Genomic DNA, 68,946 nt, shown 5'->3' with positions numbered 1-68,946 from the left:
GTGTCTTAGAAAAAATACAGTGATGCCAAGACAGGAAGAAAAGTTACTTACCCTTCATGATAAGACTAATTATAGACAAAGATGGGAATAAATACTGAGTCTGTGTCTTCTCACTGATGCTTTTTCCTTTACTTGGAATCAAAACCCAGGGGCCTGATCCTGAGCATCCCACAATATACAAAGTTAAATGCTGAAACTTCCTTTTCTCCCTTCCTGAATTACTCAAAAGAAACAGTTATAGCAACAGGGCACTTCTGTTGGGCAATGTGATAGCCAGTGAAAAGAATTACAGCCCTATAATCAGTCATGGAGACCTGGGCCTTATTTGACATACTGATATTTTCATCAAGAGCTACATAAGAGACCTCAGTCTACCCAAGGCAGCCAGATCTTTCTCTTGTCTCACCCAGAAGAGACAACTCAACAGAGCTTTATATTTTGGTTACTTTTGCTATAGAGTAATTGAAAGAACTGGGGTATAAACCTCAAGAGGAGATATCAATAAGGGGGAGTGCAGGTGAATGAAGGGAGGGGAAGTGTTGTTGAGATTCCCCAGGGTGCAATTAAAGTTTCATCTTAGAGATTATTGTGAAGTCTTCAGAGTCCTCTTGGGCTGGTTTATGACTCCCTCAAGACTCTTTGGTGTAACATCCTTTTCTTATCCAAAGTTTTCATATAGTTTAGGTTAATTTGGCTCCCAGAGTGAAGACAGGGATAATGTCTTAAAGGCAATGCTGAGTTGTCTGTGCAGATTTACAGAGAATTTCTTTTTGTTTTCAGGAAACATTTATTTCTCTCTGAAATATAAAGAATATTCACAATGTATATTGTTTATATTCTATGGGAGTGTGTTTTCTTCACATACTTTACAATTATAAATTTTTGTTTCCAGTCCTCAATTACTGACAGACTTTTACTTTTCTGTTTGTTCTGTCTGTTCTTTGTTCCTTTATTGCTCATTTTTAATTTTCTTTTGGATTATTCAAGTACCTTTATTATTTTATTCTCCTACACTTTTTATGATTTTAAACTATTTTTATCATGGTGAAATATATATAACATAGAAATGATCATATAACCACTTTAAGTGTACAGTTCTGGACATTAATTACATTCATATTGTTAAGCATCCATCAGCAGCATTCATCTCCAGAACTTTTTCATTATCCCAAACTGAAATTCCAATACCCATTAAATAATAACTTCCCATCTCACTTCCCCCTAGTCCCTGGCAACCGACTGTTAGAAATGTTATCTTTGAATTTTATTACTCTAGGAAATATATAAGTGGAATCACACAAAATTTGTCCTCTGCGACTGGCTTATTTCACCTATCATATTGTCTTCAAGGTTTATTCATGTTTTAGAACATGTCAGAATTTCCTTCCAAAGGTTGCATTGTTTGTGTATATAAAATTTTATTTATCTTTTCATATCTGAAGAATACTTCGGTTGCTTTCACCATTTCACTACTGTGAATATTGCTGCTGTTGACTATGAGTATAAAATATCTGCTTGATTCCTTGCATTCAGTTCTTTTGTATATATACCCAGAAGTGGAATTGCTGAATCACTGGTAATCCATGGCTTTTGGGAACTGCTGTACTATTTTCCACAGAGGCTGAACCATTTAATATTCCCACTGGCAATGTACAAGTACTCCAATTTCTCCAGATTCTTCACAGTTTTTGCTGTATGCTTTATAATAACCCAGAGATCAAATTGCCAACATCTATTTGATAAAAAGCAAGAGAATTCCAGAAAAACATCTACTTCTGCTTCATTGACTATGCTAAAGCCTTTGTGTGGATCACAACAAACTAGAAAATTCTTAAAGAGATGGGAATACCAGACCACCTTACCTGCCTCCTGTGAAACCTGTATGCAGGTCAAGGAGCAGCAGTTAGAACCAGCTGTGGAACAGTGGACTGGTTCCAAATTGGGGAAGGAGTACATCAAGGCAGTACATTGTCACCCTGCTTATTTAACTTATATGCAGTACATTACGGAAAATGCCAGGCTGGATGAAGTACAAGCTGGAATCAAGATTGCAAGAACTATCAATAACCTCAGATATGCAGATGACACCACTCTTCTGGAAGAAAGCAAAGAACTCAAAAGTCTCTTGATGAAAGTGAAAGAGGAGACTGAAAAAGTTGGATTAAAACTCAACATTCAAAAAATGAAGATCGTGGCATCTGGTCCCATCACTTCATGGCAAATTAATGGGGAAACAATGGAAACAGTGAGAGACTATTTTCCTGAGCTCTGAAATCAATGTGGATGGTGACTGCAGCCATGAAATTAAGACACTTGCTCCTTGGAAGAAAAGCGATAACAAACCTAGACAGCATATTAAAAACCAGAGACATTACTGTGCCGACAAAGGTCTGTCTAGTCGAGGCTATGGTTTTTCCAGTATTTATGTATGGATGTGAGAGTTGTACCATAAAGAAGGCTGAACACCAATGAATTGATGCTTTCAAGCTGTGGTTTGGAGTAGACTCTTGAGAGTCCCTTGGACTGCAAGGAGATCAAACCAGTCAATCCTAAAGGAAATCAGTCCTGAGTGTTCATTGGAAGGAGTGATGCTGAAGCTGAAGCTCCAATACTTTGGCTACCTGATGCGGACTCATTGGGAAAAGACCCTGATGCTTGGAAAGATTGAGGGCAGGAGGAGAAGGGGATGACAGAGGATGAGATGGTTGGATGGCATCACTGACTCAAAGGACATCAGTTTGAAAAAAACTCCGCGAGATGGTGAAGGACAGAGAAGCCTGGCATGCTGCGGTACATGGGGTCACAAAGAGTTGGACATACCTGATCAACTGAATGACAACAAAGAATATTCCTCTAGAGAGTGAAGACTGCCGTCATATCCTGCCCACATAACGGGGTGTCACTCCTGGATCTTGCTTCAGATATGTAAGCTGCTGCTGCTGCTGCTAAGTCGCTTCAGTCGTGTCTGACACTGTGCGACCCCATAGACGGCAGCCCACCAGGCTCTCCCGTCCCTGGGATTCTCCAGGCAAGAACACTGGAGTGGGTTGCCATTTCCTTCTCCAATGCATGAAAGTGAAAAGGGAAAGTGAAGTCGCTCACCCCAGCCATTAATCATTGATGTCTCTGTTGCTAAAAAAAATTCCTCTAGAAAGATATCCTTTGTTTATTTATTTAAAAAGTAAATCATGCAGTCATGTGGAAAAGAATTTAAAACATTAAAAATAAATCTCTTTTTCTGTCTTATTCCTTAGACACCAAATTCTCCTTATTGAAGCAAGTCCTGTAACCAGTCTGGATCTCCTTCGGAAGATAGTCTATACATTTATATTACAGGTATTTACACCCTGCAGCTCACTTATTTTTTTAATATTTATTTATTCTTAATTGATTGATGATTGGTTTACAGTATTGGTTTGATCTGGCATATATCAGCATGAATTAACCATAAGTGTACATACGTCTCCTCCCCCTTGAATCTCCCTCCCTCAGCTCACTTTTTTTTTACTCAACAATGTATCTTGAAGTAATTATGTAACATTACTTATAGAGCTACTTCATATTTTATGAAATTGAAGATATAGTATTCCACTGTATGACTAAACTATAGCTTATTTAATTAGTTTTCCATTAATGGGGACTGACATTTTTCTCAACATTTTGCTATTACAACAATGATACAATGAACATTTTTACACTTTCATAATTTCCTATATGTGTGAAAAAAGCCATAGGCTAAGCACCTTAGAAGCAGCATTGCTGGGTTCCAGGGCATAGGCCTTTTAAATTTTGACTGTCCTAAATACAGTGTAAAACTTATACTCCCACCAACTAAGTGTGAGAGAACCCATGTCACATTCTCAACCATATAGTGTGTTATCAAACTTCTTGATCTTTGTCACTCCCCAGGTTAAACATGAGATACCGTCTCATGATATTCTCTCTTTTTCTTTTTATGAGTGAACTAGTGATATTTCTATATGTTTAAGAATCTTTTCTATATGTTATTTGTTTGTATCTTTTTGCTTATTTTCCTATTACAATGTTGTTCTGTTCTCTTACTGTTTATAGAGCTTTATATATATTAAGGAAACAATATATCATTGATATCATATATTTGTCAATATATCATTGGCAAATCATTGAGAATTATTGAAGGAAAAATAATTGAGAAGTTCTCAAGTTAAAAATATAGGATTGTTTACTGAAAAGAAAAGGCAGATGAAAAGGATGGTGGATAAGACATTTTTATTTTTTTACCATTAAAATATTATCCTTAGAAAAATCACTCCTGATACCCAGTTCTCATTTTCTTCATCTGCAGAATCAGGTAGCTGAATTGATAAATACATACAATAATAGGATAACTTTTCTTTCAGGATCTAGGAGGTACTTCAAGGAGAGCTAGTCCAAGTTACTAATAAAAATCCTGAGTAGACAATTTTACTGATCTATAATTCCTTTTCATTGTAGGGGACTGGAATGCAAAAGTAGGATCAAGAAATACCTGGAGTAACAGGCAAATTTGGCCTTGGAGTACAGAATGAAGCAGGGCAAATGTTAATAAAGTCTTGTCAGGAGAATGCACTGGTCATAGCAAACACCCTTTCCAACAACACAAGAGAAGACTCTATACATGGACATCACCAGATGGTCAATACTGAAATCAGACTGATTATATTCTTTGCACCCAAGGATGGAGAAGCTCTACACAGTCAGCAAAATCAAGACTGGGAGCTGACTGTGGCTCAGATCATGAACTCATTGCCAAATTCAGACTGAAATTGAAGAAGGTAGGGAAAACCACTAGACCATTCAAGTGTGACCTAAATCAAATCCCTTATGTCTATAAAGTGGAAGTGACAAATAGATTCAAGGGATTAGATCTTATAGACAGAGTGCCTGATGAGCTATGGACAGGCTCATGACATGTACAGGAAGCAGTGATCAAGACCATCCCTAAGAAAAAAGAAATGTAAGAAGGCAAAATGGTTGTCTGAGGAGGCCTTACAAATAGCTGTGAAAAGAAGAGAAGTGAAAGGCAGAGGAGAAAAGGGAAAGATACCCATTTGAATGTAGAGTTCCAAAGAATAGCAAGGAGAGATAAGAAAGCCTTCCTCAGTGATCAATGCAAAGAAATAGAGGAAAACAACAGAATGGGAAAGACTAGAGATCTCTTCAATAAAATTAGAGATACAAGGGAACATTTCATGCAAAGATGGGCACAATAAAGGACAGACATGGTACGGATCTAACAGAAGTAGAAGATATTAAGAAGAGGTGGTAAGAATACACAGAAGAACTGTACAAAAAAGATCTTCATGACCCAGTTAATCACGATAGTGTGATCACTCACCTAGAGCCGGACATCCTGGAATGGGAAGTCAAGTGGGCCTTAGGAAGCATTACTAAGAACACAGCTAGAGGAGGTGATGGGATTCCAGTTGAGCTATTTCAAATCCTAAAAGATGATGCTGTGAAAGTGCTGCACTCAATATGCCAGCAAATTTGGAAAACTCAGCAGTGGCCACAGGACTGGAAAAGGTCAGTTTTCATTCCAATCCCAAAGAAAGGCAATGCCAAAAAATTCTCAAACTACCACACAATTGCACTCATCTCACTTACTAGCAGAGTAATGCTCAAAATTCTCCAAGCCAGGCTTCAACAGTACGTGAACCGTGAACTTTCAGACGTTCAAGCGTGAACTTCCAGATGGTTTTAGAAAAGACAGAGGAACCAGAGATCAAATTGCCAACATCTGTTGGGTCAGCAAAAAAGCAAGAGAGTTCCAGAAAAACATCTACTTCTGCTTTGTTGACTATGCCAAAGTCTTTGACTGTGTTGATCACAACAAACTGTGGAAAATTCTTAATGAGATGGGAATATCAGACCTCCTGACCTGCCTCCTGAGAAATCTGTATGCAGGTCAGGAAGCAACAGTTAGAACTGGACATGGAACAACAGACTGGTTCCAAATAGGGAAAGGAGTACGTCAAGGCTGTATATTGTCACCCTGCTTATTTAACTTATATGCAGAGTACATCATGAGAAACGCTGGGCTGGAAGAAGCACAAGCTGGAATCAAGATTGCTGGGAGAAATATCAATAACCTCATATGTGCAGATAACACCACCCTTATGGCAAAAAGAGAAGAACTAAAGAGCCTCTTGATGAAAGTGAAAGACAAGAACGAAAAAGTTGGCTTAAAACTGAACATTCAAAAAATGAAGATCATGGCATTTGGTCCCATCACTTCATGGCAAACAGATGGGGAAACAGTGGAAAGAGTGACAGACTTTATTTTTTTGGGCCCCAAAATCACTGCAGATGGTGACTGCAGCCTTGCAATTAAAAGACGCTTGCTCCTTGGAAGAAAAGTTATGACCAACTCAGATAGCATAATTAAAAAGCAGAGACATTACTTTGCCAACAATGGTCTGTCTAGTCAAAGCTATGGTTTTTCCAGTAGTAATGTATGGACATGAGAGTTGGACTATAAAGAAAGCTGAATGCTGAAGAATTCATGCTTTTGAACTGTGGTGTTGGAGAAGACTCTTGAGAGTCCCTTGGACTGCAAGGAGATCCAACCAGTCCACCCTAAAGGAAATCAGTCCCGAATATTCATTGGAATGACTGATGCTGAAGCTGAAACTCCAATCCTTTGGCCACCAGATGCAAAGAACTGACTCATTTGAAAAGACCCTGATGCTGGGAAAGATTGAAGGCAGGAGGAGGAGCAGAAGACAGAGGATGAGATGGTTGGATGGCATCACCAACTCAATGGACATGAGTTTGAGTAAACTCCAAGAGTTGGTGATGGACAGGGAGGCCAGGCGTGCTGCAGCCCATGGGGTCACAAAGTGTGGGACATGACTGAGTGACTGAACTGAACTGAACTGAACAATTCCTGAGCACCCTCCCTTAAAAGAATTAGGCCTAAATTTGTCTCTGGGTTACTGGTTTTCCTTATTTTATTGAAATCAACCCCTTCTCCCTGCCCACCTCGTTTGCAGATTAGAATACTCAGAAATCTGGAGGTCCTTGCAGTGAAAAGAAAATCACACCTTTGCATGTTTATACCAGTCCCCGTATTCATTTGTCTCTGATTTGCGGGTTTTTGCATGATTATGCTACAAGATCATCTTCTGAAAGTGAGGGGAGAAGTGAGAAAGTATGGAACTTAGACATAATAGAAAACAACTTTTGGTTGTAGTCATGACTAATCAGCTTGGATTAAACTTATCCTTCTACTAAAAGTAACTACAAAATCTGGAGAAATTACATAAAACAAGCGTTTGAAGGCACTAGAGAGCAGTCAACACAGACATGACTTCAGGGGCTACAATTCCAGGGAAGGGAGGAATAAGAAGAGGAGCTCCACATTTACCTTGAGCGTTTCTCCCCTAGGATGACAGTCACTGGGTTGGGGAGTATGGGGACAGGGAGGTATCTGAGAAAGAACAGCGGAAGGAAGAATAAAATCTCAGCCCAAAGCAGTAGTTTCATTGAACTAAGGGTATAAGGGATTTGGTGCTTGTGGCTGCCAGAGAAACTGGTGTTTGCGAAAAAATACTGGAGACAGAAGGACCACAGAGAAGTGAGGGGCAAAATGTGATGTAGTTTCCTTTCTAGGCATTTTTCAATTTCTCAGTCATTTATGTTCAAGATGAGATTTCAAGAAGTCTAGCAGAAAGAAGAAACTGGGAGTTCAAAGAGCTGAGCAGAGGTCTTAGGACACATGGGTTTCAGAATACAGGAATAGAAAGTCAGGGCTCTCTAAGGTGGAGGTGTCTTGAAAACAATTCAGGTGTGTGACTGAGATCATCTCAGAATGGTCATGTTCCTGAGTAAGGATCACATCCTAGAAATAAGAGCAAAGCTGTTTTAGACTGTTTTTATTACACCTTAAAATAAATACTCCTTAAATGAGATCAAAGTGATCTGTTTTACTCTATCTTCTGGTAAAAGAAAACTTTCTTTGCTACATTATTTTAAAAATTTTAAAATATAATGTTCAACATTTGGTAAAAGATGAGGTATATAAGAAAAAGGACAAAAAAAAAAAAAAAAAGAAACTGGACAAATGAGCAAGAAGCAAAAGAATAAATAAGCACAGATACATGTTCACAGGTGACCGAAATTTTAGTCAATATTAGGATGAACAATCATCTGATAAAAGCAAAACACAGTTTTTAAAAAAAACCTGAAAATGAAGTAAACACAATTTAGGTCTCTAATTGCTCAAGAACTCTTTTGATGAACACTTTTTATAGTCTAAGAAATTTCTGCAGGGCCTTTTTCATATCTTTGTTTCTAAGACTATATATTACAGGGTTAAGGAGTGGTGTCACAACAGAATAAAACAGAGTCACAATCTTCTGCATTCCAGCTTCATGCTCAGATGTTGGACTCCCATACATTACGAGGACTGAGCCATAAAACAGTGAAACCACAGTCAGATGAGACCCACAGGTGGAGAAAGCCTTTTTTCGCCCAGCTGCTAAAGGGACTTTCAATACAGCTCTCAGGACCAGAGCATAAGATCCCATGATGAAGAGAAATGGAATGATGAGGGGCAAAGGACTTAAAGTGGAGAAGACAAGTTCTATCACAGGAACTTTTTCGCAAGTGAGTGCTAGAAGAGGACCTGGGTCACACAGGAAGTGGTCAATGATCCCAGATCCACAGAAAGACATCTGGGAGATGATGATGATGGGAATCAAGAACCAGAGGAAACCAAATACCCAGCAGCTGATTATGAGATTGGCACAGAGACGTCCAGTCATGAGAGTGGGGTAGTGTAGAGGCCAGCAGATGGCAAGGTAGCGATCAAATGCCATAATAGCCAAGAAAAAACATTCTGTAGAACCCAAGGAGAAGAAAAAGTAAAACTGGAGAAAGCACCCAGAGAAGGAGATGAACTTGTTGTCAGAGAGGAAGTTGGCCAACATGTTGGGGACGGTGGAGGTGACATACCAAATCTCCAGGAAGGAGAAGTTGGCGAGCAGGATGTACATGGGGGTGTGGAGTCTCTGATCCCAGCGCACAGCACAGATGATTGAACCATTGCCCATGAGGGTCAGGAGGTAGACAGCAGAGAAGAGCACAAAGAGGAGAATCTGCCCCTCCCTGGGGCAAGGGAAGCCCAGGAGGATGAAGCCAGTGATGGCGCTGGAGGTGTTGGGAGTGTTGGAGATTTTCATGGGTCTGGGAGCTGTGGAAAGGACCAGCAAACATCAAATGAGATATGAGGACCCAAATTTACATTTAAATCATCTTGGAAAAGTAAATAGAGATTTATATATTAATAGCTATTTTTTTTCCTTGTAAACTGGGTTAACTATTCTCATTCACATTTTCATCATGGATTCAAGAAAATATTTAATCAGAATTGGTAAACTCTTGAAGGGAAGTGTGGTAGAGGTATTTGAACATTAGACTTTGTTCTTAATGGAGAATCTGACTATCTATCTACCTACCTAGCTACCTACCATCCTACCGCCTATCTAGTTTCTCAGAAAAATAGGCACAGAAAAAATAATTCTGCTGTGTATAAAGGTCCTTTATGGTTTCTAAAAATGATTGTAAGTCCAGTACTAATTCAGAAAAAGGTAGCTTTTTTATGATCAATTAAAAACAATTATTACTTATAATGCTTAGGTATTTTTGACCAGGTTTGTTCTGCTGGGGTTCCTGAAATTTCATTTAGGGGTAAACATCTATTTAATCTAATAAATGACCCTTCAGATTAAATATTTAAGAACTGTTTTTATTTATTTATTTGTGATGAAACATTTCAGTGTAGTATGTCTTCCTTTTCCTTTACCCTCACATCTAATTCATCAGCAATTTCTGTTAGTCTGTCTCTGAGTCTCATGTCCATTCAGCTCTCTCTAATTCAAGCCATCATCATCTTTTCTTCACTGGACCACTGTGATACTGTCCTAACTGGGTTTCTTGTTTGTCATCTGTGTCTCTCTACAATTTGTGATCCACAACATGGCCAGAGTGACTCTTAAAAAAAAAAAAAAAGAAAATCAGATCACACAAATTTCAAATAGCTTCCTAATGCACTTAGGATCAAACAAATTTTTAAACTAGGGTCTTTGAATTGACCCTTATTCATATCTCCAAACTCTCCTCATGATTCTGTTAGTCAAATATACTTTTTCTGTGTCTCTCATGCACACGCATACACACAGAAGCACACACTCTGTGTGTAAGGGAGATATACACACCCTCTACTAACATGAACACTGCAAATATGAAACAGGGTTCAACAGTGGGGTAGCAGGATGTATTCCACACCCTGTACTCTGCTGATCCTGCCGCAAGCTGCGTTTGGACTATAATACCTGTGCTAGGCGGCATAACAGTAGAGAGGGACTCACTTTGTAATACTCTGCGCCAGGGGTCAGCAAATATTTTCTTAGCTATTTTAGTCTTGTAGGCCATATAGTCTTTATTATAAGTATTCATTTCTACTGTTGTATGAAAGTAGCCATAGACACAAAACCTAAATGAATACACATGGCTGTATTCTGATAAAACTTTATTTATGTCCACAGAAATTTGAATTCCATGTAACTTTGATGTATTACAGAACATTAGTCTTCTATGGAGTTTTAAATTTAAATTAAACAGTGAAAATTCTTAGCTCACTGGCTATACAAAAGCAGGCCATATTTGACCTATTGCCATAATTTGCTGAGCCCTGGTCAATACATTTATAGAGACAGGAGAGCAAAGACATTCATTTTACTGTAGAACAATGGAAACTCTTTGGTCCATCATGTGACCTGTAAAGTAATTAGCCTCGAACTAATATAAATAAATGAAAAAAAAAAAAAAAAGAAATGGAGGAGACCTCTAGAGGGCAGCTGGAATTAGCCTGTTCTGCGCTCACAGATGTTTTTGGACCAGTTTTCAGCTTAATTACAAAAATTCAGTTTCCAAAGTCATCAGGATTGCCTTTCTCTTTTTGTTTCCTTACACACACACACACACTCACGCATGCACCACTTCCTTCCTCCACACAATACTTCAGTAATATAACATTGGCCTTCTTTCAGTTTCTAGAAGCAACCAAGTACTTTCGTGGCTAAGGGTCTTTGTTCTTGTTGGCCTTCATGGTCACTCTTAATTCCTACTGCTCAGCACACTATGAGGAAGAGGGTATGTACTTTGTAAACTTTTTTTTTTTTTTGAAGAAATGATTGTCTACATTGTGAACAATGTAGAGCAAATAGACAGATAATATAGAAATATTTACCAATTACTTCATTTGAGCTTCAAATAGCTTGTGAGATGAAATCTTAGGAAATGAATTATACAGGAAAAGGCTCCAAATGATCGAGGTAAAGAGAGTGCTGGCCCAGACTTGAGATGAATCCATTCAAAGAAGTGATGGAAGCTAAGGTTCTGTGTGGAAGAATATGTCCCGTCACAGGTGGCTTACTCTCTGTTTCTGGAGATAGTTATGGTCCCCCAGTTGTGGATGCTAAAGTAGGAGAGGAGTTAGATGGGATGGAAATTCTAGCTAGGTTCAGCCTCATAGCAAAGTAGCTTGTTGGCTCTAGTGGAGTCTTCTATTGTCTATAAACTTTGTTTTCTTAATTTTTAAATTTTTTATTCTCTTTTTAATTGAAGTATAATTGATTTACAGTGTTGTGCTAATTTCTGCTGTATAGCAAAGTCACTCAGTTATACACATATATATGTTCTCTTTAATATTCTTTCCCATTATAGTTTATCACAGGAGATTGGATATAGTTCCCAATAGGACCTTATTGTTTTTCCATTGCTTGAAAAATTTGTTCCATATTGTTTACCCATTCTAAATTTAATAGTCTGTATCTACTAACCCCAAGCATCCTGTCCATCCCTCTTTCTCCCTCTTCCCCCTTGGCAACCACAACTCTGTTCTTTTTAGCTTTCTTGTCTTATATGAGAAAGGAATAGTACTGTATGGTTTTCAATTACTTTTCATTATAGCATGCTTAATCCTATTCCAAGTATACTGCAAGTACACATGATATCAAGGCTGTGAGATCTGTAAGATCTAGAAGTGATATTGTAGTTACATCTATCTCTTACATGAGAAAATCAGTTGATGGTTTTTCACTTCTACAAGAAGGGAAAAAATCCAGGCAAGTTTCCTTTCAGGGCAGTTTTACTTTGAGAGTCTGACAATATGCCCTAGAAAATAAGAAGGATGTGAAAAACGATTCTGTGTGTGTCATCAACATTTCAGGCTCAACCTAACTAAACTGACTATGGATGAAAAAAAAAAAAGATATTTCTAACAAGATTTTATTGTTTGTTACTTACCCTTAATTAATTTCCTCCTCTGTACAGAGTAGCTGTGGTTTCACCGGGCACAAAGGGGATGCTGGAGCTGTCCAGAGAGGCAGGAAGTGTCCTCTGGATTAGTTCCAGAAAGTGGTGTGGCAGAAAGAGTGGGAATATGCAAATAGTGGTGTCAAAGCTGTGTGATGTATACAGGATGTTTGGACTGAGTCCTTAACAAAGCCAAACAAGAAAAACTACGTACTCACCTGCATTATATCTTGGAAAGGTTGGGTTAAACTCAGTCTTGAATAGTCAGGTCATCATCTATACTATATAAAATGAAGGAAAGACATTTCTCTGATATTTTACTTTTTCCTCAGGGCTAGTTTAAGAAGGCACAATGGGGTGGAAGCATTATTGGCCTGCTCTTGCAATAGCACATCCATCTACTTCATTTAGTTTGGTCAGGAGATAGCTCACCTGTCCTATGCAATGCAGGAGATCTGAGTTTTAATCCCTGGATCGGGAAGATACCCTGGAGAAAGGAGTGTGAGCCCACTCCAGTATTCTTGTCTGGAGAATCTCTTGTGCAGAGGAGCCTGGCAGGCTACAGTCCATAGGGACGCAAAGAGTCAGACACAACTGAGTGAGCACGGATCTCTTATTTAGAGGGTAGTAGTTTTTCTAACTTTTTATTATTTACTTTCTCCTCTAAGCAAATGGACAAAGAGGGCAATCCAGACCTGAAGTTTCTCTGAATGTCTGGTCTTTCTGAAGAGGAAGGTTGGTCTTCTCTACAGAAACCACCAAGGAGTGAAGGAGTAGAAATAAGGTGACAATCTTTCTGTGTTTGCTGGAGGATAGACAGATTCTAAGCAGAGACTCCAGGGAGCGAGGATCCATGAGGATCAATTTACCACTTCCAGAAGAAGGTCTGTGTTAGGAGAATGTTCTTTACTAGTTATTCCCTTCCTCTGGGGCCTGCCTTCTCTGGAGACTCCGATCTTCTATTTTGCCTCTGACTCCCAGTAGAGTGGAAAATGTTACTTTTTAAAGCCCCCAAATTCTCAGGGATGGCAAGAGATTTCATCAATGTATAAGATTGCCTATCAGGTGTTAAAGGAAAGTCTATAAAATAACACAGTGTGGTGGCTATGATGTAAGAAACTATTCCTGGGACTCTAGTGAATGCTATCAATTATGAGTTTTGGAAACAGAGCATCCTTTGTTTTCTAGAAAGAAGAGATAGATGGGCTGAAAGTACGATGTGACCTCAGCCATAGAGGGCTGTGCAGCTAGTTGCCCCAGGAATCCATCCCCTTCCAGGGCCTCCCTGGTTGTTTTATAGATCTCTCCTTTCTCATTTGTGCCTGAGCCCTGTGAGTGTCAAGCAGATGTTTTGAGCGTCCACTTGTCAGGTCTGAGAGAGGCCAGAGCAGAACATTCCTTAGCTCTACTCAGGGGTCGCATCATGGAGTTGGATCTAAGCTTCCTCATCTTGATGGAAGTGCAGATGTCTTAGCACAATCCACTTCTTGTCCCTTTCCAATTTGTGAAAAATTTTCATGTCAAAGACTTATCAGGTCATTTCACTTCCTTGTTTGGACAGCTTTGTTGTTTCCCTCTGTCTACAACATGAGATTCAAAATTGCCAAATAAAAACTCTTGCACTGGAGCCTTAACCTATTGCTATTGTTACCACAGTTGTTAAATTTTTATATTTTTACCTTTCCCCCACTATTTCCTATAAAAGTCCTTGTGTCAACAGTCACATCAAATTGCTTAGACACACAGTGGAAGACCGTATATTTTTGTTGGGTGAATAATCTTACCCTCCGAAAAGCAGTCAAGAACCCTCTGCATTGATAACTACTAGTGTAAGAGTTAAGTCCTGTGAAGTGAGGATCCCAGGAGACTGTTTATTCATGCAAAAGTAGAGAGCTAACTTACTAAATGTTCTCTTTGCCTTATTTTTTAAAATCTTTCCTGTCATTTTGCCCCTCAGCTCAGACAGTTTCTCACAAAATTATTTTTTTAATTTTTATTTTATATTGAAACATAGTTGGTTAATGATGTTGTGTTAGTTCAAGTATACAGCAAAGTGATTCAGTTCTACAAGTATCTGTTCTTTTAAAAATTCTTTTCCCATATAGGTTATTGCAGAATATTGAGAGTTTCCTGTGCTATACAGTAGGTCCTTGTTGGTTATCTATTTTAAATATAGCAATCTGTACATGTCAACCCCAAACTCCTAGTCTATCCCTGCCTGACACCCTTCTGCCCTGGTAATCGTAAGTTCATTCTCCAGGTCTGTGAATCTGTTTCTGTTTTGTAAATAAGTTCATTTGTATCATTAAAAAAAATTCACATATAAGCAATATCATGTGATATTTGTCTTTCTCTGTAAGACTTCACTTACTATGCTAATCTTTAGATTTATCCATGTTGCTTCAGATGGCATTGGTTCCTTCTTTTTAATGGCTGAGTAATATTCCATTGTATATGCGTGTCATGTCTGCTTTATCCATTCATCTGTTGATAGACATTTAGGTTGCTCCCATGTCTTGGCTATTGTAAGCAGCACTGTAATGAACATTGGTGTACATGTATCCTTTTGAGCCATATTTTTTCTGGATATATGTCCAGGAGTGGAATTACTGGATCATAGGGTAGCTCTATTTTTAGTTTTTAATGAACCTCCATATTGTTCTCCATAATGGCTCTACCAATTTACATTCCACCAACAGTGTAGGAGGGTTCCTTCAGCATATGTTGTTTTTGGATTTTTGGTGGTGATGGACTACTGACTGATAGGAGGTAACATCTCATCATAGTTTTGATTTAAATTTCTCTAATAACTAGCAATGTTGAGCATCTTTTCATGGCTCTTTGGCCTTTTGTGTGTCTTTTTTGTAGAGATATCTATCCATTTATGTCTTCTGCCCATTTTTTTAATTGTTTTTTTTTTTCATGATATTGAGCTGCATGAGCTGCTTTTAAATTTTGATGACTAATCCTTTGTTGTTGGCATCATTTGCAAATATTTTCTCCTATTCTGTGAGTTGGTTTTTTTTTTTTTTTAGTTTGTTTATGGTTTCTGTTGCTGTGCAAAAGCTTTTGAGTTTAATTGGGTCCCATTAGTTTATTTTTGTTTTCATTCTCACTACTCTGGCAGATGGTGTGAAAAAGACATCCTGCATTTTGTGTCAGAGTATTCTGCTATGTTTTCCTGTAAGAGGTTTACAGTATTTGGTCTTACATTTAGATCTTTAATCCATTTGAATTTATTTTTCTGTATGTTGTTAAACAATGTTCTAATTTCATTTTTTTTACATGTAGCTGTCCAGTTTCCCCAGCACCATTTATTGACGAGAATGTCTTTCCTCCACTATATAGTCATTTGTCCTTTGTCATAGATTAGTGACCATAGGTGTGTGGGTTTATTTCTGAGCTTTCTATCCTGTTCCATTGACCTATATTTCTATTTTTATACCAACACCATACTATCTTGGTTACTGTAGCTTTGTACTCCAGTCTGAAGTCAAGAAGTCTGATTCCTCCAGCTCCGTTATTCTTTCTCAAGATTGCTTTGGGTACTCATGGTCTTTTGTGTTTCCATATAAATTTCAAGAATTTTCTTCCTGTATTAAATGTGAAAAAACAGAATGGTTGTATCAGTACAGCATGGTTATTTACCCTTGTGACTACGTGCCTGAATGGGAGCTGTGACGTGCTGCTGATGCCCAGCATCATGACAGAGTATCTTACCGTGTATCACTAGCTTGGGAAAAGATCATAATTAAAAATTCAAAGTATGGTTTCTACTAAATGAATATTGCTTTCATGCAGAGTAAAGTTGAAAAATCACAGGTCAAACTATCATTAAGTCATGGGCAGTCAGTACTTAATATTGCAGCATTGGACAATAAAGCATAAAATTGGGGGAAAAAAAACAAAATAGAAAAAAAGACCTCCACATTACTACTCAAACATTGCCATTTAAAGTATTTTTATACTTTTTTGTATTGTTTTCTGAAGACTGGATTTAACTTTTCTGCACATGTGCTGTATTTACAATATTATACTATACTAATTCACTAAGTTCTTCTCAGCCATTCCCCATAAACACTTCTTATTTGTGACTCAGCAGGAAAGAATCAGCCTGCCAATGCAGGACAATTCCCTGTAGAAGGAAATGGCAACCCACTCCAGTATTCTTGCCTGGGAAATCCCATGGACATGGAGCCTGGAGGGCTACAGTCCATGGGGTTGCAAAGAGTTGGACACAGCTTAGCGACTAAACAACAACTATTACTTATTCACTAAGTTCTTATCAGCCTTTTTCCATAAACTCTTCCTAATAGCTGGATATTATTCAGCTTTAGAGGCACAAGGGGAATTTTCCCCACTTTCACTCAGTATCATATATGTATATATATAAAACTCTGTTACAACAAATTAATAATGATGAAGAATGTGAGTTTTGGACTCAGACTTGGTTGTATCCCTGCTTTCTAAGTTGTTATTAGACTGCATTACTGGCAAATTGTTATCTGTTCTCTCCAGGCCTTTGTTTTCTATTCTGTAAAATAGGTGAAATAGTAATGGCTCATATAATATCATAATGAAGACTAAAAAAGATAGTGTATATAAAAAGCTTAACTTGGAAGCTTACATATGATAACCTAACATCAGGAGACACCATAGCATAACAGTTTACAGTATGGTTTCTGGAGTCATAGTTCTTTAATTCAACCTGGTTCCAACACTCTTAACTGTTTGGGCAACTTACTCGATCAAGGCTTGGTTACCTCATTTATAAAAAGATACTGATGTCTACTTGAAGTTGTACAATTCTTGAATGGCTGAAGTGGAAGTTCATTTCAGGCACATTGCGAGTTAGCTGCATTTAGTAGAAATGCAGACAATAATTTACTTGATTATCATGATACTTCTATAAAGACTCTAATGTTAAATTTCCTCAATGAAAACCTTTTCAGTAAGAATATGAAACTTGTTCTCAGTCAAGTCTTTTATGGAATGAATATTAACCAAAGCTCATGAATAGTTCTTCCTATAGAAGTGTCCTGTGGAAGACTGGTGTTATTAATTACATATCTCTAGTCTACTATTGGAGAAGGCAATGGCAACCCACTCCAGTACTCTTGCCTGGAAAATCCCATGGATGGAGGAGCCTGGTGGGCTGCAGTCCATGGGGTCGCGAAGTCGGAGACGACTGAGCGACTTCACTTTCACTTTTCACTTTGGAAAAGGAAATGGCAACCCACTCCAATATTCTTGTCTGGAGAATCCCAGGGATGGGGGAGCCTGGTGGGCTGCCGTCTATGGGGTCGCACAGGGTCGGACACGACTGAAGCGATGCAGCAGCGGCAGCAGTCTACTATACAAAATGAACATATTTGGTATACTTAATGCTGTTGTTTAGTCACTAAGTCACGTCTGACTACTTTGTGAGCCCATGGACTGTAGCTCACCAGACTCTTCTCTGCTTGGGATTTCCCAGGTAAGAATATTGGAGTGGGTTGCCATTTCCTTCCCTAGGGGATCTTTCTGACCCAGGTATCAAACTTGGAGATAATTGCATATTATAAGGCTAAATGTAAAAGCACTTTGTACAGAAACCTATAAAATAATGATTTTATTTTTGAAAGATAATAAAAAAATCCTTATATATAATTAAATATTTTTATATAATTAGGATCTTGGAGAATAGTATGTAGCATACATACTAGGTTGTTATTACTGTTGATCTAGTGGAGATGGGATGTGTGAAACTATATTGTGGGTGAAATGATGGTAGTAGGGAGTGGTAAGGAAAAAAATAAAGGAGTCTGTCATAAAAACAGCATGTACAATATCCCACTTGCATAAAATCAACTTATATGAGTGTGTGTATGTGTATAAAATAATACATGAAAGATTGTTCACTTAAATATCAATGGTGTTTAACTGAGGGTGATGGGTTTAGATAACTTTTAATTTTAAATATTTTTATACTTTTTCTCTTGCTTGATAATTATAATAATAAGCATTTATTGTATATTAAGAAAAGATCCAGCTATATTTTTTCTGGTTCTGGCTATGAGAACCAAGTCATTTTCTTTTTTTCCCCTTCCCATCCCATTTTTTAAAGTTGATATACTGTTGATTTATAATATAATATCAGTTTCAGGTGTACATCATCATGATTGAGTATTTTGAATATAATCCACTCCATATAAAGTTGTTATAAAATATTGGCTATACTCCTTGTGCTGTATAATGTATTCTTGTGGCTTATTTTATACGTAGTAGTTTGTACCTATTAATACCCTCCCCCTTCCCTCGCCTCACTGGTAACCACTAGTTTGTTCTCCAAATGCATGAATGTGCTTCTGTTTTGTTATATTCATTCAAAATATTCATTCATTTGTTTTAGTTTTGGATTCCAAATATATATGAAAATACTCAGTAACTGTCTTTCTCTGAGTTATTACGCGTAATATCCTTCAGGTCCATCTATGTTGTTATAAATGACAAAATTTCATTCTATTTTTAGCTAAATAGTATTCCATTGTATATATATATACACACACACACACACACCTCCCATATCTTCTTTATTCATTCATCTGCTGATAAACACTTAGGTTACTACCATATCATGGCTCATATAAATAAATTGCTGCTAAGAACATTTGGGTGGATTTATCTTTTGAATTAGTGTTTTCATTTTCTTCAGATAAACACCCAGTAGTAGAATTGCAAGATCATATGGTAGTTCTATTTTTAGTTTTTGAGACTCCCTCCATACTGTTTTCTAGAGTGGCTGCACCAGTTTGTATTCCTACCAACAGTGTACAAGTGTTCCCATGTCCTGGCCAACACTGATTATGTTATCTTTCTGATCATAGCCATTCTGACCAGTGTGAGGTGACATCTCACTGTGGTTTTGATTTGCATTTCTCTGAGGATTATCTAAGCTGAACATCTTTTCATGTCCTATTGGCCAACTGTATGACATAATTAGAAAAATATTTATTCATGTCTTGCCCATTTTTAATCAAGTTGTCTATTTTTTATTGTTGAGGTGACTGAGTTCTTTATTTGGATATTAACCCCTTATCTGGTACATGGTTTGAAGTATTTTCTTCCATTCAATAGGGTGTTTTCTCATTTTGTTAATTGTTTCTTTTGTTTTGCAGAAAGTTTTGAATTTTATGTTGTCCCATTTGTTGATTTTTTTCTTTTGTTGCTTGTGCTTTTGGTACAAGTATTATTATCACCATTATCGCGTATTAACCTGTACTGGAGTGTAATCTATGTTGTTGTTCAATCGCTCAGTCGTGTCTGACTCCTTGAGACCCCATGGGCTGCAACACTCCTTCACCATCTCTCGGAACTTGCTAAAACTCATGTCCATTGTGTCAGTGATGTCATCCAACTATCTCGTCCTCTGTCACCCCTTTCTCCTCTTGTCTTCAATCTTTCCCAGCATCAAGGTCTTTCCTAATAAGTCAGCTCTTTGCATCAGATGGCTAAAGTATTGGAGTTTCAGCCTCAGCATCATTCCTTCCAATAAATAGTCAGGATCGATTTCCTTTAGGACTGACTGGTTTGATCTCCTTGCAGTCCAAGGGACTCTCAAGAGTCTTCTCCAACAGCATAGTTAAAAAAACATCAGTTCTTCGGCACTCAGCCTTCTTTATAGTCCAACTGTCATATCTATACAAGACTACTGGAAAAACCATAGCTTTGACTATCTGGACTTTTGTTGGTAAAGTAATGTCTCTGGTTTTTAATATGCTGTCCAGGTTTGTCATGGCTTTTCTTCCAAAGAACAAGCATCTTTTGATTTCGTGGCTGCAGTCACCAACTGCAGTGATTTTGGAGCCCAAGAAAATAAAGTCTTTCCCTGTTTCCCCATCTATTTGCCATGAAGTGATGGGACCAGATGCCATGATCTTCAGTTTTTGAATGTTGACTTTTAAGCCATCTTTTTCACTCTCCTCTTTTACTTTCATCAAGAGGCTCCCAGTTCCTTTTTGCTGTCTGCCATAAAGGTGGTGTTATCTGCATATCTGAGGTTATTGATATTCTCCTGGCAATCTTGATCCCAGCTTTTGCTTCATCCAGCCCAGCATTTCGCATGATGTACTCTGCACATAAGTTAAATAAGCAGGGTGACAATATAGGCCTTGATGTACTCCTTTCCCAATTTGGAACCAGTCCATTCCATATCCAGTTCTAACTGTTGTTTCTTGACCTGAATGCAGGTTTTGCAGGAGGCAGGTCAGGTCGTCTGGTATTCCCATCTCTTTAAGAATTTTCCACAGTTTGTTGTGATCCACACAGTCAAAGGCTTTGATGTAGTCAATGAAGCAGAAGTAGGTGTTCTTCTGGACTTCTCTTGCTTTTTCTATGATCCAGTGGATGTTGTCAATTTGATCTCTAGTTCCTCTGCCTTTTCTAAGCCCAGCTTGAACATCTGGAAATTCTCGACTCATGGACTATTGAAGTCTCTCTTGAAGAATTTTGAGCATTACTCTGCTAGCATGTGAAATGAGTGCAATTGTGCAGTAGTTTGAACAAGTGAAATGTGCAGTAGTTTTATAGTGTAGTCTGTAAAGATACTGAATTACTATGCTGTATACCTGAAACTGATAAAAAATTGCAAATCAACTATACAGCAATGAAAAAATGGCCTAAATCTATTCTCTGTGGTTCTGCTTTTTCAGTGTCTTACTGTAAGTAAACTCCCCTTCCCCACCCCACCCCCTACCGGAATCTGGAGCTTCTTGCATTGAAAAAAAGCAGATCTACTTCCTAGATTTGCGTTTATATCAGTCTCTGTATTCACTGTTCTTTGCTTTGTGGGTTTTTGCATATTTATGATACAAGATCATCTTCTTATATGAGAATAGAAAGCGAGAACAGTAGTGAGAATGTCTGGAATTTGGATATAAAAGACAAGAATCTATGACTATGGTCATGACTAAACAGCTTGCATTAAACTAACCATTTTACTAAAAATAACTATAAAACCTTGACAAAATACATAAAAGGAACATTCTAAGGCACTAGAAAGCAGTTAACACAGAAAAGACTTCAGGGGATACAATTCCAAGAAGGGAGGAACAAGGAGACGACTTTCACATTCACCTTGGGGGTTTTCTCCTGAGGAATAGCAATCAGTAGGGCAGGAATACGTTGATAGGAAGGCATATGGGAAAGACTGGGGTGAAGGAAGAATACTGTCTCAGCAAAAAGCAGTAGATTCTCCTCAGACTGAACTGAGGAGATAAAAGTTTGGTGCTTATGGCCAGTAAGGCACTTGGGGTTTGAGAAACAAATTCTGGAAAAGGAGAACCACAGAGAAGGAGGATCAAAGGGTAATATAATCTCCTTTCAAGGCATTTTTGATTTCTCAGCCAGCCATTAATATACAAAATGAAATTTCAAAAAAAATTTAGCAGAAAGCAGAAATTGGGAGTTTAAAGAGCTGAGCAGATGTTTTAGGAGTCGTGGTTTTCAGAGTACAAAAATAGGAATTCAGGGATTGCTAAGGTGGAGGTATCATAAAAACAGTCCAGGTTTGCAGCTGAGATCTCAGAAAGGTCATATTCCTGAGTAAGGGTCACATCCCAGAAATAAGAGCAAAAGTGGTTTAGGCTATTTTTACAACATGAATCCTTAAATGGGATCAAATTGATCTGTTTTTACTCTATCTGCTACTTGAGGAAAATTTAACCTTTGCTGCATTACTGTATCCATTGTCTTTACAAGGTCAAAAATATAATGTGCAGCATTCAATTAAAAATATGGAAGCATATGAAGAAAGAGGACAAATGGTCAAGAACCAAGAGAGGAAAAAATCAACAGATACATGCTCACAAGATACTGAAGTTTTTGTCAATACTAGAATGAAAAATTTTCTCAATAATGTTGTTTTTAACCTGAAAATAAGTTAAATAGAATATTTATAAATTTTTGCAAATTAGTAAATAAAAATTTGGGGGCTCTACTTGCTAGCGAGTCTTCTTGGTTAATAGTTTTTATAGTCTCAGAAATTTCTTTAGGGCCTTTTTCATATCTTTGTTCCTAAGACTATATATTATTGGATTAAGAAGTGGGGTGACCACAGAATAAAACAGAGTCACGGTCACCTGCATTCTGGCACCATGCTCAGATGCTGGGCTCCCATACATGACCACTACTGAACCATAGAACAGTGAAACCACAGTCAGATGAGACCCGCAGGTCGAGAAAGCCTTCCTTTGTCCAGCTGCCGAAGGAACTTTCAATACAGCTTTTATGACCAAAGCATAGGACCCCATGATGAAGAGAAAGAGAATGATGAGGGGAATAGGGCTGAGAGTGGAGAAGACAAGCTCCATCACAGGAGCTTTTTCACAGGTGAGTGCTAGAAGAGGACCTGGGTCACACAGGAAATGGTCAATGACCCTGGATCCACAGAAGGACATTTGGGAGATGATGATGACAGGAATCAAAAACCAGAGAAAACCAAGTACCCAGCAGCTGATCACAAGATTGGTGCAGAGATGTCCAGTCATGAGGGTGGGGTAATGTAGAGGTTGGCAGATGGCAAGATATCGATCAAATGCCATAATAGCCAAGAAAAAGCTTTCTGTAGAACCCAAGGAGAAGAAAAAGTAAAACTGGAGGAGACACCCAGAGAAGGAGATGAGCTTGGTGTTAGAAAGGAAGTTGGCCAACATGTTGGGGACAGTGGAGGTGACATACCAGATCTCCAGGAAGGAGAAGTTGGCAAGCAGGATGTACATGGGGGTGTGGAGTCTCTGATCCCAGCACACAGCACAGATGATAGAACCGTTGCCCATGAGAGTCAGGAGGTAGACAGCAGAGAAGAGCACAAAGAGGAGAATCTGCCCCTCCCTGGGGCAAGGGAAGCCCAGGAGGATGAAGCCAGTGATGGCGCTGGAGGTGTTGGGAGTGTTGTAGATTTTCATGTGTCTGTGAGCTGTGAAAGGACCAGCAAATATCAAACGAGTTTGTATAGCGACATGAGGACCCAGATTTATACTTAAATCTTCTTGGGAAAGATATAAGGACTTGCATGCCTGAGTGCTAAGTCACTTTATCAACTCTTTGCGACCCTAGGGACTGTAGCCCACCAGGTGCCTCTGTCCATGGGATTCTCTAGGCAAGAATATTAGGATGGGTTGCCATGCCCTCCTCCAGGGGATCTTCCCGACCCAGGGATCGAACCCACATCTTTTATGTCTCCTGCATTGACAGGCAGGTTCTTTAACAGTAGCGCCACTTGGGAAACCCATAAGGACTTGCATATCAATAATTTTTTCTTGAGAGATGAAATATTGACCGGGGTTTCCTCTTTATTCTCATTCATATTTTCATCCTGGATTCCAGAAAATTTCTGGTCAGAATAGATAAGCACTTCTAGGAAAGGGCTGTAGCAGTATTTGAAGATTATATTGACTTAATAGAGAATACACGTATAAGTATATTACCTTTAGGGCTTCCCAGGTGGCGCTAGTGGTAAAGAACCTGTCTGCCAATGCAGGAGACATAAGAGACAAGGGTTCGATCCTAGGGTCAGGAAGATCCCCTGGTGGAGGGCATGGCAATCCACTCCAGTATTCTTGCCTAGCGAATGCCCATGGATAGAGGAGCCTGGTGGGCTACAGTTCATAGGGTCACAAAGAGTCAGACATGACTGAAGTAACTTAGCATGCATACATACAAATATTACATTTAATAGAGTCTATCTATCTATCTACCAACCAACCTACTGATCTATTGTCACAAAAATGGAATGGATTTCTTCCACTTTTCAAAGAGGTGACATCATTGCAGTTGTGCCAGAAGTTGAATCAAACTATGTTGCACATTTATACATTATCCTACAGGGTTCTGATTGATTTCAAGATCAATGTGCAAGATTATTTAACAAAAGTATTCTCATTTAGAGCAACAGAAAAAGACATGTTGCAGATATGCAAACTTTAAAAGCTACTCTGCCTTGAGATACTCCAAGTAGTTACTGGAGGATAAGCAAAATTTCAGTTTTGAATCTTTACAAATCCACTGCTACTAGAATATTTAGAATTCCATGTTATCAGCAATATTCATAGCTCATATCATTGGGATAGAAATTTATAAATAACTGTAGCTTGGAAAATGTCATATCTCTGTTCCAGGTAAGTATAGACCTACGTTGCCATGTAACATAAATTAATGGAACTTTTTGAATTACTTCTTTTATATGACTTTTGAAGCAGCCTTTATTTCAAACTAAATGATTTAACTTATTAATTTCACAATGTTTTACTCTAATCATCTGTAATCATCAGATTGCAATCATCAGATCAACTAGAGGAAATTAGCCTTGATTTCTATTGTGTTAAAAAGGCAATCCTAGTCATTCATGGTGGACCAGTGTATAAGAATTATTAACAGAGCATGTGAAACAGGTCAGTACTTACCTGGAACAGAGATATGAAATTTTCCAAGCTACAGTTATTGATTTATTTCTATCTCAATGATATGAACTATGAATATTACTGATAACATGGAATTCTAAATATTCTAGTAGCAGAGGATTTGTAAGGATTCAGAACTAAATTTTTGCTCATCCTTCGGTAAATACTTGGAGCATCTCGAGGCAGAGTAGCTTTTAAAGTTTGCATATCTGCAACATGTCTTTTTCTGTTGTTCTAAATGAGAATATTTTTGTTAAATAATCTTGCACATTGATCTTGAAATCAATCAGAACCCTGTAAGATAATGTATAAATGTGCAATATAAAGAAAATCTATGTTCCCTACTCCTTGTTCTATTGTAAATCCATATTTTGCTTTTTGAAGTTTGACACAGGGACTCAGGAAGTCTAGTAATTTCCTACCAGAAATATTCAATTTCTGAGAAACCCCTAGGATCAGGAGCAAAAGGTGTTGGCAGCAAGGTGTCATCCCTTCTCATGTAAAGGTATGGCTGCTTACATGATGTGTTGGAGGAGGAATACAATTGTGTAGGGTGGAGGCAGGGGAAGAAGGCTGTGGGAGACATTATAATACAATACATATTCTTTAAAAACTCTTTCTGACATGTAAATCCATGGCTGATTCATGTCAATGTATGGCAAAAACCACTACAATATTGTAAAGTAATTAGCCTCCAACTAATAAAAATAAATGGAAAAAAAATAAAAACTTATGTAAAATTAAAAAAAAAAAACCCTTTCTGGGTAATTTTAAACAGGATTCCCTGATTCCTATTGCATGAGGGATGCTTGGGGCCAATAAAATTCTTGCAGATCTGCCAGGTTGTCTTTTAGAGTATAAAACTGGACTGAAATAGGATTTAATGGACTCTATTTGGTGAGGGGAAGAGTGTGTAGCTTCTGGTACCTATACCATGCAATTCCATTTGCTGTCTTTTTCTCTTCTGCTTGTAAAGTCATTTTTCTAGGGGCCCAGTAAATTTCTGAGACCATACATTTATTTTTTTATAAAGGAGAGTTGAAGGAAGACAGCAGAAGAGTATAACATCTGAGTGACTTTTAAGTCACTCTGTACCAGTTTCACTCATGATCAATGACAGTAATCATTTACCCTTTTTTTGCTTCTTACCCTGGCTTTTGTAGTGTATTTACAAAGCTATATTAGTCGCTTGAGCCCATTGATTAGTAAAGAATAAAATTAGGGATGCAAAAGAATAATTCTGCTATGTGAAAATGTCCTTAATGAGTTCTAAGTATTTTAGAATCTAAAGATAAATCTAGATTTGCCAGCCTGGATTAACCCTAACTTTGCCAGAATCCTTTGCTCTACATTACACTGCAGGCTGATGCTTATTATGAAATGTCCTAACAAGGTCTGTGTCTGTGCAAAAAAGAAAAGCGTAAGTCTATAATTCTTGTACCAATTCAGAGGAAAGTATTATGATCAATTAAAAACAATTGTTAAGTATTTTTGACCAGGGTTGCTTTGCTGGTGTTCCTGGAATTTCATTTTAGGAGTAAGCATCTGCTCAACAATCACATAATTGACCTCTTCCATTGAATGTTGAATAATTTTTTTGGTGAAATTTGTCAGTGTAGTTTTTTTCTCCATTATTTAACCCTCGCATTGAATCCATCAGAAATTATTGTTAGTTTTTCTCATGTCTAACACTCTCTTGTTTAAGCTATCATCTTTTCTTCCACTGTGATACTGTCCTCACTGGCCTCCTGTTTCCACCCTTGCCTCTAGATAGTGTGTTATCCCTATCACGGCCAGAGTACTCTTTAAAAAAGAAAATCAGATCAATCCCTTTTCTTGTGCACATACTTCAGTTAGCTTCCCAATGCACTGAAAATAAAATCTTCAAACCACAGTATTAGATGACCCCTTGTAACATCTCCAACCTCATCTCTTGGCTGTATTAATCAATCACATATATACTATATCTCTCAAACACATACACACACATAGAAAAACACATTCTATTTTGCAAAGGACTCTGAAGTTTGAATTTAATGTAACTCTGATGTATTATATTAACACAGTTTCTGACTAACAGAAAGTTAGTCTTCTATTGATTTTTTAATTTAAATTCAAAATGTAAGAATTCTTAGCTCACTGTCTATACAAAAATGGGCAGCAGGCCAGATCTGGACCATTGGCTATAATTTGCTGACTCCTGTTCCATGCATTTTTAAGGATAGGAAAGCAATGATCATCACTTTACTGTGGAACAATAGAAGCTCCTTGGTCCAGCAAGAATCTTATTAGATTCTTATAGAAAGGGAGGAGACCACTAGAGGCAGCTAGAATCAGCTTAGTCTTCTCAGGTAGCACCTTTGGGCCAGCTTTAGCTTAATTAAAAAGATGAGCTTCCAAAGCCATTTGCCTCTTTCTCTCTCTGTCTCTACACACAAACACACTCAGATACTCATGCATGCACGGCTTCCCTCTTCCCCACAGCACTTCAGTAATATAACACCAGCCTTCTTTCAGTTTCTAGAAATAGCCAAGTACTTTTCTGACCCAGGGTCTTTGTTCTTGTTGTCCTCAATGGTCATTTTTAATTCCTAGTTCTCAGCACAACATGAGGAAGATACTATATATTTATGATTTTTTTTTGAAAGAAATGATTGTCCTCACTGTTACCAACATAGAGAATATAGATAGATAATATAGAGATATCTACCAATTACTTTCTTTGAGCTTCAAAGAACTTGTGAGATGAAGTTTTAGGAAATAAATGATAAGAAGGGGCTCCAAATGATCTGAGACTATGAGAGTATTGGCCTGGACATGAGAGGAATCCATTTAAAGGAAGTAACGGGAGCTAAGGTTCTATTTGGAACAACGTGTTCCACCCCAGGTGGCTTACTCTGTATTGCTAGAGATAATAACGGCCCCCAGCTGTAGATGTTAAAATAGGGGATAGGGAGGGTAGGATGGAAATTCCAGGTTTAGCATCGTGACAGAGTTGCTTAGTGGCTCAAGTGGAGTCTCCTACTGTCTATAAACTTTGGTTTCTTTATGTGAAAAGGGAGTAGGGTTATATAATTTTTAATAACCTTTCATTATAACATGCTTACTCCTATTCCAAGTATACTACAAGTACACATGATATGAAGGTTTTATAGATCTAGAGGTAATATTTTATTTACATTTATCTCTCAGATGAGAAAATCCATTAGTTTTTCACATTTACATGAGGCAAAAATATCCAGGTGATTCCCTCTAGGGCAATTCTCCTACTTTGAGAGTCTGACAAAGCTGCCCTAGAAAATAAGAAAAGTGTGAAAAAATGATTCTCTGTGTGTCACCACCATTTCATGCTCAATCTAACTATAAGTTGTCAGTGGGTGAAAAAAGATATTTTGAATAAGACATGTCGTTTGTTACTCACCTTTTATTACTTCACTCCTTTGTACAGAAGAGCTGTTGTGTTCACCTGAACCAAGGGGGAGCTGGAGCTGTCCAGAGAGGCAGGCCAGTTCCCCTGAATTAGTTGCAGAAAGTTCTGTGGCAGAGGGATTGGGAATATGCATACAGTGGTGTCAAAGTTGTATTATGTATGCAGGATGTTTCGACTGAGTTTATTAACAAGGCCAAGCAAGATAAACTACTCCCTCACCTCCATGCTATCTTGGAAAGGTTGGGTTAAACCCAATCTAGATTAGCCAGACTCTCAGCTGTAATATATAAGATGAAGATATTTCTCTGAAATGTTGCTTTTCCCCCAGGGCTAGTCCACAGAGGCACAATGGGGTAGAAGCACCATGCCCTACTCTCACAACAGCACATCCATCTGTTTCCTTTGGTTTGGTCAGGAGATGTCACAGCTGTCCCATTTCTGCAATGCTTTTGAAAACAAGAAAAACTCTCATTTCTGAGAAGTGGTAGGCAGTTAAAGCATAATAGAAGAGCAAAAGATTTGGAGTAAGGAGTTGAGGGTATAATATACAACATGTAAACTATTTCTAGTTCTTCCAACAGTAAAATGGGTACAGTAGCACTTTCACCAAGGTACTGAGGACTCTGAATGATAAAACATGTGGAACCTTGTCTAGGGCCTGACATACTGTAATGCATAGGAATTTTTAGCTATATAATATACAGCTGAAGCAAAGTAAAAGGAAGCCTTACTCAGAGGATAGTAGTTTTCTCACTCTTCTATATTTATTTTTCCTCTAAGCATTATATCATCTCCTTTCTTGAACAAGAGGACTATCCAGACCTGAAGTTTCTCTGACTGTCTGGTCTTCCTGGAGAGGAGAGTTGGTCTTCTCTAAAGAAACCATCAAGGGGTGAAGGAGTAGAAACTGGGTAAAGATCTTTCTGCGCTTGTTGAAGGATGCGAAAATTATAAGCAAAGACTCCAGAGAGTGAGAATCCATGAGAATCTATTTACCACTTCCAGAAGGATGTCTGTGTTAGGAGACTGTTCTTACTAGTTATTCCCTTCCTCTGGGACCTGTCTTCTCAGGAGACTGTGGTCCTTCTACCTTTGTCTCCCAGTAGAGTAGAAAACATTACTTTTTCCAGCCCCAAACTTCTCAGTGATGGCATGAGATTTCATCAATCTTTTGCCAATATGAGCCAACTCAGAGCGCTGTTCAAGGGAAAGTCTATTAAAAAAAACACAGTGTGATGGCTGTTAGGTAGAAGATGTTCCTGAGCCTCTAGTGAGTGCTGTCAATTATGGGTTTTGGGAACAAAGCCCTCTCTGATTCTCCTGAAGGAAGAGATGGGTTGGAGGTATGATGTGACCTCAGCCATAGAGGGCTGTGCTGTTACTCCAGGAATCAATCCCCTTCCAGGACCTCCCTGTTTCTTTTATAGATCTACCCTTTCTCATTTGTGGTTGAGCCCTGTGAGTCTCAAACAGGTGTCTTGATGGTTAACTTAGGTCCAAGAGAAGCCAGAGCAGAACATTCCTTAGCTCTTCTCAGGGTTGGATCTAAGGCTTCCTCATCTTGACAGAAGTACAGGTGTTTTAGCACAACCCATTTCTTGTCCCTCTGTCCCATTTGTGAAGGAGTTTCAAGTCAATGACTTATCAGGTCGTTTAACTTCCTTGTTTGATCTGCTTTGATGTTTCCCTCTGTTTACAATTTGAAATTGGCAAACAAGGGCAGTTGCAATTCAGCTGTAACTATTGTTACCCTTGTTGTAATTATATATATATATATATATATATTTTAAATTTTTGTTATATTGAAGTATAACCGATTAAAAATGTTGTGATAGTTTCAGATGGGCAGCAAAGGAATCAAACTATACATTACCCATATCCATTCTTCCCCAAAGTCCCTTCCTATCCAGGCTACCACATAATATTGAGCAGAGTTCCCTCTACTAAACAGTAGGTCCATATTTTATATTTTTATCTTTCCCCCACTATTTCTTGCAGAAGTTCTTGTGTCACAGTCAGATTAAATTGCTTAGACACATAGTGGAATACCATATATTTCGGTGGGGTAAATAATTTTACCCTCTGAAAAGCAGACAAGAACACTGTGAATTGATGACTACCAAAGGAAGAGTTAAGCCCGGTGGAGTGAGGATCCCAGGAGACTAACTTAATCATGCAGAAAGGAGATAACTTATGAAGTGTTCTCTTTGCTTTCTTTCCTTTTCTTTTTTTTTTTGTAGCCTCTCCTGTTATTGTTTCCCCCAGCTCAAAATATTTTCTCACAGAATTCTTGAAGGTGGTATTAGCACATTGTAACAGAGCTCATTGGTTGCTGGTCCATATCCCTTTGTATTTTCTCCTCCTTTCCACTTCAGTGCAACTGCAAGCTTCTACATTTGTTTTCCTGAGAGTTTTTTCATAACTGGGAAACCTGCTTTGGCTGCCGATTTTTCATTCTTCCAGGCTGGAAGTTAATGACTTCCACACTTCCTGAAACCCTCAGCTATGGACAGATTGGAATTGGAGTATCAGTATCCCAGCTCCTTTGGCAAAATATCGGGATAAGTCTGGAATGTCTAATTGCCTACCTTGGGATCCTCCAGAGGGATTAGCTGCAATTATTTCTAATGGGAGTTGGTTTGACTACTTACCCTTTGTTGGAAGACTTCTCTTCCTTATTTGACTTTTCTCTATAAGCATTCCCTTCATTACCTAAATGAACTCTGCATTGGAATCTTTGTCTCAGGATTTATTTTTGGGGAGAGCAATAAAGACACGGGGGCTGGTATATTTGGTCTAGCCACCATTTGTAACACTTTTTAGACAATCAAGTTTGTTTCCAGTTTCAAACAAGTTTAAATTTTTTTCCATTAAGCTTTTTAGCAACTTAAATATTGATTTTGTCAGGTGGGTGCTATTCGTTATAATGGTTCCTTTAAGAGTACTATCATCAAACAGATTAATTATAAACATAAAAAATGTTTAACTCAGTCACAAAAAGGAATGATGTACTGAAATATGCTACAACTTAGGTGACTTTGAAAACTTTATGCTTAGTAAAAGAAGGCAGTCACAAAAAGTCACATATTGTATGATTCCTTCATATGGGCTGTCTGGAATAGGCAAACCCATAGAGACAGGGAGCAAGTTAGTGGCTGCCAGGTAATGTGGGGAGGGAGGAAGGGGGAGTGACCTACTGTAACGGATATGAGGTGTTATTCTGGGGTGATGAACAAGTTTGGAAATTACAGAAGAGTGGTGGCTGTACCACACCGTGAATGCACTAAATACCACTAAGTTGTATACTTTAAGATGGCTGATTGTATGTTATATGAATTTTGCCTCAATTAAAAAAATTAAATCCTAAATTTAATCTAAAAAAAAAGAAAGAGTACTATCATCAAAACACCACCTATCTGCAATCAGGCCTTTTTACTGTGGAAGATGGAGCATGCATGAAGATTTTCCAGGTAAAGGAATAATGGATTCATGTGACAGGTCACTGATTGTTTTCTCTTAATTGGTTATTAGTAATAAGCTTTCTTATAAGAGAAATTTCAAAAGATAATATTCCACTGAGGACACAGCTTGATTAACACGCCACTTGTGAGCAAATGCTGTTGCCTCTTCTCTTAGAGAGCCCAAAAGATTGTTGCATGACTCAGTGGCAGATGTCTGAAGTATAGAACCATCTTCTTGTAGAGCATGTGCAGTAGAGATTACTTCATTCTGTAGCCAAGCCAATTGGTTTCTGAAGAGCTTTCAAGTCATGTTGTTACAGACCATTTTCCTAGAATGTCTGTACCACTGGTTAATTCAATACTATAAACAATTACAGAATGATGTCACTATTTTTTTCATACTTCTGTCCAGTGTCAGGTTACCCATCATCATTTTCTGGTTTTGAATCCCATTTTAGTTGGTCAGAGGAGCCTGGCAGGCTATAGTCCATGGGGTTGCAAAGAGTTGGACACTACTGAGCACACACACACATGGTTGGTTTGAGTAAATCTTTTCCTCCTTTTCTTCATTCCTTTCTCTCCCTTCTCCTCCCCTTTCCCTTTCTCTGTTTCCCTCCTGCCCCCCTCTTGTTGTCTTCCTCCCTTCCTGTCCCTCTTTCTCTCTTTCCTCACTGCCTCACTTTCTCCCCTCTTTCCATGGTCTTCCATGGTCTGTGGGCTTCCCCTGTGGCTCAGCTGGTAAAGAATCTGCCTGCAATGCAGAAGACCCCGGTTCCATTCCTGGATTGGGAAGATCCCCCGGAGAAGGGATAAGCTACCCACCCCAGTATTCTTGGGCTTCCCTCATGGCTCAAACAGTAAAGAATCTGCCTGCAATGCGGGAGACCTGGGTTCAATCCCTGGGTTGGGAGGATCCCCTGGAGCAGGGAAAGGCTACCCATTCCAGTACTCTGGCCTGGAGAATTCCATGGACTGTATGGTCCATGAGGTTGCAAAGAGTCAGACACGACTGAGAGACTTTCTCTTTCACTTTCCATGCTGTGTGCTCAGTCGCTCAGTCGTGTCCAACTCTGCGACCCCACTGGCTGTAGCTCGCCAGGCTCCTCTGTCCATGGGGATGACAAAACTAGAATTCAAACCTAGGTCATGGGTGTTTGGATCTGTTGCTCTTTGAGCCTGTGTCGATGAGTTGTTGGGGCAATGATTGCATTCTTGTGTGTTGCCTGCACAGTTCACAACATATTTATTAATATTCAGTCCAACACTCTGTCCTTCTCTGGCTTCTTTTCTCACTTCTGCTTCATTCCCCTGCATACAACTGAATAGTACTGGCTCTCTCTTTCTTTGCTAATGATTGGTACCTGAATATCTACTGCACTATTCCATCATGGGTGGCTCTGGGTATTCCAGTGTTCTTGTGTTTGCTCATTCATGTCCTTATGTGCTTAATTCTCATTTCTCCCTAACATTATTTATCATTTTCTTTGTGACATGGACCCAATGATGCTCTGTCCTGTACCCTCATTCCAATCATAGATTACATAAATACATTCCTTGAGCTCTACATCTAGGAGTTCAGTTAAAATGCAGACAATAATCGCCTCATGATATTAGTATAGTCTGCAGTGAAATCAATCTCAAACCCTGTAATCTCCAACCTACTTGACAATAATCTGGATCTTACAGATCTTTGTGGAATGAGAATTAATCAGAGCTCATGAGTTATCTTTAGATAGCCCTGTAGCTAACGCTGCCTTTTTCTGGTGTATGGAAGAATAACCTCTTTTGACAATCTAAATTGACTTATTTTTATTCTTTATAAATCTCTAGCTATTAGTACAAGGAAAAAATATTCAGCATGTGTAATCAAATTTTAGTAAAGATCCTTTAAGCATAAAATGAAATGGTAGAGAAAAATATTTGCAATACATTTGACAGCTAAAGTGTTAATATCTAAAATAAATAAAATTTTTCCTTGTTTAAGCATAAAATGAAATGGTAGAGAAAAATATTTGCAATACATTTGACAGCTAAAGTGTTAATATCTAAAATAAATAAAATTTTTCCTTGAGCAAAATATGAACAATTAAAAATGGATAAAGATGTTAACAAGCAAATAGTAGAGAAAATCCAATGTCATAAGGAAAAAAGGCCAATGTCATAAGGAAAAAAAAATGCTCAACTATCACTAGTAAAAGAAGTGGATTCTCTCTTTTAACCCACCAAAGTGGCAAAATTTAAAGTAATTTTATTAGCTCCTAAGGGTGAATGGGTACTTATACTAACAGTGGAAATGTGATTGTGTATAGCCTTGAGTCAAAGCAATCTAACAATATCCAAATATTATGTGTACTGATCTTTGATCCAAAAATATCAATACATTCCTAGAAATCTATCTTATAAAAATAAAGGTATAAGTAGTTTAGAATAAGGGCCTCCCTGGTTGGCTCAGATGGTAAAGAAACTGCCTGCAATGCGGCAGACCTGGGTTGGATCCCTGGATTGGGAAGATATCCTGGAGGAGGGCATGGTGACCCACTCCAGTATTCTTGCCTGGTGAACCCCATGGACAGAGGAGACTGGTGGGCTACATTCCATGGGGTCACAAAGAGTTGTGTGAATGTGTGTATAAGCATACAATTACATGTGCATTAAGAATAATGTGGAAGGATACACATTAGATTATTCATATACTGCTTATTTAACTAAAGTGTGAGGTAATTGTGGAGAGAAGTGGGGAAAGAATAAAGGTAACGAGAGGAAAAGAAAAAAAAAAGAAGATGGCTTGCAGAGAGATAGCTTGTCTGTTGTGACCCTGTATGAAAAATTATATGTGTGCATGTATACAATCATATGTATATAAATTATATGCATTAATATAAATTATATACTCTCTATATAATATGCATATGCACATAAACACATCTGAAAAGATGAATAGCTAAAACTTAATGATATGGAACCCTGGACAGTGGAATTTAGGTGACTGAAATATGTTTATACTTTATTGTTTAAAAAATGTTTAAAATGCAATAAATGCTGGAGAGGATGTGGAGAAAAGGGAATGCTCTTGCATTGTTGGTGGGAATGTAAATTGATACAGCCACTGTGAAAGACGGTATGGAGATTCCTTAAAAAAACTAAAAGTAAAACCACCATATACCCAGCAATCCCACTCCTAGGCATGTACCCTAAGGAAACCAAAATTGAAAAAGATACATGTATCCCATTGTTCATTGCAGCACTATTTTCGATAGCTAGAACCTGGAAACAACCTCGATGTCCATTGACAGATGAATGGATAAAGAAGTTGTGGTACATATACACAATGGAATATTACTCAGCCATAAAAAGGAACACATTTGAGTCAGTTCTGATGAGGTGGATGAACCTAGAACCTATTATACAGAGTAAAGTGAGTCAGAAAGAGGAAGATAAATATTGTATTCTAATGCATATATACAGAATCTAGAAAAATGGTACTGAAGAATTTATTTACAGGACAGCAGTGGAGAATCAGACACAGAGAATATAGGCCTATGAACATGGGGAGAGGGGAGGAGAGGGTGAGATGTACAGAAAAAGTAACATGGAAACTTACGTTACCATATGTAAAATAGACAGCCAACAGGAATTTGCTGTGTGGCTCAGGAAACTCAAACAGGGGCTCTGTATCAATCTAGAGGGGTGGGATGGGGAGGGAGATGGGAGGGAGGGTCCAAAGGGAGAGGATATATGTATACCTATGGTGATTCATGATGAGGTTTGACAGAAAACAGCAAAATTCTGTAAATAAATTATCCTTCAATAAAAAATAAATTAAAAAGATAAATGTTTAAAATGAACAAGTATTATATAAATAAGCAAGAAAAATTAAAATATTATCAAACAATTACTATGTTACAAATGCATTTGAGATAAAATGTTGAATGTAAGCTGCTGTGCAAAAAGCTGAAGCAATTTTCAGCTTTCTTGCTTCCTACCCTCAGGGAAATCATATAATACACTATTATTATATCATATTTTATATGATAAAATCGTATAAATCATATAAAATCATAAAAATAATATAAAATCATATAAAACCATTATTTTATCATATAATACAATCAGATTTCTTTTGCTTGTAGTAGTAGTAAACTGTAAACCATTAGACAGGTTTTCTTAAGAGTCTGAGAGGTCCTTTCTATGAATGTCTATCAGGGACACTCCTGATCTTTACCTTGACGTGACCCTGTAATCCATGAGCTATAGTTATCTGTGTGAAATACTCAGATACTCAGATAACATTCTCTTGCTCTCTCACCACTTACCTCTCCATTGTTTGCATATACTGTTCCCCAGTTGACTCCTGTAACAACTAGTCTCTCTCTTGGTCATAGCACATCTCACAGTTTAATTTTTTCTCATCCTAGACTGTCAACTCCATGAGGGACTGAAATGTGACTTACTGACTTATCTGACTCCTTTCCTAAATATATACTTGACATATTACAGGTATTCACTAAATGTTTTTAATGAATTAGTGAACAGTAAGAAATGTAAATATAATAGCCCTGAAACTAGACTAATTAACACTTTGCATGCATGCTAAGTTGTTTCAGTTGTGTCAGACTCTTTGTGACCTGTAGACTGTACCCACCAGGGACAGGCTCTTCTGTCCATGGGATTCTCCAGGCAAGGATACTGGAGTGAGTTGCCATGCCCTCCTCCAGAGGATCTTCCAGACCCAAGGATTGAACCCAGGTCTCCAAGGTCTCCTACATTGGCAGGCCGGCTCTCTACCACTAGTGCCACCTGGTGGAAGCCCCAAATAACATTTTAACAGACTATTTCCTCCCACACATCTTCAGTTGTTGTTGTTGTTCAGTTGCTCAGTTTTGTCCGACTGCGACCCCATGGACTGCAGCATGCCCGGCTTCCCTATCCATCACCATCTCTCGGAACTTGCTCAGACTCATGTCCGTTGAATCAGTGATGTCATCCAGCCATCTTGTCCTCTGTTGTCCCCTTCTTCTCCTGCCCTCTATCTTTCTCAACATCAGAGTCTTTTCCAATGAGTCAGTTCTTCACATCAGGTGGCCAAAGTATTGGAGCTTCAGCTGCAGCATCAGTCCTTCCAATGAATATTCAGGGTTGATTTCCTTTTGAATTGAATTGTTTGATCTCCTTGCAGTCCAAGGAACTCTCAAGAGTCTTCTACAACAGCACAGTTCAAAAGAATCAATTCTTTTTCACTCAGCCTTCCCTATGGTCCAGCTTTCACTTCCATACATGACAATTGGGAAAACCATAGCTTTGACTAGATGGACCTTTACTGGCAAAGTAATGTCTCTGCTTTCTAATATGCTGTCTACATTTGTCATGGCTTTTCTTCCAAGGAGCAAGTGTCTTTTAATTTCATGGCTGCAGTCACCAGCTGCAGTGATTTTGGAGCCCAAGAAAATAAAGTCTTTCCCTGTTTCCATTGTTTCCCATCTATTTGCCATGAAGTGATGGGAACAGATGCCATGATCTTCGTTTTTTGAATGTTGAGTTTTAAGCCATCTTTTTCACTCTTGTCTTTCACTTTCATCAAGAGGTTCTTTAGTCCTTCTCTGCTTTCTGCGTAAGGGTGGTGTCATCTGCATATCTGAGGTTATTGATAAATCTCCCAGCAATCTTGATTCCAGCTTGTGCTTCATCCGCCTGGCATTTTGCATGATGTACTCTGCATGTAAGTTAAATAAGCAGGATGACAATATACAGCCTTGACATACTCCTTTCCCAATTTTGAAATTGGAAAACATCTTCAGAGAACAAAATAATTTCCCATATTTTCCGTCCAGAACCGAGAAGTCTGAATGAAATGATGTTTGTGGGTTTTTGGATCCTGGCTCCTTTGTTTGCATTGGAGACAGCCTGTGCCTTGGCATAGATTCCCCAAGAAACCCAGGAATTGTGGGGGACTGTTTCTTAGGCTCTGGTTCTCAGAAAACTTACCAGTAGAGCTATCATTATTATCTATAAAATTTTGTTTCAAAGATACCAGAGAGTTAAAATAAGTCTTTTTTCCTTCTCTTGAATTCAAGATATCCTCTTCCCAAATGCAACCATGGTTAGGTTTCTTATTTATCCTTTGAAAGATATTCCTTTTTTTAAACCACGAGGACAAATTTATAATCTCATCAATAAATGACAACTTACATACTATGCATCATTTATTCACTTAATAACAAATATAAGTTGGAAGTCCATATCTGTATATCTAAAATTCTCTCATTTAAGAAATGCTACATCAAATTCCATTGCATGAATATGTCATACATATTGAAATATGTCTCAATAAATAGGCATTTAAGTGGCTTCTAAAAATGCACTTTTCACATATGTATGATTATATGTGTATCTAGGAGTGAGTACAATTGCTTGGATAATGGATATGTAAATTTTAAATTTTCTGAAATTGTTTGCAAGGTCTTAAGTAGAAATTGCACCAGTTTAGACTTTTATCAGTAATATATATTTTCCCCTCTTAGATGAAAGAATATTTGATGGCTGTATGCCAGAATGCCAAACCCCCAATACTTTCTTATAGTTTATTATGCATTTCTCTCTTTATGAGTAGAATGAGAAGCATAAAGAAGATTTTTCTAAGCATTTTAAAGTTATTACCAGAGCAAATCACTCAAATTTTCCATTCTTCAGCTTCTTAATCTGCAGAATGAGGGAGTTGGATAAAGTCTCTGAGTCCTTTCTCCTAAAGATTTTGGGCAAAGTAAGAATAGCCATGATGAATAAGTTCAACAATAGGATGAAGAATTCTTGACGTGTTCAGTTCAGTTCAGTTCAGTCACTCAGTTGTGTCTGACTCTTTGTGACCCCATGGACTGCAGCACATCAGGCCTCCCTGTCCATCACCAACTCCCAGAGTTTACTCAGACTCACGTCCGTTGAGTTGGTACTAGTTATTTACTTAAGATTTTTTAACCTGGAAAAGTATAAAGATAGCCCAGTTGCCCAAAGATTTCTTTCTTTTTTTTTTGGACCAAGTTTCTTATTTTTGTATTTCCAGAAATTTCTGCAGGGCATATTTTATATCTTTGTTCCTCAGACTGTAGATCACAGGATTAATGAGTGGGGTTCCCACAGAATAAAACAGAGTCACAAGCTTCTGTATTCCAGCATCATGCTCAGATGTTGGGCTCAGATACATGACCATCACTGAACCATAGAAGAGTGAGACCACAGCCAGATGAGACCCACAGGTGGAGAAAGCTTTCCTTTGTCCAGCTGCTGAAGGGACTTTCAATACAGCTCTCAAGACCAGAGCATAGGACCCCAAGATGCAGAGGAAAGGAATAAATAAGAGGAGAGAACTTATGATTGCCCAAAAAAATTCCATTACTGAGGTTCTAGCACAGGTGAGTGCTAGAAGAGGACCTGGGTCACACAGGAAATGGTCAATGACCCTGGATCCACAGAAGGACATTTGGGAAATGATGATGATGGGGACTGGGAACCAGAGGAAACCAAGTACCCAGCAGCTGATCACCAGATTGGTGCAGAGACGTCCAGTCATGAGAGTGGGGTAGTGTAGAGGCCAGCAGATGGCAAGGTATCTATCAAATGCCATAATAGCCAAGAAAAAGCATTCTGTAGAACCCAAGGAGAAGAAAAAGTAGAACTGGAGAAAACACCCAGAGAAGGAGATGAGCTTGTTGTCAGAGAGAAAGTTGGCCAACATGTTGGGGACAGTGGAGGTGACATACCAGATCTCCAGGAAGGAGAAGTTGGCGAGCAGGATGTACATGGGGGTGTGGAGTCTCTGATCCCAGCACACAGCACAGATGATAGAACCGTTGCCCATGAGGGTCAGGAGGTAGACAGCAGAGAAGAGCACAAAGAGGAGAATCTGCCCCTCCCTGGAGCAAGGGAAGCCCAGGAGGATGAAGCCAGTGATGGCGCTGGAGGTGTTGGGAGTGTTGTAGATTTTCATGGGTCTGTGAGCTGTGAAAGGTCAAAATTACTGATTATCCCTGGAACAGCAGAGGAGCTTCATTTTCTTTGTCCAAACAAGAAACTGAGATTTATTTACTTGTTATTAATTCATTGTAATTGAGTGTTTACTTTTGGATACTGGGGATACAGCAATGAACACATGAGATTAAAACCCATACCTCATGTAGCTTATCCCAGTAGGAGAATGCAATGTGTAATTCTCCTTTTTGAACTAAATATATCGAGTTATTGTTCTTCTTGGCAAACACCTTTTTAAGGGTAGGCTGAAGTTATTGCTATGTCAAACAGTACTGTCATGATGATGACTGGGGATGTACATGATCTTGCATTTAGAAAGGTTTCTATAATTTCCTTATAATGAGTCGAAAACTGCATTTCCTATGTACTCCTTGAGTTGTCACCTAATGCAGCTGCTTGTAGGCAGGTACCTTGTTGGATAATGTGATTTTGAAGCAGGAAAACATGTGTGACTTTTGATGCCACTTAAAAATTGACATTTGACTATCTTCCAACCTAACTTGGTGATTCATTCTCTCTAGTACCATTATCTGACAATTTCATAAGTAAATCAATCAACTTTGATGGGGAAAGCTTCTGAAAAAATAGCTCCAAGAAAGAGGCCATCTGGATACATTTCTTGAATGATAAAAATTAATATATCAATAATATTACCATGTTGAAATAGTTCTGTATATTCTCTGTGATAAGAATGCAGTGCTGTGCTGGGGAACACAGCACTTTGGAACCTGTTCTTCTGTGTCAGAATCAATGTTACTTGATTCTCAGGTCAAAGGGTACTCATGTATTCAATAAGAACTCGCATGATTCTGTCCATTTCTGTCTTAATGTGCGTTACCACAGTGCCTTGCTGGCTTCACGTAGAGTGAGATTGGGAGGGGGAGAAGATGACTGCATTGTGAGTTCCATCTTCTATATGCTTTTATTCAGCTTGTAAATTTATCTGTCAGCTCATGCAGCTCAATTTCAAAAAACATACAACCCAATCAAAACATGGGCAGAAGACTTAAACAGAAATTTATCCAAAGAGGACATGCATATGGCCAACCAACACATGAAAAATGCTCAACATTGCTCACTACTACGGAAATGCAAATCAAAACTATAATGAGGTATCCCCTTACACTAGTCAGAATGATCATCATCAAAATAATCTACAAACAATAAATGCTGGAGAAGACGTGGAGAAAAGGGAATCCCCTTATACTGTTGGTGGGAATGTAAATTGATACAGTCACTATCAAGAACAGTAGGGAAGTTCCTTAAAAAACTAAAATTAGAGCTACCATATGACCCAGCAATCCCTCTCTTGGCCATATGCCAGGAGAAAACCATAATTCAAAAAGATACATTGCACCTCAGTGTTCATTGCCACACTATTTACAATAGCCAGGACATGGAAGCAACCTAAATGTCCATTGATGGGTGAATGGATAAAGAAGATGTGGTACAATGGAGTATTACTCAGCCATAAAAAGGAAAAATTGTACCATTTGCAGACACATGGATGGATCTAGAGACTTGCAGAGTGAAGTAAATCAGAAAGAGAAAAACAAATATTATATCAATTTTATGTGGAATCTAGAAGAACGATACCAATGAACTTATTTACATTGCAGAAATAGAGATACAGACATAGAGAACAAATGTATGGATACCAAGGGTGGGAAGGAGGAGTTGGGATGAACTGAGAGATTAGGATTGACATGTATACACTACTATGAATAAACTAGATCACTAACGAGAACCTACTATACAGCATAGGGAACTCCACTCTGTGCTCTGTGGTGACCTAAATGGGAACGAAATCCAAAAACGGGGACATATGTATGTGTACAGCTGATTCACTTTGCTGAAGTGAATGCTGAATTAAAACTTTCATTATGTTTTGATAGCACATCTCTCTTTCTACTATCCTTCGTACACAGTTCAGCTGCAGTTCTGTTTATTTCTAAAATATGCCTTGAGCCCTGATGCATCTGCTTCTCTCTCTTTCCCCTGCACCCTCCTAGTTCAAGTCACCCACATTATTTCTCTAAATTACTGCAAAGGTCTCCCAAATGATTTCTCTGCTTCCTGCCTTTGCTTCTCTACAAACAATTCTCTACACAGCAGACAGACTGACCTTTAAAAGTGTAAATAAGATCATGCAATTTTCTTATGCAAAAACATTCCATAACTTCCCCAACCTAGAATAAAATCCAAGCTCCCTTTTATGATACATGGGCCCCTGAATGATCTGGCTTCCACCTATTTTACCATTTTCTTCCCTGTTCCCTTTTCTGATCTGTCTTTTCCTATTCCCCCTCCTTCATTTACACGGGCCTTCTTTGTATCCTGGAATATGCCAACTTCTTTGCTGACTGGGTTCTTTGCTTTAAATGTTCTCTTTGCCTGGAAATGTATCTGGAGCCCATTTTTCACTTTCCAGCGTAATTATCCTCTTCTTCTGAACACCCTATGTAAGTATATCTGTCATTCTTTTGTTCATAAATTCCTATTTATTTTCTTTCTCATACTTATCAAAGTCTGAAATTATTTTGTTTCTTTACTTACTTGTGTATCTTTGCCAGTCAAATGAGGGCAAGAACCTTGTCTGTTGGGTTCATTGTTTTATTAAAATTGCGGCACAAAATAGTTTTAATAAACTTGTTTTAACTGTTGTCTTTTTCAAAATTATTTTTCTGATTATAAAATTGGGTTATTATTGAAATTTGGAAAAATTTATGCTTTATAATGAAGAGAATAAAAGCTTACTTAACAATATCTATACATAGATAATGTTCTGTAAGAAATATATTCCAAGCCTGAGAACAATAGAGTTTTGTTTTCCACAGTGGATTGGAATCCTGGTATCCTCACTAACTTCTCTTGGCAGCCAGCCTGGATGATTCCCCTGTGAGCACAGTCCTTTGCCTTGCTGGCCTGGACAGGCTACTCCATACAGAAGCACTACTTCCAGAACTGGACCATCTGAGTCTGAATCCTGCCTCCACCACATTATAGTCATGGATTATAGACCAAGTATTAACCTGTCTATGCTTTGGTGTCCTTTTCTGTTAGGTGAAGTGAATACAACTACAGAAGGCATTTTGAAGATTATAGAAAGAACAGTTTTAAAATGCCTAGCAATATATATAGGGTATATATATATATATATATATATATATATATATATATATATATATATATATATATATCTATCTCCTATTGTTTAAACTTTTTCAAAAGCCCGAAAGCAAAGTGTAATTATCCACTGCTGATAAGTGGCAGGCAATTATGTTATGCTAGAAATAGTACTGAATTTGGATACAAGAGCCCAGGATTTGAATTCCAACACTTAAACTTTGCATTGTTGTGGCAAGTTCCATAAGCCAGTTATTTTCTGACTCTTAGTTTCCTCAAATGTCAGATGGAGATGTTAACACCTTCCCCAGAAGGTTGTTATGAAAACTATTGAATGGAATAATAAATTGACAAGGTGGAAGCAACTTCTCAATATCTGACATATGGTAAATATTAGATGTTTTGGGTAAAACTATGGCAGACTTAACAGAAGACTTTTCCCCCCAGACATGTAGATTCTCCAGCTATATTTTACTATTTTTCTCCTCTAAGAACTGAATTACCTTCTTTCCTGAAATAAGAAAGGGATTCTCAACTGAAGCTTCTCAATTTTTTGCAGACTTTTCTGAGTAGAAGCAGTTGTCTTTGTAGTAACCAGCTGGGAGAGAAGGTATAAAAAGTAGGTTGGATGGGGACCAGTGAATGTATGTGCTTTAGGATCCATGGATTATAAGCACAGCTTGTCTTGTTCTCCTTGAGGCATCATTTACTGCCGCTAGAAGGAGGATTGTGCCAGGAGACAAGTCTGTGCGAGTTATTCCCTTGTTCACTCCCTGTCTCCTCTGGAGACAGTTGTGTACCTTCATTGTTGCTTTTGTTTTCCCCAGTGATGGAGGAAGTAATATCTTTTCCTTAGTTTTAGTCTCTTAGAGATGGCCAGAGATTCAATTGACACATTCATTAGTCACTCACCAAATCTGTTCAAAATACCTCTCATATGATCAGGGGAATTTCTGTCAAACAAAACCCAAACCAAGGTGTTCATCTTGCTGGAGTTTGTTTTTTGGTCTTCTGATAAGTTGTTGTCAATTGTGGGTGCTGGAGACAGATGCTTGTCTTGCTATCAGACAGAGAAGACTGGTTTTAGGGGGTAACGAAACTGTGCAATCACTCTTTTCCCCAGGCCATCATGGCTTTTTTCTGTAGAAAAAAATCTTTAGAAATCTTGTGTTGAATCTGATAAGCATTTATCATTTAGAATTCAATAGTTCTTATTTCTATTTATTTACACTGCAAAACAGTTACTTACAGTTTCAAATAAGAAAATTTAATTTTGAATAAAATTTTTTTTCCAAGAATTGACTTTGCTTTTAAAAGTCTGTTTTAGAACTTTGAGGTTTTCACCAATTTACTAACACAAAAAGACTTGTTAGATTTTAAAAATGAGCAATATCTAAACTTGATTGGATCATGGGCCAGAACAAAAAAAAATCTTCACCTTTTGCTATGAAAGATATGAGCAGTATAATTTGGGAAATTACAGAATAAGGTCTTTATATTGCATAATAGTATTATAGCAGTATAGATTTCTTAGCTTTGATAATCATGTGAGGTTATGTGAGAAAATATTTTTTATTTTTAGAAAATACACACTAAATCATTTAGGTAAGTTGTTTTCAGCTTACACTTAATAGGTATGTATATAGAGAAAGACAGTCAGACATATGGACAGAAAGAGGGTAATAGATGTAAAAGGACACAGACAGACTGTAAGAAATTGTGGTAAAATTTTAATAATTTCAAATCCAAATGAAGGGCATATATATAGACATTTTGTACTTTACTATTATTGCAACTTTTCTGCAAAGCTGAAGTTTTGTTTGATAATAAAAAACTTCAATCAGCTCACTTTTATTTATCAAATGTGCCTTTCCCCCCTGGTTCTCAAGGTCTTATTTGGAAGCAGTTAGTCTTTTTAAACATTTGCAAACAAAATACAATTTTTCTTATGATTTAGCTGGGTCCTAAAGAAGATAACAAAAAGAAGAAAAATTGCAAAAATATAGAGAAAGGTTTAGGGAATTATTTCAGCTGTAGTAACATATTAGCAAGTAAAGGTAATTCTGCTTTTTGCTGCATATCTTTTGTGACTTATGCCTGACTGAATATATGACTTCCAGAAATCCATCATTGAATATTTATTATGTATGTACCACTCCTCTGGATTGTGAATGTATATGAAAATTGGAAAAATAGAGAAATGCAAAGAACATTAAAACTTGCCTCATTTATCATGGGATTTAACATAAATATTTCAGAAGAAAAAATATGAAAAAGATGCCACAGATATTTTATACAATTATTAATGAGTAAGAACTTGGAGCTCTAAAGAACATTGACCTTGGGATAGGAAATGAACTATATCCTAGATATAAAGGTCCATTCGTGATCCAAAACATATTTCATTCGACTGTATCACTGAAGTAAAATGCAAAAGCTTCTTCAGTTTATACTTTGTGATATTCCTTTAGAATTATTTTCCATATCTTCTCAAATATGCTTATATATATATACTTAAGTATGCATATATCCATATTTATAAATAAACAGGGTTGTAAATTGTGATTTGTTTTAAATTTTGCAGACCTATTTACTTTATTCTGGAAGTTCATTTGTACTTATGGGAAATATCAATTTAAATAGTAGTGAGATGTAAACTGTGGCCAAGTGTGTAGGGACATATTAGTTCAGAACTGGAAAGTATGCAGTATGATTGAGAACAGTCTTCAGTTTGAAATGTTGCTAGCATGATTTCACCTCCCTTTATACGTCATCAGCTGATATATCAAAGTCGAGAAACTTCCCCTCTTCTGCATGGTACCAGTGAAACTTGACTGATGAGAAGGTGGATGGGCTAATAGGCCTTTCCCCTTCTGTCCAATACCAAGGGCTCACTTTTTAATCTTCAACTCCGGCTCCCATTCCCTCAGGGTACCTAGTGGCTGTCTCTTAATTTAATTCTGAAAAAATTAAGAAAACACAGTTTTGATGTTACAAATATTAGTTTTGTTAGGAAAAATAAGGGACATCATGGTTAGTGAGGTTTTATATAGATGAGCATCCTTAAGGTATGTTAGTTGTTTTGAACTGGGAAACTGAGCTAGATTTATCATTATTATTATTTACAAAATAACTTACTGGAGATTCAAAGTATTTTTTATATACTATTACATATCTTCTTTGACCTGAAATAAGTTTACAGCCTAATAAAACCTTTAAAATTGAAAATGTGGTAAGTAAATAAATGCTTTAAAATTTTTCAGTTTTAACTGGAGGAAAATTGGTTTACAATGTTGTGTTGGTTTCTGCAGTACAACAACACAAATCAGCCATAATTATACATATATCTCCTCCCTCTTGAGCCTTAAAAATGTGTTTATTACACCCAACTTACTGAATATCATAGTTTAGCCTAGTTTACCTTAAATGTTCTCAGAACATGTATTAGCTTACTTTTGGGCAAAAGTCATCTGACATAAAGCTTATTTCATAATAAAATTGCTGAATTTTCATAATAGATATTATTGTTGACTTATTGAGTACTATAAGTACTATAAGTACTATAGAGAAAATGATAAACAGAATGGCTGCATGGGCACTGAATGGTTTAAGTGTATAGGTTGTTCACCCTCATGATCATGTGACTGACTGGAAGCTGTGGCTCAGAGCTGAACCTAGCATCATGAGAGAGTATCATACTACTTATCAACAGGCCAGAAAATGTAAAAATTCAAAGTATGGTTTTTACCAAATGTGTATTACTTTCTCACAACTGTAAAGTTGAAAACTGGTTAAATAGTAAGGTGGGGACTATCTGTACTTGGTATTGAAACATTTGAAAATAAAGCATACAATTGGAAAAAAAAATCCAAAATAGGAAAAAATAAAAGACCTCCAAAACCTCCATATTACTGCCCAAACATTGCCATTTCAAATATTTTGAAATGCTTCCCTTTGTATTTTTTTTTCTAAAGACCAGATTTTAACTTTCCTGCACATGTGTCATATTGTATTTACAATACTATACTATACTTATTCATTAAGTTTTTATCAACCATTTACCCAAACAATAATAGTTGGATACTATTTCAGCTTTAGAGGCACATGGAGAATTTTTCCTGCTTTAAAACAATATATGTAAGTCTGCTATGACAAATTAATAGTGATGATGAATATGAGTTGGGACTCAGAGAGACTTGGTTGAATCCCTGCTTTCCTAGTTACCATTAGACTTTATTACTGGTAAATTGCTAGCTATTCTCTCCAGGCCTTAGTTTTCTACTCTGTAAAACATGTAAAATAATAATGGCTCATAAAATGTAATGAGGATTAAAAGAGAGACTGTATACAAAATGCTTAGCTCGGGAGCTCACATATGATAACCTAACATTAAGAGATGCCATAGCATAACACTTTATAGTACAGTTTTTGGAGTCATAGTTGGTTCCAACACTCATTAACTGTTTGGGCAACTTGCTTATTCAATCTAGGCTTTAGGTACTTCATCTATAAAATGAAGATATGAATGGTATGCTTGAGGCTGTACATTACTTGAATGGCTAAAGTGGAAGCTCATTTTAGGCACATTGAGAGTTAGCTAGTGCAGCTATCATGATTTTGAAAATTACTTCACAACTTTTAAGTCCAACATATGGGACAATTTGCTTTCAAAAACCAAGACCATTTCCTATTCTGGTTGTATCACTTGGTTCTACTTTTTTTCCCCAGCACAACTGCACAGTTCTACTTTGTCATGGAAAATGATCAGCCCTTGGCCGTCTGCCACGCACTGAAATATTTCATTCTCATGAAAGATATGAGGTAGGTTGATATGTCTTTTTTGGCTCACTGATTTACTTAAGCACTCAAGTGCTATTTTCTTTCTAAGTTACATGGTCTTGTAGGTTGAGTTCCCTGGAAACAAATACTAATAATAAATATCAGTAATATTTGTAATGTGATGGCAGCTGAAGACTGAGTTTTATATTTTAATACCTATATCCCAATGATGTACTTCTTTATTTCTCTCTATTTGTCTTTTTTTGGGCCTTTTTTTGATTTATTTATTTTTAATTGAAGGGTAATTGCTTCATAGTATTGCTTTGGTTTCTACCAAACATCAACATGAATCAGCTATTTTTCTATCTATCTATACCTGTTTGTTGAATTGTGAATTATATTACATCTTGAAGCTGTATTTATTTTGATTAAGGATGCTTATTAATATATTAATAAATTTGGCCAAGTATAAGTCATGATGGGTGGTAAATGCCACATAGACATCTATTTGAGGAATACTTCTATTCTGTATATTGTAGTATACTTGTAAATAGACAGTGGTCTGGGAATGGTTAAATGCATTTTTCAGAACTTGCCATGATTTCTTACCCCTTCATACTCATGGGTTTTTATCTGTGTCTTCCTTCATATGCTCCCATAGCAACTTATAATTCCCTTCTTATAGAACATCTTGCTTCATTTACTACATGTTCATGAGTCATCTTGCTTCATTTACTACATGTTCATGAGTCCCAGAAGAGAAGGAAATGTGTCTTATTACTTCTGTATATGGCTTGTCCCTTCCAGCTCAGTACCTAACATATTGAATGTGTTTGTTTTAGTGAATAAGTGACTATGGAGGAAGATGATACAACAATTATTTTTAAAAAGCTGTTTTCACTTTTTCATAGTTCATTACTCTCATAGGTCCTCAGAAGAGGAAGACATTTCTTACTTTGTTCCGGCTGAACGAAAGAATTTTAGTGAGATGACATGAAGAGGTTGTCAGTTTTCTTTTCTTTTTTTCTTTTCCTCTGAGAAACAGTCTTCTTTTTATTTTCTCAAAGAATCACAGAATTATGAATAAATGTTACCTTGGTTCCAATTTCATAGTAAAATAGTTTTAAAATTTATTTTTAGATGATAATAATAAATGTTGTTTAAATGTGTGTTTAAATGAAATACATGCATATGGAAAAATTTAAAATATACAAAGGCTTGTACATACAGTGAAAATATTTCCTTCTTTCCCTGTCCCTAGACACCCAATTCTGTTTCCCAAAAGCATCACTGTTCTTAGTTTCTTCTTTCAGAGATACACAATGTGTTCGTCAACATAAATATGTAGATATTTATGTAATCTTCCTTAATATGAAAGATGGCCCGCCCAAGACACAGATCTCTTTCATCTCACGTTTCCTCTAACTTTGAGGGTACTTTTATATCAACGTGTACAGGTCTTCATTTTTAACAGTTATATAGTATATTCCACCCTATGTATATACAATAATTTATCTAATTAGTCCTTGATTAATGGGAATTTGGATTGTTCCAATCTTTTACTATTAGAAACAGTAGTCAATATTCTTGTACACATGTCATTTTTCTTATTTGTGAGTATACTCCTCAGATAAATACCTAAGAGTGGAATTGCTGAGTCAGAGGGAATGCCCTTTAAATTCTGATGGTTTTTTTTGCAAAATGTCCTCCATATATATACTGTACCAATTTATGCTCTACCAGTAAGGGAAGAGATTGCTGTTTTTCTCAACATTATTTTTGATCTTTGTCAATTTGGGGGGAAAAGAGATAAATTTATTATAGCTTTCTTTGTACTTCTCTAATTCTGAATAAAATAGAATGTCTTTTTAGATATTTAAAAGCCTTTCCTTTGCTCTTTACTTTTTTTCATGTATTTACCACTTTTATTGTGCTGATGCTATTTTTCATATTGACATGAAGATATATACAATATTAAAATTGATGTTATCATGATAGATGTTTTAGAAGACAGAAATATAAGCACTAAGAGAGGAGTAAAGAGTTTGTTGGTGTTGGAAGAGTAATAGGAGACAAGTTTTGCCCTAGGATTGTACAATGTGTAAGAGCAAATACCAAAAAAAAAAAAAAAAAAAAAGAGGTGTAAGTATCCATGCTGAAGATGAAGGGAGTTTCCCCTCTTCCTTCAGAGCACTTACTTTAGAAAACTTGTACTTGTTTCTCTGTCATTGAAATGAATATAAAATTAAAAAGTTTTAAATTTTAAGGGGTTTTCAACAGCCTTGCCAGATTTATGACCTAGGAATGTCTCTGTCAAGGACCTGGGAAGTCTCTCTGAAATGTAATAATCAAGATAGAAAGGCCCCAATCTTCCATTTCCTGTGGGAAGATAGGAGCCTAACATTGGTGGCCTAATTTCCAAGTTGAAAACTACCTCCTGTTATATAGAAATGTCCTTTTTCCTTTGTGTGAAGCCAATTAGCAAACACAGATGGCCAGTCCAATTACCAGGTGAATCTAGGATGAATTGATTATGTGTGATAAAATGGTCAAGTCTTTTTGAGGATTAGTTTTTGTTTATCTTGAGAACTTGTATGTAATGGGTTGTACTTGCTTGACTATAAAAGGATGAAATTTCTTTCAGTCTTTTACATTTCTCAGTGGGTTGCCTGTGATGCCCATAGTCTCCTGCTTTAATGCTTATTCAGTAATCAGTCAGTTCAGTTCAGTTGCTCAGTCATGTCTGACTCTTTGCGACCCCGGGGACTGCAGCACTCCAGGCTTTCCTGTTCATCACCAACTCCCTGAGCTTTCTCAAACTCATGTCCATCGAGTCAGTGATGCCATTCAACCATCTCATCTTCTGTCATCCCCTTCTCCTCCTGCTTTCAATATTTCTCAGCATCAGGGTCTTTTCCAATAGGTCAGTTCTTCACATCAGGTGGCCAAAGTATTGGAGCTTCAGTCCTGCCAGTGAATATTCAAAACTGATTTCCTTTAGGATTGATTGGTTTGATCTCTTTGCAGTCCAAGGGACTCTCAAGAGTTTTCTCCAACACCACAGTTCAAAAGCATCAATTCCTCTGCTTTCTTTATGGTCCAACTCTCACACCCATAGATATTAAGTAATAAAACTGCTTTATTCTCTTCCCCCATTGTGGAGCTTCCACAATGTGGAGCTTCCACCATTCCTGCCAATTTCCTAGATTGGCAGGAAATTTATATTTAATTATATTTCCCAGCAAACTAAACTCAGTTTTTCAATCTATGGCTCTATCATTTGCAAAATTGGGGATATGCAGTACATCTTTGAGATGCCTTATAGTCCTACAGTCAGTCTTCTTTTTAACCAAGAAATTAAAACAGCTTTTGTCCCCCCAAATATTTTAAATCAAGATCCTCACTTTTTTTTTTTTTTGTCATACATTGATATGAATCAGCCATAGATTTACACGTATTCCCCATCCCGATCCCCCCTCCCACCTCCCTCTCCACCTGATTCCTCTGGGTCTTCCCAGTGCACCAGGCCCGAGCACTTGTCTCATGCATCCCACCTGGGCTGGTGAAGATCCTCACTTTTATGTTCCTAATAATTTCTTCATAGCATGTTTCATATCTTTGTTTCTCAGACTATATATTACAGGATTAATGAGTGGAGTAACTACAGAATAAAACAAAGTCACTATCTTCTGCATTCCAGCATCATGTTCAGATGTTGGGCTCACATACATGACCATCACTGATCCATAGAAAAGAGAAACCACAGTCAGATGGGACCCACAGGTGGAGAAAGCTTTTCTTCGTCCAGCTGCTGAAGGGACCTTCAGGACAGCTTGTAGGACCAGAGCATAGGACACCATGATGAAGAGAAAGGGGATAAATAAGAGGAGAGAACTTAAGGTGGAGCTAGTTAACTCTATTACAGGGACTCTGGTACAGGTGAGGGCCAACAAGGGACCTGGGTCACACAGGAAGTGGTTAATAATCCTGGATCCACAGAAGGACATTTGGGAAATGATGATGATGGGAATCAAGAACCAGAGGAAACCAAATACCCAGCAGCTGATTATGAGATTGGTGCAGAGATGTCTAGTCATGAGAGTGGGGTAATGTAGAGGCCAGCAGATGGCAAGGTATCTATCAAGTGCCATAATAGCCAAGAAAAAACATTCTGTAGAACCCAAGGAGAAGAAAAAGTAGAACTGGAGAAAGCACCCAGAGAAGGAGATGAGCTTGTTGTCAGAGAGGAAGTTGGCCAACATGTTGGGGACAGTGGAGGTGACATACCAGATCTCCAGGAAGGAGAAGTTGGCGAGCAGGATGTACATGGGGGTGTGGAGTCTCTGATCCCAGCACACAGCACAGATGATAGAACCGTTGCCCATGAGGGTCAGGAGGTAGACAGCAGAGAAGAGCACAAAGAGGAGAATCTGCCCCTCCCTGGGGCAAGGGAAGCCCAGGAGGATGAAGCCAGTGATGGCACTGGAGGTGTTGGGGGTGTTGTAGATTTTCATGAGTCTGCGGGCTGTGAAAACACCATCGCATTATTGAATGATTGTAAAGACAGGTGAGAACCCAGATATGAATTCACTCTGGGGAATGAAATACACATTTATGTATCAATAGTTACTATTTTAGTCTAAACCTGAATTACTGTCCTAGTTTAGCAGTTGGATTATAAAAACACAAGTCAATGAATATCAGTATATATAGAGATATTTACTTATTGTGAAATGTATGGAAACATGTTCAACATTTAAGTCTTTATATATAGAACTCTGCAGTAACTATCACTGAAGTTGAGAAATAGAGAATCACTTGCACTTTAGAATCTCTTATGCTCCATCCCAATAAAAGGATGACTATCCTCTGCCTCTTAGTCCCTCCATTGTTAACATTCTCCTTTCCTAATGGTAATCACCTCCCTATTTTTCTTTAATAACTAAGTATGCATTCGGAAGGATTTTTTTTTAGTTTTGCTTGGCTTTTATTTTACATAATTGAAATCCTAGTATATGTAGTATTTGGATGGCTTCTTTTGTTCAACAGTAAGGTTTTTTACATTCATGTTGTCACATGCATCTAGAGTGTGTCCATTTATACCCCACTATACTCTATGAATAAACCACCACTTATTAAACCATTGTACTATAGATGACTATTTTGGCTGTTTCTAGTTTGGCGCTGTTAGGAGTAATGGTACTATGAATATAGTTCTCTTTTCCTGGTTCACACATGCATGCATTTCTGTAGGCTAGATCATAAGAGCATGTGTATCTTTACCTTCAGTAGGTAAGTTCAACAGTGTTCCATCATTATTGCACTATTTATCACTCCTACTGATAGTATGTGAAAGCTCCAATTGTCAACATTCTTTTCTAACGGTAAGGTCTCTATTTGGAGAAGGCAATGGCAACCCACTCCAGTACTCTTGCCTGGAAGATCCCATGGATGGAGGAGCCTGGTAGGCTGCGGTCCATGGGGTCGCAAAGAGTCAGACATGACTGAGTGACTTCACTTTCACTTTTCACTTTCATGCATTGGAGAAGGATATGGCAACCCACTCCAGTGTTCTTGCCTGGAGAATCCCAGGGACGGGGTAGTCTGGTGGGCTGCTGTCTATGGGGTCACACAGAGTCGGACACAACTGAAGTGACTTAGCAGCAGCAGCAACAGGGAGTGAGATATATACTGCATTTTAATGACTTCTCTCTCTCTCTTTTCTTTTATTTTTGTAATATAAGACTGCATAGTTGTCTTCCTGGCAGTATTGCTTCTTTCAGAGTAGGAGCTTATATCAGAAATTTTTAGTTCTTTGGCCCATTTTTTGATTGGGTCATTTATTTTTCTGGAATTGAGCTGCAGGAGTTGCTTGTATATTTTTGAGATTAATCCTTTGTCTGTTGCTTCGTTTGCTATTATTTTCTCCCAATCTGAGGGCTGTCTTTTCACCTTGCTTATAGTTTCCTTTGTTGTGCAAAAGCTTTTAAGTGGAGATTTCTTAAAAAACTGGAAATAGAACTGCCATATGACCCAGCAATCCCACTTCTGGGCATACACACCGAGGAAACCAGATCTGAAAGAGACGCAGGCACCCCAATGTTCATCGCAGCACTGTTTATTATAGCCAGGACATGGAAGCAACCTAGATGTCCTTCAGCAGATGAATGGATAAGGAAGCTGTGGTACATATACACCATGGAATATTACTCAGCCATTAAAAAGAATTCATTTGAATCAGTTCTAATGAGATGGATGAAACTGGAGCCCAATATACAGAGTGAAGTAAGCCAGAAAGATAAAGACCAATACAGTATACTAATGCATATATATGGAATTAAGAAAGATGGTAACAATAACCCTATATGCAAAATAGAAAAAGAGACACAGATGTACAGAACAGACTTTTGGACTCTGTGGGAGAAGGTGAGGGTGGGATGTTTCGAGAGAACAGCATCGAAACATGTATACTATCTAGGGTGAAACAGATCACCAGCCCAGGTTGGATGCATGAGACAAGTGCTAGGGCCTGGTGGGCTGGGAAGACCCAGAGGGATCGGGTGGAGAGGGAGGTGGGAGGGGGGATCGGGATGGGGAATACATGTAAATCCATGGCTGATTCATGTCAATGTATGACAAAAACCACTACAATATTGTAAAGTAATTAGCCTCCAACTAATAAAAATAAATGGAAAAAAAAATAAAAGCTCCTCCCAAATAAAAAAAAAAAGAAATTTTTTATTTTCAAGGGAAAGTATTCTGGAAATTATAAAGAAAACTGTCTTCGAATTTGGTTTAGGAGAACATTTTAAAGTATGTAATTTACAGCCATCTTTATCTTATATGAGCTTTGAGTCTTGTGCTCAGCCTTATGATTTAAAGGAATAACCTTCTAAAAGGTTATTTTTTTGTGTATGTTAATCACTTTATCATCTCACAATATTTTCAGCAATTTAAATAGCTTAGTTAATATTGAAGAACTTACTTTTTCTGGTATAATCTATTTCATTGTTACATCTCTTCTTTTACCCCTCACATCCAATTCATTAGCAGGATTCTTCTCTTTCTAAAGTATGGCTTGTATCATGCACTCCTTTGCCTTAACTGCTGTCTCTCAAGTTCAAATTACCATCCTTTCTTCCTTAGATTTCTGCAGCAGCATTCTAACACAGCTCCTTGCTTCTACTTTTGCCCTTCTACCCTCTATTTTCTAAGCAGCAACAGAGTACTCCTTGAAAAATGGAAAAACCGATCATGTTACACTTTTAAGTAAAATTTTTCTCTCTCAGCAATTCTGTGCCAAGACGTCTTACAGAGCTGTTCTAGAAAACAGGAAGGTGTTCTGGAAAACAGGAATTGCCATCAGCATTTTATGCTCAATCTAACATATTTAATTAGCTTGTATCACTACTCGCTTTTTATTACTGAGCTCCTCTGTACAGAAGACTGATGACGTTATCTGCCTCAAGTCTGAGCTGAAACTGTCAAAAAAAATTTCCCCAAACAATCAGCCAAACAAACAGCAAAATACCAATAAACACCCTGCGTCAATTATAGAGGGCACTGTGAACATGGGAGCAATGATGTCTGTGTATTTGTACCCTGGCCCCTTGGACTGAGTTCATTAACAATTGCCTTGTTTTCTTTGTTTACTTGTTAAATTAGTCAACACCCTGGAAAAACTGAGATAGAGTATGTCTGAATGAACCAGGCCATGCCATACACAGTACAAGGATGGCATTCACCAATATTTTAATTTTCCCTCAAAGCTCAGGACAGTAGAAGCCTTGGTACTCATTTGTTGGCTCTCTCCCTAGAACCCACCCAGAGATGTTTCACGAGTGTGTGCTCAGTTGCTCAGTCACGCCCAACTCTTTGCGACCCCATGGACTTCACCCTGCCAGGCTCCTCTGTCCATGGAATTTTCCAGGCAAGAATATTGGAGTGGGTTGCCATTTCCTTCTCCAGGAGATCTTCCCAACCATGACAACTCAATTCACTTCCTTAGTTTGTACAGTTTCAGTGAGGGGTTGTAACATTGAATAATCTGTTTCTGGAAGATACTTGAAAGTAAGGATAATTTTCCAGAGTGGGATGACTGGTAGGCAGCTGTATATGATAGAAAATTTTTTATTTATTTATTTTTCATTTATTTTTATTAGTTGGAGGCTAATTACTTTACAGTTTTGTAGTGGTTTTTGCCATACATTGACATGAATCAGCCATGGATTTACATGTGTTCCCCATCCTGATCCCCCCCTCCCCCATCCCATCCCTCTGGGTCTTCCCAGTGTATGATAGAAAAATTATTGAATTTAGAATTAAGAACTTTTGTTTACTTGTCATAAGAAATTAATACTTAGCTATAATAAGCACATAATTATACCTTCTTTAAAGGGCTGTTATGAAGATAACTGATCGAGATAAATTCCTGTGGAGGTACTTTGACTATTGCCTGACCAGTAAGAGTTTAAGAAATATTGGTTGTATGTATATGACCGTAATAATTCAAAGAGTGTGCTGTGGGTAAAAACCAGTACATTATGATTTTTTGCTCTTCTAAACACTACATAATCTTATTACCTGGATCAGCAAAGGGAATTCTAAGCTGTAGCTTCTCAAACGTTTATTTTTTATTCTCTTAGAAGAGATAGACTTCTTAACAATAACCAGCGAGGAGGAAACAGCTGGAAATGGTTGTGGTAAAAATTCTTGAATATGTTTGCTGAGGGATGGAGGGATTATAAGCAGAGACTGCCAGGAAGTAAGTCTTATTTTTCCTGATCCTTAAGGATCCATTTATTGCTGCTAAAGGAAAACAATGTCAAGAGACATCGCTATGCTTGTTATTCACTTCCCTAGGGATCTTCCTTAATTTCAGTGTTTTTATTTTCTATGCAGTTGAAATGATATCTTTTTCCTTCTTTAAAACTCTTACAGATAGAAGGAAATGTTAACAAATCAATTGATTGCTTGATTAATTAATCAACCGGTATATCTAACTCTAACTCCCCTAAGTGCACATACCATATGGCCAATGAAGACTTTAAAAAACTTGAAGGGGATAAATGCAGCCCCAGATGTCCATAAATGATTTGACTAGACCTCAAAGTTATTACAAGCTGTTCTGACACTCTCAGCTAGGTCATGCTATTGTGTTATTGGACACATACATGAAACAAAACAAAGCTATTTTATAATTTTGTCTAAGGATAAAAAAAACAATGTCACTGTGCCAGTCATAAAATACCAAATATTCTCCTCTCTTGGCTAAAATGAGTGTCTACTACTTTAAAAAAAAAAGGCAATTACAGCTTTAATTTCCTTCTTCTCTGCCCTCTATATAGATAAGATTTGTTGAGATACCTAGTCTTAGAATTGCCCTTGCATTGACAACTTACAATCTGGAGTAGATCACCACTTCCTTAGATCCTCCCTCAAATCAGTCAACCAAATCCTGTAATAGATTATTTTTTAATCGAAGTGTAATTGATTTACAATACTTCTATTAGTTTTAGATGTATAGCAAAGTGATTCAGTAATATATGCATATGTATATATACATACATATACATACAGATTTTCCCTTTTTTTCAGATTTTTTTCCATTATAAGTTATGATAAAATACTGAATATTGTTCTTTATGCTGTACAGTATCCCCTTTGGTAACCATAAGTGTCTTCTATGCCTGTGAAGCTATTTATATAAGTAAGTTCAATTGTATCACTTTTTAGATTCCATATATAAATGTAAGGCAAAAACCACTACAATAGTGTAAAGTAATTAGCCTCAAACTAATAAAAATAAATGGAAAAAAAATGATACATGGTATTTGTCTTTCTCTTTTTTACTTACTTAGTATGATGATGTCTTGATCCATCTATGTTGCTGCAAATGGTATTATTTCATTGCTTTTATGTCTGAGTAATATTCCATTGTATATGTGTATCACATCTTTATCCACTCATCTGTCAATGGACATTTAGGTTGCTTCCATTGTCTTGGCTGTTGTAAGTAGTGCTGCTATGAATATCGGGCTGCATGTATGTTTTCAAATTAGGGTTTTCTCCAGATATATGCCCAGGAGTGGGATCATTGGATCATATGGTAACTCTATTTTTAGTTTTTTTAAGGAATTTCCATATTGTTCTCCAGAGTGGCTGTACCAATTTAGATTCTCACCAACAATGTAGGAGGCTTCCTTTCCCCCCCAACTTCTCCAGCATTTATTGTTTGTAGACTTTTTGATGGTGGCCACTCTGACCAGTGTGAGCTGAAGGTCAGACTTTTGGATTAAGGCAGATTATCAGAAAGCAGATATTTGGACCTCAGTTCTTAGATCTGGAAAGAATTGTTTCCACTGAGTTATATTTCTATATAATGCCTTTGAATCTTGTTAAGAAATGCTATTAAGAAGCAGCTGTGTTAAACTATATGTATATATGTCAGATATGTTGGGGAACCACTGTTCAGTATACCTCATTCTCCCTTGTATGAATCATCTTGAAAGAAATTATGGAACTAGGAGTCATAATTTAGTTTTCCTTGTAAACAGATTTGTTTCTTCTTACAGTTATTGAAAATCATATGACAGATAATGTTTCTCCATTCTTCATTTTTTGAATCAAAGAAACATTTTATAGAGAATCATAACAACACTTGAGAAAACTTCAACACTGAAGATCCTTTTTGATGATTTCCCATTTCATTTTAAAGGGAGCTTATAACACTTTTACAGGCTTGACTTAGTGTCAGCATTTATCCTATTATCCACAAATCATCATTCTGTTTTTCCTTTTTAAATTCATATTTTTCTTATTCTTTCTTTTAGTGCACTTTAATACTTCAGATTCTTAAAGAAAAAAAGTGGAATATAGTATGATAAAGGAATATATAAATAAACATGTAAGTAAAAAAGTAGTTTCAATATAAGAAGAGCTTATGAAGATATGGATTTTTCTAAGGATTTTTTTTTGCCTTCCTCTTAGTATATTGTATTGAGCAGGCTTCCCCAGGAGTTCATATAAAAACTTTTTATTGTGGGCTAGAAGTTTCTAAACGATTTGATGCTGCCTACTTCTCCAGCCTCTTATGTCATTTTCCTTCCAGCTAGCAAAATCAACTTTTCTTATTCTTTGAAAATCACAAGCTTCTACCTGTACTTACATGGGAGTTTATTGTCCTAGATCTTTGCATGATATAGTATCTGAGTTTGAAATATCACTTCCTAACAAAGACATTCTCTAACATTGTCTAACAAAGACAATCTCTAATGAAATTTAGATCTCATTTAGATCTAAACCATGCCCTATTCTACCCCAACAATTTCTGTATTCATACTCCCATTTATTCCTTTTTTTTGGTGTTTCAAGGATAGCATCTTTTTTTTTGGTTGGAGCATAGTTAATTTACAATGTTGTGTTACTTTCTGCTGTACATCACAGTGAATCAGTTATGCATATACATATATCTCTTTTTCCATAAAGTCATTAATTAGTACGGAGTAGAGTTCCCTGTGCTGTACAGTAGGTACTTATTAGGTATCTATTTTATATATTGTAGTGCGTATATGTCAATCCCAATCTCTCAATTTATCCCTTCCCCTTTTCCTCCCTGGTAACCCTAGGATTGTAATTCTATTTCTGTTTTGTAAATAAGTTCACTTGTACCATTTAAAAAAGATTCCACATACAAGTGATATCCTATGATATTTGTCTTTCTTTGTCTGACTTACTTCACTCAGTATGACAATCTCTAGGACCATCTATGTTGCTGCAAACGGCATCATTTAATTCTCTTTTACGGCTGAGTAACATTCTATTGTGTATGTGTACCACATCTTTATCCATTGACCCATCAATGGACATTTAGGTGGCTCCATGTCCTGGTTATTGTAAAAGTGCTGTAGGGAACATTGGGGTTCATGTATCTTTTCAAATTATGGTTTTCTCTGGATATATGCCCAGGAGTGGGGTTGTCGGATCATATGATAGCTCTATTTTATTATAAAACTTGTAGAGGAACACATAGGCAGAACGTTCTCTGATATAAATAACTTTGACCTACCTACTAGAGTAGGGAAAATAAAAATAAACATATGGAACCTAATTAAACTTAAAAGCTTCTGTACAGCAAATCAAACCATAAACAAAACAAAAAGAAAACCCACAGAAGGGGAGAAAATATTTGCAAATGAAGTGGCCGGCAAGGGATTAATCTCCAAAATATACAAGCAAATCATGTAGCTCAATAACAACTACAACAAAAAACCCAACAAATAACCCAATCAAAAAATGGACAGGAGATGTAAATAGATATTTCTCCAAAGAAAATATGCAAATGACCAAAAAGCACATGGAAAGATGCTCAACATCACTAATTATTAGAGAAATTCAAATCAAAACTACAATGAGGTATCACCTCAACAGATCATAATCCTCATCATCAAAAAATCTATAAACAATAAGAGCTGGAGAGGGTTTGGAGAAAAGGGAACCCTTCTACACTGTTGGTGGGGATGTAAACTGGCACAGCTATTCGGAGAACAGTATGGAGGTTAATTGAAAAACTAAAAGTAGAGTTCTCATTTATTCTTTTTGTTTTATTGAGATATAATTGATATAAAACATTAATCTCAGGTGTACAACATTATTCAATATATGTAAATATGGTGAAACCATTACTTCAGTAAGTCTAATTGTAGTTAATATCCATTACCACATATAGTAACAAATTTTTCAAACTACTGGAATTAGTAGTTATAATTAATGAGATTTATGTGTTCAGCTTCTTCTTATCTATCTCCTTCACTATAATGTAAGCTTCCCAAAGGCAGGGGCTTGATCTTCTGCATTCAAATAGAGATAAAAGTTTACTGAATGTCTGAATGAAATGCATCAACCCCAGAGGACAACGTGACTAACATTTATGACCAAATAGTTGAGCCAAATCACCTACACCTGTCTCATATCTCAGAATCACTGGCTTTTACTCTCTGCCTGCTTTTGCCTCTTTTGAGCTGTGTGCTCAACTCAAACTTCCTTCTCTTGAAATTAACCCCAAAGTATTGATATATTGTCACTACATGCTAATCTTTTAAAATGTAAACCTATTTCTAGGTATCTTAATTATCTTTCACAGGTAGGAAAAGGTAAGAAGACTGTATTACATTTCTTATTCTATAAATGGAGAATTTGGGAATAGAGGCAAGAGAAGCTTCCACTGCTGCTGTCATGAGTGTTTGAATCACCTGTACTACTCACCATAACTTGTTTCACTTTCCCAATCAATTATTGTAAGATTTTTATTTCTCACTATATGTCATGTATTTTTTTTAAAAACAGTGGCTCTGTAAGGTCAGTGTGTGAACTGGTGCTGGTCTAGGTACACCAGAATCACATTAAAATGGGAATTTCTGGGGTTAATTTTATATTCTGAATTAGGGGATTTGGAGAAAGACCTGGGAAGCTATTCTTTTAAAGAGTTCTCTAAGTAACTATGACATAGTGCTTAAGATCATTAGTAATTTTTTGGGTATTGATTAAATAAAAATTTTGGCTCAATTATGACAGAAACCAAATGTAAGAATTTGCACACAATAGAGGAGAGTGATCTCAGATAAAGGGAAAGCAGTTACTGGCAGTCAGGATAGGAGAAGCGTTTAAAGTTCAGATTCAGGTCATTTAATTCAAGTTACTGTCTATCAGGTCCTATTTTGAAGATAAGGTCTGGTTTAATCGGTTGTACTATTGTCCATATTGTCTAGGCAGAAGTAGATGAATTTGGGTCTGTATTTCTAGGTGCCAGTAAGTAGAGATCTACTTTTTAAGTTGGAATAGGTTATTTTGATGGTCATCATCAAAAAACCCTGCAAATAATAAATGTTGGAGAGGGTGTGGAGAAAAGGAAACCCTTGTACACTGTTGGTGGGAATGTAAACTGGTACAGCCACTATGGAGAACAATATGACGGAAAAAATAAATATTATGATCTTGGTCCACTCATGAGCTCTTGTTTGCTTTGGCCAGTTTTTGTAAACATCTGAATTTTTCTCAAGGCAATCTTCATGTCCTTGTTCCGGAGACTGTAGATCAGTGGGTTTACAAGTGGAGTCACTGCTGAGTACAGCAAGGTTACAATCTTCTGTATCCCAGCTGGATTTCCAGAGGTTGGGCTGATGTACATCATCATGATGGTTCCATAGAACAGAGATACCACAGCCAGGTGGGAACCACAGGTGGAGAAGGCCTTACGTCTGCCAGCGGCTGAAGGGACACGCAACACTGCTCTGAGAACCAGGGTGTAGGACCAAAGGATAAAGAAGAAGGTGATAAAAATAATAAGAGAGCTCAATATAGAACAGGAAAGCTCAATTCCAGGGGCAGGGATGCAGGACAGGGCCAGTAAAGGACCAGGATCACAGACAAAGTGGTCAATGATATTGGGGCCACAAAAGGGGAGTTGTGTGATGAAATAGATAGGGACTGGATAACAGAGGAAGGCTGTTACCCAGCAGAGGCCAACCAAGTTGATGCAGAGACGGCTGCTCATGATGGTAGGATAGTGGAGAGGTCGGCAGATGGCCAAGTATCGATCAAAAGCCATGAGGGGCAGTAAGAAGGTCTCAGTAATGCCCATGGAGAAGAAGAAGTAGAACTGGAGGAAGCAGGCAGTGAAAGAGATGGTTTTGGTCTCAGACAGGAAGTTCCTTAACATATTGGGAATGGTGGTGTTGATGTAACACATCTCCAGGAACGAGAAGTTGGCCAACAGAGTGTACATGGGAGTGTGGAGTCTGTGATCCAGCTTCACTGCAAAGACAATGGCCCCATTCCCCATCAGTGTCAGGATGTAGGACACAGAGAAGAGCACAAAGAGGAGGACTTGAACCTCTCTAGAGCAGGGAAAACTCAGGAGTATGAATTCAGTCACCGTGTTGACTCCCGACACATTCATGGCTTCCTAAGAGGTGGAGAGGAAAAAATGACAGTGACAAAGATGACCTTACTCTCTAAACTTCAAGAATATTTCCTTTTAGAGATCTGTAAGTCCCTCAGATTCTATTACTGTATTAAGTAAATAATGTAAATATGCTGCGGAAGACTGTCAAACTTTGAGAATGCTAGATATGATCTGACTTTGAATTTTGGACTTTCTCATTCCTCTTTCAGTATTTTCTTAGACCCAGCAAAACTCCAAAAAAGCAGTTTGGAGGATATTAATGACAATACTTGCAAATATAAATAGGTATTTTATATTTGTATCTATAGAATAAGATATGTAGACCCTTAATATTAGACATAGAATTTCAATTCTGTGTTGATTTGGAATTAGAGTCATAATACTAAGCATCACAAGAGGAGGAGAAACGTAACAAGTAACACAATGACACTCTGTGCATTTCATTTTTATTCTGGATCAATGTTAGAAGTATAAGTGTCAGCCTCCTAAGATAGTCTGATAACCCAGACAAGAAATGTCATGTGCCATTGTTTCTTCAGTGTTCATCATGCTTTTTTAACACAAAAAAATATCAAAAGTCTAGACATCTACATAATAGTCCTTTTACTAGATGTTTTAATACTTCTATAAAATCTTGGTTTAGGTTGAAACCAGAAAAACTGTAGAAGATCTGGTATATCACAGACTTTTGAGATTTTTGCCTGAGATGTCAGGATTCTTAGAAAACTTGCTATTCTTCTAGTTTATGGTTAGATGCAGAAGATCATAAATATCAGATACCCATAAGCAGAGACCTCTAGGAACCAAGGCCAGTGATGGGAGTCATAAGTGCCCTCTGGACATGGATTCTACTGATTTCTACTCTCTCCTTTTGTCCCAATCCAACTACAGATACGGAAGGTTAGAGTTGTTTTGGTAAATGGATTAATAATCTTTGTTAAAGCTTCTTTCTCTGACTCTGAGTGAGACTTAGTCTTGAACACTGTGTGATCTCTATGGTGAGAGAAGCAAAAACAAAGCCACTGAAATCACCTGAGATTCTGTTGCCAGTCACTTGGTCTTAATTTATTAATTTATTTTCTGGATCCCCTCTGTTATTGAGGGACAGTTATCATTTCTATGAAAATGACCCAAGTGACATGATTGAGTGATGATACTTATTCAGGAAAATATAAGTGCAGAATACAAATCTAGAAACCTTCAATAACAGTATTCTAGCTAAGAATATTTATTAATGTATTCATGATAAAATGTAATACTTTCCAGATCACATAATGTTATAGCTTTAAGGATGATCTTGATGATTGCAACTAGTGACATAACAGATAAGAGGAGAAAAATTTTGTATCACACTTCACTGCAAGTTTCCTCTTCAGTCTGTGAATAGATCATATATGGCAAAGCAAAGCTGTGAATAATTCCTCTGTAGGAGAAATTGAGAGTTACCCAGAAGCCAAAGTAACCACAAGGAAAGAGAAAGTAGCAAGAAATATTTGGTACTGATGTGTATGGGGATTCCATTGACTTTGTAAACCATATGGGAGTGAACTCACCAATTTGGACTGTTCAGTCATCACCTTGCTCTTCTTCATTGCAGAGGCAGTGGACCATCATTTTCTCTGTGGCAGAGCCAAACATAGCTTAAAATAGGGAAGGCTTAAGTTTTTTTTCTTCTTCTGCCCTGTTCCTCATAGCTGCTTCGTCAGTTATGTCACTTTGCTAACATCTTTGTTCCCCCAAAGACCTGGTTTTGACTGGGTACAACTAACTCCTGGTTAATAAGAACAGAATTTATACAGTGAAGCTCTTACCTTGTTCTTATCTCCCTCATTTCTCTGATTCCCAGACTTCTTACCTGCAAGGATGAATCTGCTTAAATTAACTTATAAACCTGAGGTTCTATTATTTTCATGCCACACAAAAGAAGGCAGAGCTAAAATGGACATCTAAGAGTTGTCTTATATTACCTCTTCTGAACCCATCTTCTTGTAGAACTCAAGGGTCTGACTTATCTTCTGTTTTTGCTGCAGCAAAAGGCATCTAAGATGGAGGGCATGACTTGTTTGGCAGCCAATAGCTCAGAGAGCTGGTTAACCTTACTAGACACTGATACTGGTTTGGAAAGAAACTGGCATATTTGCTGAAAAACAGAGACTTATCTGAAACTATGTTTTATTTCTCCTAAGGGATATAGTCTCCTATGAATTTTAAAGTTGAGTATTTATGAGAGAAGATTATTAATCATATCCCAAATGTTCCCTTCCATTGGGAGTCCATTATTGGCCTTTGGGACCCTGTTTCTCCAATAGTGGATGATCATCTTCTGTTATTTTTAGAGTAGATGTTTATTTTGTCCTTTGGTCTGGTTACCTTCATGATGGTGCAAACATTCAGCATCATCAGTTTAGCTAAAGTATGAAGTTTTTGTTTATCTTTTATTCTTTTACATTCAATTTTATTCACTTTTTGAGCCTGTTTGCAAGTTTTGAACTCTCTTATGTGTTAATATCAGAGTTACCTTATGATAGTTCTTTTTCCTATGGATTCATTCTGGCTTGAAAATATTACTTCATTTTATTCTTCGGTAAAAGGCTTTCTCTTCTGGGTCAAGCTCTGTGCTTCTAGCCTGGTAGTAATAGGTAAATATCATGATGAGCAGGGCCCAGGAAACTGTGGTGCAAGTGGTGAAATGCCAAACTTCTAGAAGATTCATCTCCATCTAGTTATTTAAAATATTTCAAGCTGTGTTTACTAGATGTCTCTAAAAGTTGACATGACTGTTGAAATTGTCTTGCTTCTTTTAGGGATGACCTAAACTTCTGAATCCCTTTGTTTTTATCACTTGCATATGTGTGCATATGCACATAGGTATGTATGAATTTATATCAGGTATTTACTTTTTTTTTTTCTAATATTGGTTTGGAACAATCTCTAATGAGATGGACTCTCGCTAACAATTTACTAATGACTACATATCATTTACTAATAAAATGAGGTTTTCCTAACAGGGTTATTAATCTACCTTGCTCATTTTCTCAGCATCATTTCTGCGATGTGAAAGTTTTTTGTCTTTTAAATGGTAACATCACTTCTTCCATCATGAAAATTGATATTTGAGGATGCATGGTCATCAAGTTTTTCAGCATGATTTATTTATTAAAATGTTTGTAATCAGGGAAGAAAAATAAATAAAAGGAATCTAGATTGAAAAGGAAGAAGTAAAACTCTCACTGTTTGCAGATGACAATATCCTCTACATAGAAAGCCCTAAAGACTCCATCAGAAAATTACTAGAGATAATCAATGAATATAGTAAAGTTGCAGGATATAAAATTAACACACAGAAATCCCTTGAATTCTTATACACTAACAATGAGAAAACAGAAAGAGAAATTAAGGAAACAATTCCATTCACCATTGCAATGAAAAGAATAAAATACTTAGGAATAAATCTACCTAAAGAAACAAAAGACCTATATATGAAAGTGAAAGTGAAAGCGAAGTTGCTCAGTCGTGTTCGACTCTTTGTGACCCCATGGACTGTAGCCTACCAGGCTCCTCCATGCATCCATGGGATTTTCCAGGCAAGAGTACTGGAGTGGGTTGCCGTTTCCTTATCCAGAGGATCTTCCTGACCCAGGGATTGAACCTGGGTCTCCTGCATTGCAGCCAGATGCTTTACCATCTGAGCCACCAGGTGGGGCCAAAAGAAGTATATATACAGAAAACTATAAAACACTGATGAAAGAAATCAAAGATGACACAAATAGATGGAGAAATACACCATGTTCATGGGTTGGAAGAGTCAACATAGTGAAAATTAGTATACAAACCAAAGCAATCTATAGATTCAATGGAATCCCTATCAAGCTACCAATGATATTTTTCAGAGAACTAGAACAAATAATTTCACAGTTTGTATGGAAATACAAAAAACCTTGAATAGCCAAAGCAATCTTGAGAAAGAAGAATGGAACTGGAGGAATCAACCTATCTACAGTCATCAAGACAGTATGGTACTGGCACAAAGACAGAAATATAGATCAATGGAACAAAAAAGAAAGCCCAGAGATAAATTCACGTACCTATGGACACCTTATCTTTGACAGAGGAGGCAAGAATATACAATAGAAAAAAGACAACCTCTTTAACAAGTGGTGCTGGGAAAACTTGTAAAAGTTGTAAAAGTGTGCACCACTTGTAAAAGAATGAAACTAGAACACTTTCCAATACCATACACAAAAATAAACTAAAAATGGATTAAAGATCTAAATGTAAGACCAGAAACTATGAAACTCCTATAGGAAAATATAGGCAAAACACTCTCTGACATAAATCACAGCAGGATCCTCTATGACCCACCTCCTGAAATAAAGGAAATAAAAGCAAAAATAAACAAATGGGACCTAATTAAACTTAAAAGCTTTTGCACAATGAAGGAAACTATAAGCAAAGTGAAAAGACAGCCTTCAGAATGGGAGAAAATAATGGAAATGAAGCAACTGACAAAGAATCTCAAAAATATACAAGCAGCTCCTGCAGCTCAATTCCAGAAAAATAAACGACCCAATCAAAAAATGGGCCAAAGAACTAAACAGACATTTCTCCAAAGAAGACATACAGATGGCTAACAAACACATGAAAAGATGCTAAACATCACTCATTATCAGAGAAAGGCAAATCAAAACCACAATGAGGTACCATCTCACACAGGTCAGAATGGCTGCTATCAAAAAGTCTACAAACAATAAATGCTGGAGAGGGTGCAGAGAAAAAGGAACCCTCTTACACTGTTGGTGGGAATGCAAACTAGTACAGCCACTATGGAGAAGGGTGTGCATAGTCCTTAAAAAACTGGAAATAGAACTGCCATATGACCCAGCAATCTCACTTCTGGGCATACACACTGAGGAAACCAGAATTGAAAGAGACATGTGTACCCCAGTGTTCATCACAGCACTGTTTACAATAGCTAGGACATGGAAGCAACCTAGATATCCATCAGCAGATGAATGGATAAGAAAGTTGTGGTACATATACACTATGGAATATTACTCAGCTATTAAAAAGAATGCATTTGAATCAGTTCTAATGAGGCAGATGAAACTGGAACCTATTATAAGAGTGAAGTAAGTCAGAAAGAAAAACACCAATACAGGATATGAACACATATATATGGAATTTAGAAAGATGGTAACGATGACCCTATTGCGAGACAGCAAAAGAGACACAGATGTAAAGAACAGACTGTTGGACTCTGTGGGAATAGGTGAGCATGGGATGATTTGACAGAATAGCATTGAAACATGTATATTATCATATGTGAAATAGATCACCAGTCCAGGTTCGATGCATGAGACAGGGTGCTCAGGGCTGGTGCACTGGGATGATCCTGAGGGATGGGATGGGGAGGGAGGAGGGAGGGGGTTCAGGATGGTGAACACATGTACACCCATGGCTGATTCTTGTGAATGTATGGCAAAAACCACCATAATATTGTAAAGTAATTAGCCTCCAATTAAAATAAATAAATTAATTCAAAAACTGTTTGGTGTTTGAAGGCACAAAGAATTTTTTGACACTAATTTCTGGCAAAATTATGATTAGGAACAAAGAATTTATTTAACTATCATAAGATGAAATGTGGTGTTTCTGATATTTGAACTGAAATTAAATTACAGAATTTAATAGGTGTTGAGGAACACTTTTGAGCTTTAATATATCTATATCTCTAAATATATAGTAAATTCTCCCTCCTGTACAATCATGATTTGACTACTAAGCAAACCAAGCAGACTTTAGTAACTACACATAACAGGTGATAGAGATTTCACAAAATTAGTAAAAAAAAAAAAAAAAAAGTCTAATAAATAGATAGCAGAAACATGAACTACAAAAACCATAACCACAACAAAACTTGGAGAAGTGGGGGGTATTTGATGTTCAGAGTTTTCACTTTATATTATTTAAAACATCCCATTTTAAATAAAAAAGAGAGACACAGGCAAGACATACAAAGAAATCATATGGCCCATATACAGAAAAAACAGCAGCCCAAATGTGGAACTTACTAGGTTAATAATTTAAATGAGCTTTTATAAACAAGCTCAAAGAATTAAATAAACTCGTCTAAAGAATTAAAGAAAATTATGAGAATTATGTCTCACCAAATAGAAAACATCAAGAAAGATATGTGAATCATAAAAATTATCAGATGGAAACTCTGTGGAAAAGCACAGTAACTGAAGTAAAAATTCAATACTGGGGTTCAGTTCAATTTGAATTGGGAGAAGCAAGATTCAGTAAACTTGAAAATAGGTTCATTGAGATTATCCAATCTGAAGAATAAAAGTCAAAGAAATGAAGAAAAATGATCAGTTTAAGAAACCTGTA

At 37.3% G+C, this 68,946-nt stretch overlaps 5 protein-coding genes across 6 annotated transcripts; all 5 read right to left on the bottom strand.

Annotated features, from left to right (window-relative positions):
• Window positions 1–8,267: 8,267 nt before the first annotated feature.
• Window positions 8,268–9,203, bottom strand: LOC122705292 (olfactory receptor 11G2-like). Its single transcript, XM_043920574.1, has one exon. It carries the CDS (start codon window positions 9,201–9,203, stop codon window positions 8,268–8,270), a length of 936 nt encoding a protein of 311 aa, XP_043776509.1.
• A 13,143-nt stretch (window positions 9,204–22,346) lies between these two features.
• LOC122705300 (olfactory receptor 11G2-like) lies at window positions 22,347–24,481 on the bottom strand. Of its 2 annotated transcripts, XM_043920580.1 has the most exons (2): window positions 24,462–24,481; window positions 22,347–23,286 (listed from the first exon to the last, which is right to left on the bottom strand). In XM_043920580.1, the coding sequence occupies exons 1-2, from the start codon at window positions 24,479–24,481 to the stop codon at window positions 22,347–22,349; spliced, it is 960 nt and encodes a 319-aa protein (XP_043776515.1). The 2 variants fall into 2 exon arrangements, with proteins under 2 accessions (XP_043776515.1, XP_043776516.1); XM_043920581.1 differs by lacking the exon at window positions 24,462–24,481 and having other exon boundaries at window positions 22,347–23,372.
• A 14,222-nt stretch (window positions 24,482–38,703) lies between these two features.
• On the bottom strand, window positions 38,704–39,657 carry LOC122705276 (olfactory receptor 11G2-like). The gene has a single exon (XM_043920547.1). The coding sequence runs from the start codon at window positions 39,643–39,645 to the stop codon at window positions 38,704–38,706; it is 942 nt and encodes a 313-aa protein (XP_043776482.1). The 5' UTR covers window positions 39,646–39,657.
• Window positions 39,658–51,169: 11,512 nt separating this feature from the next.
• On the bottom strand, window positions 51,170–52,105 carry LOC122705281 (olfactory receptor 11G2-like). Its single transcript, XM_043920550.1, has one exon. It carries the CDS (start codon window positions 52,103–52,105, stop codon window positions 51,170–51,172), a length of 936 nt encoding a protein of 311 aa, XP_043776485.1.
• A 9,470-nt stretch (window positions 52,106–61,575) lies between these two features.
• Window positions 61,576–62,553, bottom strand: LOC122705684 (olfactory receptor 11H6-like). Its single transcript, XM_043921099.1, has one exon. It carries the CDS (start codon window positions 62,545–62,547, stop codon window positions 61,576–61,578), a length of 972 nt encoding a protein of 323 aa, XP_043777034.1. The 5' UTR covers window positions 62,548–62,553.
• Between the last annotated feature and the right edge of the window lie 6,393 nt (window positions 62,554–68,946).

Source organism: Cervus elaphus, chromosome 12 (assembly GCF_910594005.1).
Source record: "Cervus elaphus chromosome 12, mCerEla1.1, whole genome shotgun sequence".
NCBI lineage: Eukaryota > Metazoa > Chordata > Mammalia > Artiodactyla > Cervidae > Cervus > Cervus elaphus.
This window is presented reverse-complemented; position numbering and strand designations above follow the sequence as displayed.

Bases quoted from the DNA above. Each gene is read 5' to 3' on its own strand.
- LOC122705292 (XM_043920574.1), bottom strand. From the start codon at position 9,203: ATGAAAATCTCCAACACTCCCAACACCTCCAGCGCCATCACTGGCTTC.
- LOC122705300 (XM_043920580.1), bottom strand. From the start codon at position 24,481: ATGACATTTTCCAAGCTACA. The intron at 23,287-24,461 runs GTTATTTATAAA...CACAGCTCACAG, and splicing joins ATGACATTTTCCAAGCTACA to ACACATGAAAATCTACAACA.
- LOC122705276 (XM_043920547.1), bottom strand. From the start codon at position 39,645: ATGAAAATCTACAACACTCCCAACACCTCCAGCGCCATCACTGGCTTC.
- LOC122705281 (XM_043920550.1), bottom strand. From the start codon at position 52,105: ATGAAAATCTACAACACCCCCAACACCTCCAGTGCCATCACTGGCTTC.
- LOC122705684 (XM_043921099.1), bottom strand. From the start codon at position 62,547: ATGAATGTGTCGGGAGTCAACACGGTGACTGAATTCATACTCCTGAGT.